The sequence below is a fragment of the Oncorhynchus masou genome, chromosome 10 (assembly GCF_036934945.1).
Source record: "Oncorhynchus masou masou isolate Uvic2021 chromosome 10, UVic_Omas_1.1, whole genome shotgun sequence".
In the NCBI taxonomy this organism is placed as follows: Eukaryota; Metazoa; Chordata; class Actinopteri; order Salmoniformes; family Salmonidae; genus Oncorhynchus; species Oncorhynchus masou.
In genome coordinates, this window is record NC_088221.1 from 46448289 (window position 1) to 46520377 (window position 72089).

Below are 72089 nucleotides of genomic sequence, written 5' to 3' on the forward strand. Positions count from 1 at the left end.
GAATATCTATGGCAAGACTGGAAAATGGCTGTCTAGCAATAACCAACAACCAAATTTACAAGAGGTGGAACAATTAAAAAAAACATATAATGTACAAATATTGTCCAATCAATGTGTGCAAAGCTCTTAGAGACTTACCCAGAAAGACTCACAGATGTAATCACTGCCAAAGGTGATTCTACATGTATTGACTCAGGGGTGTGAATACATATGTAAATGAGATATTTCTGCATTTCATTTGCAAACATTTTTAAAACATGTTTAAACTTTGTCATTACGGGGTATAGTGTGTAGATGGGTGAGAAAAAAAACGAAACAATTTAATCACTTTTGAATTCAGGCTGTAACAACAACTAAATGTGGAATAAGTCAAGGGGTGTGAATACGCTCTGAAGGCTCTGTATCAAAACGGTTTCTTTACAGGGATCAAATGGTTCAGAACGATGTTGACTTACCGAAATGAAACTGTTTGTTATCCATGAGCCGGATGGAAGCCGGTGCACACCTCTGGGAGAGAAAAACAACAACAACAACAACAACAAACTCATTCAGGAGCATGTGTTAAACATGGTAAACATTTCCCCATCCCATACACTGTTGTCGTGAAGTTTTGATCTGCATTACCTTTCGAAATTGAGAGAAAAAAAAACCTTTGAAATAACAGTTGCTACACAACCTCGAGGCACAAGTAGATATTCCTGGTAGTGTGTGGATACGTCCATGACAAGCCAGTGCTCAAAATGGTGGATTCCTTCATTGTGTGTTAAACTAAACCACAGGATTAACCAAGGATTGGAGCTGCATAAACCATACGCATGCAGTCATCGATAATGGCTGCATCAGCACTACCCAATCAGAGCGGGACACGCTTCATTATCATCCCTTCCCAGAATTAGGGGTCTGCCAATCACAACAATATATCATTGATCTGCATAGTTTAGCTACTGTACATACTGTCATATAACCAAAAGATTAAAGATCACAACTACAAGTCACTTTTTCATGTGATTGGATAGATGTGAACTAAAATGTTGTCAGTATACAGGAGGTCTTCAATAGGAAAGACCATACCGTACAAACACAAGATGGAAATGTAATTGACCTGCTTGGCAACCTCTCGTAAGCAGGCCACGCCTGCCTCAAAGTTAGGGAAGACCACCGAGCCATACTTCTGGTACTCTGGGATTGGTCGGATCTTCATCGTTACCTCGGTAACCACACCAAGGGTTCCTAGGGGGAAAACGCAGGGGCGCACATGTCACAGAAACAAAGGGTCTCATAGAATAATGGTTTTAAAATGATAGCCTGGTTGTGTTTTATTGAGTTACTTAAAATGATGCTATAACATTCCTAGCAGCCTTTGGGCGGGTGATGACCAGTGGTGTAGAGAAGAGCATCTAAACCGCAGTTTTTTTAAAAGTGACATTTACACACATTTTGCAGAAAAATGCATTGAAAGTATAGAGAGCATTACTTAGCTCACTGAGAAAGGCGATCAGCGCTTACCCACCCGTCGTTTTTAACCACTACCTCACCGGCAGTGGGCGCCCCGTCGTTTTTAACCACTACCTCACCGGCAGTGGGCGCCCCGTCGTTTTTAACCACTACCTCACTGGCAGTGGGCGCCCCGTCGTTTTTAAACCACTACCTCACTGGCAGTGGCGCCCCGTCGTTTTTAAACCACTACCTCACTGGCAGTGGGGCCCCGTCGTTTTTAAACCACTGCCTCACTGGCAGTGGGCGCCCGTCGTTTTTAAACCACTGCCTCACTGGCAGTGGGCGCCCGTCGTTTTTAAACCACTACCTCACTGGCAGTGGGCGCCCCTCGTTTTTTAACCACTACCTCACTGGCAGTGGGCGCCCGTCGTTTTTAACCACTACCTCACTGGCAGTGGGCGCCCCGTCGTTTTTAAACCACTACCTCACTGGCAGTGGGCGCCCGTCGTTTTTAAACCACTACCTCACTGGCAGTGGGCGCCCGTCGTTTTTAACCACTACCTCACTGGCAGTGGGCGCCCCGTCGTTTTAAACCACTACCTCACTGGCAGTGGGCGCCCCGTCGTTTTTAAACCACTACCTCACTGGCAGTGGGCGCCCCGTCGTTTTTAACCACTACCTCACTGGCAGTGGGCGCCCCGTCGTTTTTAACCACTACCTCACTGGCAGTGGGCGCCCCGTCGTTTTTAAACCACTACCTCACTGGCAGTGGGCGCCCCGTCGTTTTTAAACCACTACCTCACTGGCAGTGGGCGCCCTGTCGTTTTTAAACCACTACCTCACTGGCAGTGGGCGCCCTGTCGTTTTTAAACCACTACCTCACTGGCAGTGGGCGCCCTGTCGTTTTTAAACCACTACCTCACCGGCAGTGGGCGCCCCGTCGTTTTTAACCACCGTATATGTTAATTCTCTCCCGTTATCTGGTGTCATGCTGCTCACAGGAGTCCAGTGAGATCCATCGACTGGGGGGTTCGAGGAAATAAAAAAACAGGTGCATATCAAGGGAAGTCCCGGGACACCAAGTCCTCATTACGCCACCCAGCATGACCCCTGACCCCACAGAGTATCCACTGTTTCTGCCGCTTTATGGGTTATGTTCCACCTTGGTTTAGTGACAGGTGGAATCCTCCCTACCAAGAGGAAGCTCTCCATGTCCAAAATGGCACCCTATTCCCTACTATGTAGTGCAATACTTAGCAAAATTATTTCCATTAAAAAAAAAACAGATGTTTTCCTAAAGACTTAAATGACTGTTTATGAACGTTGAGACTGAGAAAATATCCACAATAATTACATATCGTCAGGTCAAGTGGAGCCATACGCTGTCTTGGACTATTTTTGCTCTGAATTCACACAGTAATGATGTGACTCAATCATGATCACATACCCTGGGCCTCCTCTCAGGGGGCCTGTCACACCCACACTGTGGTGGAGGTAGAACTGAGAGAGACAGAGACAGACAGACAGACAGACATATTTACTTCAAACTATTTTTGTCACTGATTTGAAGGTCATTTAAAAAAAAAAAAAAAAGATGGTCTAAATTAAATACATTATTAGTTAGGCTTTCATTAGCAGATGTGCTTTAAGTAAACATTGTAATGAGTCCAGATGGAGAGCTCTGCCCGGCTCCCAGTGTATAGTCAGTAAACAGCTTGCAGTGCTTTGTTAGGCGCATGTATCCACAGCTGTTGAGCACTGCAGTGCCCAGGAGTCCCTGCACTTCCTCAACCTGGCATATGGCAGTATTGTCACTGGGCTCTCACTAGGACAGGGTGGGACAGAAGGGGTGGGGGACAAGGACATGACACACAGAGGCCCAAAACCAATACCCCCCACCCCCCCCCATAACTGCATCTCTTCTCCCACCCTGGATGAAGTTAGCCAGTCAGGTTATTACATTATACACACACACACTGCACAGACAGGGTCGACTTACAATCTTGTTGAAGTCATGATCCCTGGGAGGAGTGTTGAGGTGAGTCTTACCTTCTGAGCCCAGGATGAAGTGGTGGATGTCTGGCCCAGTGGACGTGCGTGGCCCCTGGCAGCTCTTCTCTATCACCCCTCGAGGGGTCACCGCCTTTATGTGGATCACCTGGACATACGACAAACAAGATGGCAGCTCAAGTCACTTAGCTTGACTTTAAAATCACAGCAGAGAAGAGTGATGAAATAGCCAGGTTAAAACAAGCGCCATTTCGGTTGCCGAGTTCCTATTCAAGGCTAAATTTGGTCAATCATTGGCAGAGCTTAAACAAAACAAGCAGGCTCCTTCGTCACAGGAAATCCAAATAGAATGGTTCCCATACATTAGCATGACGCAAGTCTGTTTTGATTGGCTCACCTGCAACTTCCCGTTACAACCTTTTGTCCATTTACAAATCGCCCAGTAAGATCAGAGTTAGTCACAGAGAGGGAACGTACCAGGTCCTCAATGTTACCATATACGTTCTTCTTCATGCCTGATGCTCTAGTAGCCACCCAGCCGCCCAGCGAACTGAACTCCATGGAGTCTGGCTCATGCCCCATACAGTAACCACTCTCGTTGAGCTGGGGAAGAGGGAGAGTGACAAAGAACCACTCATCAGTATTCATAGGAGCAGAGGTTAGACCAAACTCAGTCCTGGCAACCCCACGGGTGCACGTTTTGGGTTTCTGCCCTAGCACTACACAGCTGATTCAAATAACCAACTCATCCTCAGCAAGCTGTGATTATTTGAGTAAGCCATGTTGTGCTAAGGCAAAAAAACAAAACATGCACCCAACTCCTGGTGTAAACCACTAAAACCACAACAATTTTAAATATGAAACCAAATCACAATCAAATTCCTCTTCCACCACTGGATTCAATGATGGGCTTGTAAGGGGCTTTTGTGTTCAAATGATGGGCTTGTTAAGGGGCTTTCATGTTCAAATGATGGGCTTGTTACGGGGCTTTCATGTTCAAATGATGGGCTTGTTAAGGGGCTTTCATGTTCAAATGATGGGCTTGTTAAGGGGCTTTCATGTTCAAATGATGGGCTTGTTAAGGGGCTTTCATGTTCAAATGATGGGCTTTCATGTTCAAATGATGGGCTTGTTAAGGGGCTTTTATGTTCAAATGATGGGCTTTATGACACCATATTTTTTTTTTTTTTTTTACAACAGCCTAAAATGAACCACAAAATATAAGTGGAGGAGAAGAAAAACTGAAAGGGGGGAGTAAAAAGATGTAGCTTCAGATGTGGTCTCGGTGCCGGGGCCCCTGGTCTCGGTGCCGGGGCCCCTGGTCTCGGTGCCGGGGCCCCTGGTCTCGGTGCCGGGGCCCCTGGTCTCGGTGCCGGGGCCCCTGGTCTCGGTGCCGGGGCCCCTGGTCTCGGTTCCGGGGCCCCTGGTCTCGGTTCCGGGCCCCTGGTCTCGGTTCCGGGCCCCTGGTCTCGGTGCCGGGCCCCAGCAGCATGCAGGCATGGCCTACTCTAATGGCTCCCGTCTACCAGGTGACGTGAGGAGTCAGGCCGTGCGTTCATGGCACTGCTCTCCCCGACAGGCAGCTTTTAATGCAGAGCCATCTGCTCCGTCAAAATGGCCCCTCTATATGCAAAGGTGGAGCCAGTTTGAGACACAGAGCACGCATTCCTTCACGTCAAACACAGCCTCCTTCTCAATTTTTCGAAATTAGCTTGATGGTGCCATCTGCTCATCGCCCGAGCCTCAAGCTCTAAACGTAGTTACCTCTTCTCCTATTCAGACCTGCCTAGCATAGGATCTCTGCACTCCCTGGAAACCATTAACCCAGGGTGGAGAGAGGCATGGCAGGCTACAGGTGAAAGATCCTGTAGAAGACAGCTTATACTTGGGGCGGCAGGGTAGCCTAGTGGTTAGAGCGTTGGACAAATTCAAATCCCTGAGCTGACAAGGAACAAATCTGTCGTTCTGCCCCTGAACAAGGCAGTTAAACAGTCATTGAAAATAAGAATTTGTTCTTAACTGACTTGCCTAGTTAAATAAAAGGTCAAATAAAAAATACTTACCCATCCTTGCAACAATGAGCCCTTGCATGGGAGATCATTCAGCATGAAATGGCTTAGTATGTATGAGGGCAAGGCACTTACTAATCTCTCCAGGTCCTGACCGATGATGCCAGCTTCAACGTGGGCGACTAAATTCTTCTCGTCGAGCCACAATATGCGGTTCTGCAGATAAAGACAAAACTAATGAGCTCAAAACATTTCACTGCTTACATCATTTAGACCAAGTTCCCCAACTGGTGGCCCACAGGTGGTTTTATGGAGTTTTCTATTGTCGGACATAAAATACTATAAAAAAAAAAAAAAACACCTGGAGATCAGCTCCAAGTGATTTAAATTTGATAAATCTGTTCCCAAGTATTCTACGCAGAATAGAAAGACAGGTGATCATATACAAATGTAAGCAAGGCTTTAAATTATTATGTTTTAGTCAAATATATCGGTTTGGGCTTCTTGCAGTCAATCTGCGGTCTACAAATGATTTGTAATTATGTTCTGGCTCCCCGATCCCGCGGCTGAATCTCGTTGATCATCCCTGGTTTAGACCACTAGGACAAACACAATGCCTTAAGTTTAGCCCTGATGAAAAGCATGCTGTGTCGGATACATCCCATACAGGTTAGAGGGAGAGAATTTTAATGATTGGAGTAGTAGTGTTGACAGCATATCCAAGGATGTTCTCTAAAACTGCATTCACCAAATTAATTACATCAAAAACATCTTCGTTCTAGAACCTCCAAAAAAGGCCAGTATGCAGCCTTTTATAATGACTGTGAGAAAAAGCCTGATGCTACGGTGACCACAATATCTATCAACGAGAAAGGTAATAACAACCAAGCTCGTGTTTTGGGAGGGGGTATTTCAGTAGCACCTTGTGACATACGAACATGTGGCTGTCGTTAGCAGAAGACTGGGCCGTGGGGAGGACACAGTGTTAGTCAGATTCCAAAAGGTTACCCTCTCCAGTCACCCCCGGAACAGCTTGAGCCATCATTCATTCTCCAGAGGTAATAAAGTGTCTCCTGCGGTCATACACAGTCTTTCATGTGACTCCCTCAGACCCGCTATGCCCTGTGACCCTTGACCCAGCGCACGGGTATTTACGTCACCTCCTCAGTGACTGCTGGACTAGCAATGTCCAGACCGCCAATACATCACCTGGGTAGACAGCTGTCCAACAGTTCTATGATACAGTACTGATACTAAATGCTGTTTCCGATTGGGTTTCCTTCCCTCACAGTATTTTTCTCTGAGGAAAAAGTTTAGCAAATTTATGATTCTCCGAAAGTAAGATAAAGAGAGTGAGACAGCTGGACGTCTGAATAAGCTTTGACGTGGATATAGGAGCGTCCTCCGTGCTGACCGACCCCCGTCTATCCTGCCGTGAGAGCGTCCTCCGTGCTGACCGACCCCCGTCTATCCTGCCGTGAGAGCGTCCTCCGTGCTGACCGACCCCCGTCTATAGCGTCCTCCGTGCTGACCGACCCCCTCTATCCTGCCGTGAGAGCGTCCTCCGTGCTGACCGACCCCGTCTATCCTGCCGTGAGAGCGTCCTCCGTGCTGACCGACCCCGTCTATCCTGCCGTGAGAGCGTCCTCCGTGCTGACCGACCCCCGTCTATCCTGCCGTGAGAGCGTCCTCCGTGCTGACCGACCCCCGTCTATCCTGCCGTGAGAGCGTCCTCCGTGCTGACCGACCCCCGTCTATCCTGCCGTGAGAGCGTCCTCCGTGCTGACCGACCCCCGTCTATCCGTCTATCCTGCCGTGAGAGCGTCCTCCGTGCTGACCGACCCCCTATCCTGCCGTGAGAGCGTCCTCCGTGCTGACCGACCCCCGCTCCGTGCTGACCGACCCCCGTCTATCCTGCCGTGAGAGCGTCCTCCGTGCTGACCGACCCCCGTCTATCCTGCCGTGAGAGCGTCCTCCGTGCTGACCGACCCCCGTCTATCCTGCCGTGAGAGCGTCCTCCGTGCTGACCGACCCCCATCTATCCTGCTGTGAGAGCGTCCTCAGGGCTGACCGACCCCCATCTATCCTGTTGTGAGAGCGTCAGACATTCACAGCAACAAAAAAAAAGCTCTAACGTCGCAAAAGAAATGGCCCGTAACACTTGGCTTTCTATTGTCCATACAGAGAGTATATAGCCAGCTGATCTTGTGCAAGACGTTATACGGTCTGTAAAACTAAGATGCATCATTCACATACAGATACAAGGTTTTACTCTAAGTACAAAAACCTTATGAACACCTGCTCTTACCATGACAGACTGACCAGGTTGAAAGCTATGATCCCTTAATGACGTTACTTATTCAATCCACTTCAATCAGTGTAGATGAAGGGGAGGAGACAGGTTAAGGAGGATTTATAAGCCTTCAGACAATAGAGACATCCATTGAGAATGTGTTCCATTCAGAGGGTGAATGGACAAGACAAAACATTGAAGTGTCTTTGAACAGGGTATGGTAGTAGGTGCCAGGCGCAGCAGGTTTGTGTCAAGAACTGCAACGCTGCTGGGTTTTTCCGCGCTCAACAGTTTCCCTGTGTGTATCAAGAATGATCCACCACCCAATGGACATCCAGCCAACTTGACAAAACTATGGGAATCATTGGAGTCAAAAATGGGCCAGCATCCCTGTGGAACACTTTTGACACATTTGCCCTGACAAATTGAGGCTGTTCTGAGGGAGAAAAAAGGGTACGCAGTGTATACTTGTTACTATAGAAACAGTACAGTTGTGTTGAGACAAAGGGCTTTGTGGAGCAGATCCTTGTATGGAATAAAAGCATTGTTTACAGATGTGCGACTCTCAGAGTGGATCTAATGTGTACTGTCTCCAAGTCAGTTCATTCCCCACCATCTGGGAAGTATCCAGAGAGACGATGCAGCGGGTCTCCTCCGGGGGGCACTCTAGAGCACTGGTCACACTGGTACCTCCTGGATGGGGGACAGGAGACGAGAGGGGTTAGGGTTAGGACATCACCAGGGGGAAAGCTCTGGGTCCTAGCAGCAGGCTATAACCAGCACTTTCCCTGGTCAGGCCACAAGGAAAAAAAAAAAAAAACAGGGCATACCATTCTAATCAAAAATATATTGTAAAGTTTGTAAAAAACATAAATCAAAACATTATAATATTGGGTTTGCAACAGTGAAAGACTCACCGCCGTATGGTATCAAACAAACATTGTGCTTGCACGCCAGCTCCACAACTTTCACCACATCGTTGTGGCAGTCTGCAGAGGCATAGGATACAGAACAATATCTTGGATGGGCATTTTATCCCGTGTCATTTTCTAAACACACAGCTATATGTTAGTGTTACATCGATAACAAGAGTAGCAACGGCACAGAGTCTGCTAAATCAAATTCCAGCCATCAGTCAACACAAATTTGCATGATAAAAAGGTGCCAGCCGTAACTGTAGCGATCTGCCATGATCCATGACGATACTGTGCTGGGCCTGGTGTACTGGGTGTCCAACGCCCTCCCCCTGACGCTTCTTATTAAGCCACCTCTCATACATATCAATATCCCTATGCCTCGGCAGAGATTAACCCTTAAAATAAAAACCTGAGCCAGGATGAAGAGAAGCAATGCATTGTGGGAGGGAGGGAGGGGGTGGAAACGTGAGTTGATGTAAAACTCACTTGGCCACACCACCATGTCTGGAACACGCTCAAATTTCTTCCCTTCTCTGAGAGCAAAGATTTCATGTAGGCAATGACCTGTTAACACAAAGTAATTAAAAAATATATATACTACAACAAAAGCAATTATGATTGTATGATCAGTAGAATTAGTGCGATGTTCATAATACTGTTGTGTGTCTATGTACCGCATGTGTAAGACTAAAGATGGCATCACACACTGTCTGTATGAGACCCAGTCCCCTGCAGGACCGGAGCATTCCCAGCATGCCTCACCGTGGGCACGGAACACCCTGTCCTCCGCCTCATTGGAGAATGGGATGCTTGTGGCCTTCAGGTTCTCTACGAATGCCTCGTTCAGTCTGGGCGGCGGCACAGCGCTGGCATTCAGGAGTGGCTGGGACAAAGACATGGGAGGAGGAGGAGCCATTAACTGGTCGCCGGCTGCCGTCATTGGAATTCACACCAACAGGAAACATGGGGGTTGAAAACCAACGGCACTTACTGTCGCAGGGCTTTTATGCTTCACACTGGCACCAAAGGTATTTTCAAACCAGTCCTGCAAACTGGGCAGGGTCATCCCACTTAGCCTATACCTGCAATGAACCAAAAAACACACAGGCTTAAAAGATATCTTTACCCAAATCATAAACACATCCCCTCTGACATAGGTGTTACGCTGGGGAACTGCTGAAATACATACGGTCTGTTATGGGTATGGAGTCGGTGTGTGGTTGTTTGAGCTTAGAGGTTATTAGGTGAGCCTAGTGACCACGCTGTCCCTGTGGCGCCAGCCCAGGCCAGACGCTGTATAATCTAACTGCTGGCACAGTAGAGGCCAACACACCAGGGAACTGTAGTCCGTCTTTGTCCAGCAGACCATTAAAAGACACTCCTTAATGAAAAGAGGAGAATTCTCATTCACGTTCATTTCTTCCATCTCTCAAACCACGCATGAGAAAGCACAGAACAGGAAATGTCGTTGATACAACTTCTAGTAAAGACTAACAGAGGAACCATTTGCTACTCAGCATCCTGTAAAAATCACATCACGTCGCTTGGCTTTTAAGTCTGACAGGCTTTCTGTTCCGAAACCCATACGCCACCATCTCTGCCTCGATCATACAGGACAAAGATAAAAGGTTCAGAACAGAAGGTGTTGTGCCAAAGAAAACAGATCCATTCTGCAGCCAGTGTGCATTCAAGTCATACCCTCGTTATCAGAGAGATTTGAGAGACAATAACTTAGGCTTCTTAAAAAAAAAAAACGCACAGAGATTCAAACTGATCACTTCACACATCAGCACTCAACATATTTCCAACAATTGTTCCCATGACAACTGTTAGTAGAAACAAAACAAAAGCACCAACCCCTAGTCAATGGTAAGAAGAAACATTCCATGAAAGGTAATAAGGGCAGTTTCAAACAGTTGATAATCCCACTCATTGACCGGATGTCTGGGACTAAATCAAAACATGATAAACAGAGTACCGATACCAGCCACTAGGTGGCACTAGTACCCCACTCTGAATGAGGCTGGAGAGGAGTGGGAGGTTTTCAAATCAAAAGTCTATTGATAATGTACACCAGGGTTTTCCCCGAAACTCGATCCTGGCCCTTTTGTTTATTGCCCTAGCACTACACAGCTGATTCAAATAATCAAAGCTTGATGATGAGTTGGTTATTTAAGTCAGCTGTGTTATGCTAGGGCAAAAACACACAAAAATGCATCCATGAGGGGGCACCAGGACCGAGTTTGTGGAAACCCACGTTTGGCACACAGTTCAGCAGGAGTTATAGCGGGTGCAGTGAAACGCTTATGTTACTGACTCCTAACAATGCAGTGAAATGTCAAACGAGTACGCCAAAAATCAACTATTTAAATACATTAAAAATCAAGAAATGTCGGGAACCAGTTTTAGGTGGTAGCCTGTGCAAAGGAGTGAACAACTAAGACTGAGAATTCTATCAACACATGTGAATAGATTATTTAGCCTACAGATCGTCTGAGACAATCCAGATTTTCTTCCGTGAGAGTAAAACAACAGTTGAAAATGTTGAGACAGTATTCTGTACCTTTTGCCTGTGAATTCTGCTCGACCGTTCTTGTTAAAGAGGAATTTGGAGTCACTGTACCCCCAGCCATTCCACTTCATAATCTCCTGCCTGGGAGAGAACAAGAAACAGTTGGTCAATTTAGTTAATGTTAGTAGTAGAAGCTAATGCTGTAATAACGCTGTCAGTGACGACACAGGTCAAATGTCAAGGGACCAAGACAATGCAAGGAAGCACTTTTAAAAGACCAATGACTTGCACCCTCATACTTGACATCCTGTTGCACAGTAGGCTAGTATTTGGATTAGTGGTCTATTTGCAAATGGGGAATGTGTTGTAGTTCCCTTGTTTTGCCATCCGTTATTCAAAAATGGGTTTTCCACGTCGTGGCTCTCCCGTTATTCAAAAATGGGCTTTCCACGTCGTGGCTCTCCCGTTATTCAAAAATGGGCTTTCCACGTCGTGGCTATCCCGTTATTCAAAAATGGGCTTTCCACGTCGTGGCTCTCCCGTTATTCAAAAATGGGCTTTCCACGTCGTGGCTCTCCCGTTATTCAAAATGGGCTTTCCACATCATGGCTCGCTGTTATTCAAAATGGGCTTTCCACGTCGTGGCTCTCTGTTATTCAAAATGGGCTTTCCACGTCGTGGCTCTCCCGTTATTCAAAATGGGCTTTCCACATCATGGCTTGCTGTTATTCAAAATGGGCTTTCCACGCCGTGGCTCTTCCTTAGTGTATTGCAGTATGGGAAGCTCCAGTCACACCTAGGCCTGGTCTCAGAGGTGGTCGTTCCCCTGTGGACTACACACAGCCAACTACAAAAGCCTGTAGGCACATTAACAAATGGGGAAGAAAACCTGTTACCTTCAAACAGCATGAACAGCAGTCATTAGACAGAGAGTGGCTTAGATCTCATTCCAAGGGGGAGCAGCATGATGAATAACCACAGATGATGATCATTAGGAGAAAAGGTGTGGCCAACGAAGGTTGGGTATATCCTCCGAAAAGTGTTCCAAATAAATACCATTTTCGGCTTAGCATTATGCTAAATCAGGTGAGAGGATTCAAGAAACAAGTTTGAACACTGAACTGACAGTATCAGGCAGAATTTTAGTATCTCCATATATCTACTGAATAATAAAAAATAATAAAACTGACAGTTTAGTAAATGTGTTTCTTCGTCTGTGTTAAATCACTACGCTCATGCCAAGGGAATGCTTTTCAGATATTCCTCGCCAGAGGAATCAGGCCACTACGGCAGCCGGCCAGAGGAAACAGGCCACTACGGCAGCCGGCCAGAGGAAACAGGCCACTACGGCAGCCGGCCAGAGGAAACAGGCCACTACGGCAGCCGGCCAGAGGAAACAGGCCACTACCCCTAGGAGGGATCCATACCTTAAGTTGGTACACATGGTTGAGAAAAACCCATGAGGACTGCCTGCCAAACAGGCAGCCAGTGTAATTTATGAGGAGCCTGGGAAATGAGAGAGAGAGCGACATACTCTCAATGCCAGTCTATCACAGCCTGTCATCTCAACGGACCATAACACAACTCTGTGATGTCCTGTCACAACCTCAACAAGCAGAAGAATACAACTGTCCAGAGATGAATGAATTTATTGTATAATTAAATGGAAGCAACGGCCGTCTGGCCTCAAAGAGCTGGGGGAATCTTTTGAAGCTACGGAAACAAATATTACACTGCATGATGATGACCAGACCATTAGGCTAGTAATTAGCTGCTAGATCAGCGCCTTGTTCAAAAAGTAGCCTTGTTTTGTGGCTGCCATCAAGTTATTACAACAGAATGAGTCAATAAGTCAAGAAGTTAGACTGTTGATTTTACAAACTCTGAATTGTAACTAAAATATATATATATATATAAAAAATTAAGAAGGTTAAAAGAAGGTTAAAATGCCATTTGAAACGATGGGTGCAAATGTATAGGTTGTTTATGAAGTAGGTCCAATCCAGACTGACATTCCAGCAAGACTAGGACCAGTTAGCCCAGCTTTGTAGCAGGGAACATTCCTACTCTCCAGTGATAAGCGCAATTCTACAAAATGTGAGCAATGAGGGTAAATTCATGAAGGTAACATTTATGCGTACAGATAACAATACAAGTTGTACTCAACATTATTTTTACATTGGAAAATGGGGGTGGGCTCACACTGGAGAATTAGGCATAGACAGCTTTATAATTTATTGTCATAATTAAAAACATTTTTGGGCCACTCGTCAGCACAAAATGACCATACATTTGGCAATAGAGAGAGACCAACAAACCAGCAGAAATCTGGCTTCCAGGTTAAACCAAACTCATCGCGCAAGAAAGGTGGCATTGGGGCAATTCCACAGTAACAGAGTGATGCTGAGTGATGCTGAGTGATGCTGAGTGATGCTGAGTGATGCTGAGTGATGCTGAGACTCAGATTTTTCACTTACATATTTTCTTTTTTAAAGGGCTGCAATATGCAGAAATCACTCAGCCATTTCCTGGTTGCTAAAATTGGAATAGTTCGCCTAATTTCAGTTTGTGACAAAACAAGCAATATATAGTGTAGAGAATCACTGTACCTGCTAAACCACTGTGAAACATCTTTTCAATAACCAAAAACATTGTACTTTTCAACTGTTTTTAACTAAAATTATAGAATGGGAATTAGCGCACATACAATCGATCAAAAATGTCTTTACATTTTAGTCATTTAGCTGATGCACTTATCCAGAGGGACTTACAGGAGTGAGTGCCTACATTTTCATATTTGTTTGTCCTTGGTCCCTCGTGGGAATCAAACCCACAACCCTGGCTTTGCAAGTGCCATGCTCTACCAACTGTGCCACACGGGGTCTTTCTTTCTTAGACTTGCTTTCAATCTATAACTTAAGATTTTAATTTTAATGTAATCCTTGTGCATACAGTTGTATGGTTTGTTTAACTTTGCAATATTTGTTTTTTGTTTGACACATTTGAAAGTGAGAAATCTGAGTCTAAGCATCACTCTGTTAACATGGAATTGCCCATAGCCTAACTGACCAACAGGTTATTTATTTAACCTTTAACTAGGAAAGTCAGTTAAATTTACAATGACGGCCTACCCCGGGACAAACACTAACGACGCTGGGCCAATAGCGCGCCGCCCTATGGGACACCCAATCAAGGCCGGTTGTGATACAGCCTAGAAATCAAACCAGGGTCTGTAGTGACGCCTCTAGCACTGAGATTGCAGTGCCTTAGACCGCTGCTCCACTCAGGAGCTCACCTATAGGGTTCATCTAAGATAAGCCTCAGCACTTCTGCTTCTCAAAAAAAACATACATTCTATATTAATATCAAACATTTCCCAACTGCACAATGAAGACCTTCGCCCATACCCGGGCTCGATCCAGGGACCCTCTGCACACATCAACAACAGTCACCCACGAAGCATCGTTACCCATCGCTCCACAAAACATTTCCCAACTGCACAATGAAGAGCCATACATAATACATCAATAAATCATTAACATTCCTGTGGTAGAACGATGGTAACACTTCCTCACACAGGCCACGTCACAGTTAAATGCAGGATAATGGATTGTTCAGTGTTACATGGGTGAGTGGTTCATGCAATACAGCCTCTAAGAAATGCAAATATGGAAGTGTGGTCTAAGGCATATCTGACACGAGCTGTAGTAGGTAGTTTAGCGGTTGGAGCGTTGGGCCTGTACATGAAAGGTCGCTGGTTCGAATACCCGAGCTGATAAGGTGACAATTGCCCTTGAGCAAGGCACGTAACCCTGATTTTATTTTTATGTCACTACAGCACGATTGTGAAAGCTTTAACATTCAACTCGTCTCGTTACGAACTGATTGTCAGACCACCACAGGTCTTGGCCAAATCAGATCCAAGTTTAAAGTTAACTGCTCAACTTTATCCCATTTCTGAATCTGGAAAAACATTAACCTCCAGATAAAAATGTGATATGTGTGGGCGGCAGGGTAGCCTAGTGGTTAGAGCGTTGGACTAGTAACCGAAAGGTTGCAAGTTCAAATCCCCGAGCTGACAAGGTACAAATCCGTCATTCTGCCCCTGAACAGGCAGTTAACCCACTGTTCCTAGGCCGTCATTGAAAATAAGAATTTGTTCTTAACAGACTTGCCTAGTTAAAAAAAATATAATGAATATAAAAAAAAATATATTACCATTATAATGATCCCTATAACTAACTATACTAGCTATAACTAACAATATACATGTATAATGGAATAGGCTACCTTGAAATAGTCGCAAGCTGATCTTGTGGTTTTACATAAACTTCAGCTGCCCACTGTCACGAGCGGCTCGTGTGGGTCTTGCCGATTAAACTCAACTCCTAGATTTACGATGGAGTTGAGCGACGACTAGTGGTGTCAGACTGGAGCTCCGAGGTCAGATACAATGAGTGTTTATCATAACCTACTAATTCCAGCACCTAAAAGAATAGCCCGCAATTAAACAGAACACTTGTGTGTAATTCCAGTCTATTCTTCTGGGTTCTGGGTTCTGAAATCAGTAGTTTTGTTTAATACAAAAAAGAAAAAGCATTTTATGTGGTGTAGCAGCTCCAGTCCGCCCACACTAGTCGCCGCTCAACTCCATCGTAAATCTAGGAGTTTAGTTGGCTAGTGTGGGTCATATAACGCAGGCAAGCTATGACAAATTTGGTACAATCCTAGTGTAGGATTGACCTGAACTTTAATTTCAACAGGGTGAGAGATCAAAACATTACTGAAAAACATTTTAAATAAGTAGCCTAGCTAACTACAATTAAAAAGATTAGCATAGAATATAGAATACAGTCCCGCCGCACCCACTTCAATGAATGAACACTTTGTTTAAGGACCACTACCGCACATTCTGCTGGCTCATTTTCTTAGCTAAATTAAAGCAGAGATGTCTAAATAATATGTCAAGGGAGATCTGTTTGTAAGACACCAATGATGTGTTTTTAAATGACAAGATAGCATGCCAGTATGTATAGCCCTCATATTCAGCCACTTCTACCCTATTACCACCGCCAATTCCTACCTCTTTCTCGGCACCGTCCCTTTATTCTCTTCCGTTGAACCAGTCGCATCGATTTTGCATTCTTTTGCGATAATTCCCGAGTTACCGTCCTCATGTTTATGTAAATGCGCTGCAATTCTGCTTAATCTTTGCTGTGCAATTCGTTGCCTGTCGGAGCTATTGTTGTTTGACGCCATACTGCTTCCGTGTTTGTGCACGGAAAGGCAGCTGTCACAGCGATAATAGGATATGAGCTAAATTGTATTCAAATCCCATCATGCTTTGCATTTAATTTGTGTTTTCAATACATATTACAATGTTGCAAAATTGGTTACATTATCGCCTATCTTTACTGTTACTTTAATTGAATTGCTGGTAGTCCATAGAGCACGTTTCCCCAACTGGCGGCCCGCGGGCCGAATTTGCGCGGGTGGTTTTATTTGGCCCAACACATTTTCTGAGCAAAAAATAATAATAAATAAATATATATATATATATAATTGTATATTTTATTGTTGTACATAAAATACTGTAAAAACACCTGGAGATGAGCTCCAAGTGATTTTAATTTGAGAAATCTGTTCCCAAGTATTCCATGCATAATAGAGAGACAGATGTAAGCAAGGTTTTAAATTATTATGTTTTAGTCAAATATTATATATGTTTGTGATTCTTGCAGTGAATTCGCAGTCAAATTATTTGTAATTATGTTCCGGTCCCCAGACCATCAGCTCAAGAAAAAAATTAAAAAATATAGTCCCATAGCTGAATCTAGTTGATGAGAGTCACAGTCACTGGAAAAGCTTATATTAGACAAATATTTTTACAAGGCACAATGTGTGATTTACTGCTGTTCAATTGTCATTCCAAAAATTATATTGATTCTTGGAAGAATATAAATGAATGTGTTTTCCCTTATCATCACTCCATAACACGTTTTGTAGCATAGGACGAGCTTACAAGCATGTTGATTTGGACTGTCAGTTACATTCATACGTGTTTGAGAGTAGGTCTTTAGTTCATGGAAACTTGATGCCCATAGTTCGGAGGTCATCCTTTCAGGAGAAATGGCAAGTGAAAGAAATTCCAGAGTTTATAAGAATGGCATTCTCAACATGCATCAACGCAACTCTTCTTTCGCTGTGCCTGCCGGTGACTGCCTCTTTCTCAGACATATTTGATACGTGCACAGATAGCCTAATGATTACTTACGCTTAGCACAAAAGCTCTCTAAATATTAACCATGATGAATGAACTGGGCTTTGGGAGAACTGAAATTCAAAACACTGAGAAAAATGTTGATTTTATTATAAGAAAGTAATCTAATTTAATAGGAGGAAAAATATGCCATGTTGCTTAAATGTGTGCATGTGAATGTGTGCATGTGTCTTTAAAAATATGGTCTGGAACTTTGGTAACTACTAGGGCCATGGTCCAAACACTTAAAAGACACACCCTCGTCCACTTACACTCGCCTTATGCCCTTGGGGGGGATCCCTGTTGCAATCTTGGCGGGTGGCCCAAATGATTAGCCAAGCAAGGGAAATGTGTAACAGTAAGCCCCTCAGCCGTCGTTTCTAGTCGGCTTTGCGAGTGTACAATAATGTCATCCGGGGCCTGAAACTAAATTTAAAAAGTCTTCCTTTCTCCCTTGCCCTGCAAGTGAATACTCGTCAGACGTCATGACACGTCTTCAGAAGTGTCCACTTAATTTTAAGGCTGAGGGGATAGGGTCTGTCTTAAGTGTTTGGACCGTAATCCGTAGTATTATTTTTAAATCCTCCCGCTTTGAACCGGACGTATCAATGTGTAGTTCATACATGTGTAATCTATGAGCATATGTAGTGTTTTACCTCAATTATCCATGAAATCCCTTTTTCCCCCATGCCCCTTAGCAATTCGAGTTCCAGCCAATGAGCTTCAGCCCCTCGCCATTTGAGTGACCGCTAGTAAGACGCGCACACACAGCAGAGCAATGACGTTGAGCACATATCTACACATGTGACTTAGTACGCAATTTTCGGGGATCACATTTGGCTGGTGAGCGCTAACAAGTATACAAAAGTTCCAGAGAATCTCTAAATTAGACTAACAAGTTTTGTGCCCTTTATAGAACCAGTGATGTTATTGCACTTTTGTGTGTGAAAAGTTTGCTTTGAAAGAACCGCTGATTCAGACTGCTTGGACAGACAGCCTACACTGCAGAATAGCAACGTTTCATCCTACCTTCCTATTGGCTGTCATAAATCTCTGAAATAGTTTATTATATTTATATTTGCAACACTCCAGCAATGAATGATACAACAGATAGTTAGACATAACTTCCATTCACAGGATACAATGTCAATACACAACAGAAAATAATCCTTTCAAATATTTGACATCAATGTTTATGGGTTTTTATTAGGTTCATTAATATGTGGTAGGACCCATACATTAGGATCCAGGTCACTGAAAAAGAGGTTTGAACATTTAAACTGCTCTTGTTTAACTTTCTCACCTCCATGAGTCACATGACAAAGTGAACATGAGGGATGACTGGAGTCTGGAGTTTCCATATGGCTCGCTGGGTCACCCTATAGAAAGTGATTCAACAATCTACTACTCCCCTTTTCAGTCATAAATTCAGTCATTTCACTCTGATACCAACATACCAAAGTGAGTCTTAATTCTAAGCAAATAAATACATTCACAAGTAGGTGAAAACTCACGAGGCATGTCATTGTCAAAAGAAAGTTTATTCTTAGAAAAAAATTTGTGACAAGGAGTTTCCCTATTGAAGTCTGCAAGTGGCCATGTTGTGGAATAATGCTCCCGCTCTCCAGATGGTAGATTTATTTCCCTCAGGCCCAGAGCATTAACTCCCAAAATAAAGTTCTGTAATGCACTGACTGCAAACAATTAGAGTCAAAGTGTATCACAGAACTTTACTTGGACAGCCACAGTGCCAACCCTTTTCACTACTCCACCTGCAACATAAGAGAATTAAATGTAAGTTTCCTATTGATGTGCTGAGTTGATAAACACTTTGAATTAACACTGTAGTGTAGAAAATGTAATTATGGAGGTTGGGATGACTTTTCTGAACACAATATTGAAACAAAAGTTAAACTCCAGCATGATTTGAGATTAAACTGAAATCAAACCATAGCTAAGTGCTTTACAAAAAGTGTATTATGTGGAACTTTAACTAATTCTCTGGGCTAATTAAAACACAGAGAGGAGTGAATGGAAAGACTGCTGTTGGAAACTTGGATTGATTCTCACACTCTGACACCAACCACCACACAAAATGATGAAATCATACAATATCACACAGTAAGAGGCTAGATACATTTTCGTTCATAAGGTGTTTACTTCGCAGTTCAACCTTGACTATCTTCAAGGTAGTAAAGGCAACAATTAGAGCACTCCATATGTGGAACAGATGACGTGTATAAAAGGGTTCCAAATTCGAAATCATGAATTTCTTCATGTTGAATCGTTCACTCCAAGGGTAAAACGCCCACGTTCATTACGCTGTTTAACCTACTTGTTGGGGAGTTTTTCCCACAAGCCACAGATTATATTTTCATTGTGAAATTCAGTATACCTATACAAGGCAAATATTCAACATATTCCACTTCAGATTACAGTAACAAATACATGTATATTCAATACAGTTTGGAGAGTTGCTTATTGTAATGAAGTTGCAAAGTACAAAATAAAACAGTGAATTAAAAGATGTTGGAATTCTATTAGCAGATGTGAAATGCCATAGCATAGCTTCATATTCTAAATGTGAACATTATAATGAGAAGCTAAAGAAATGCAACTGATCATACGGTACCTGGTAGAAACGGGAGCTCTTAAAGGGGAACAGCTGCGATCAAGCACGAGGGCAAACCGATAATAAAATGCAAAAACCAGTGGCCTATCTACAACGGTTGCAGGACAAACTATCAAAGCAAGCAAGAGTTTTTCCACTTCCTAATTTCGCGGTTAACGTCCCTCTTTGGAGCCTCCATACAGTGTTCGTATTGGTGCATTCACGCCGTTTTGACCTCTTATTCTATTATTTCAGCCCTGTGCAGTTCAGTCTGTAGCTGGAAGAATGTCGACGTGGAGCTGCCAAACGTGAACGCGTATTCGTGGGCGCGCTTGAGGAGAAAAAAAAACCCCGTATAATTTCAGATAGTTGAACAGTGAAGTAAGTGTACGGTGTTGTAGGTAAGGTTGCTAGAGGTCGTGAGGCTCTTTACAGATACATTGTTTGAGCTCGTCGTATGACCACCTCATTAAGAAGACATGTTTCAAACGCTACTTAATTGCAAAGTGGTCCCAACCTCTCAGGTGTCAGACTCGACGCAGTGGTTCCCAAACTTTTTAAAGTCCTGTACCCCTTCAAACATTCAACCTCCAGCTGCGTACCCCCTCTAGCACCAGGGTCAGCACACTCAAATGTAGTTTTTTTTGCCGTAATTGTAATCCTGCCACACACACACACTATATGCTACATTTATTAAACATAAGAATTAGTATGAGTTTTTTTTAAATCACAACCGGCTCCCGGGAAGTGACAAAGAGCTCTTATAGGACCAGGGCACAAATAATATAATAATCAATCATTTTACTATTCCACTATGTCTCCCTGTCATGGCTTTTGCTCCATCAGTACAGATACCAACACATCTTGACCACCAAAGTCCATTTGATGTCACAAACTGTCCAGTACTTTAAAAAATATCCTCTCCTGTTGTCCTGGTTTCCAGTGGTTTGCAGAAGAGGATGTCTTCCTTAATTGACCTCCCATAAACGTGATGGACAGAAGCGGATTTAGGTATGGGCGACATAGGCAGCCGCCCAGGGCGGCATCTTCCCTGGGGCGGCAAAGGGTGCCAGCACAAAAAACATTTGGATTGGTGACATTTGCGCGATTGGTTTTCTATCACTCATTTGCACGTCACATCAATGGTATCATGTCACCATGTGGGACTGTGGGTCAATGAACCTTGTCGGAGTGGGAGCCCTGATTCTAGTTTGTGAGCTAGGCAGGCTCCCACTCAGAAGTACGAGATGGGGAGGGGAGCGGGGGGTAGGTTGACCTCAGGTCTCCCCCCTGGAAGCCCAAGGTAGGGGTAGCGGGGTAGGTTGACCTCAAGTCTCCCCTCTGGAAGCCCTAGCGGGGTCTCAGGTCTCCCCTCTGGAAGCCCGAGGTAGGGATGGCGGGGTAGGTTGACCTCAGGTCTCCCCTCTGGAAGCCCGAGGTAGGGGTAGCGGGGTAGGTTGACCTCAGGTCTCCCCTCTGGAAGCCCGAGGTAGTGGTATCGGGTGATTTTATCAAATAACACACCTCTGACTTTGTACAGTACTAACGGAATTAATAAAATCAGTCACACTACGAAATGCTACCAAATAAACCACAATTCATTCATAATACTGTGAATATATAGTCTCACAGACATATTGTTGAATTATTTTTATTTTTTTACTGGTTTTTGCAAAATCATTAAGATTAATAGAAAACCAGTCTACCAGTATTAAATAATGCAAAGTTCTTATGATGATGTCATTGATGACATTGCGTCAAGGAAGGCAAGAAAGGTCAGGGTTCAGATGGCAGCTGTGCAATTTAGTTTGTGTGTTTCATGTTTGAAGTGCAATAGTGTAATAATCAGTTTCTCTTCTTTATAAATGTGTTATTCCATTTGTGTATTTGTGTGATTTAGGATTTGTGCAATTTAGTTCTATTTGTGTGTTTTTCTATGCAATAGGGTAATAGTGCAATAATGAAGTTCTTATTTTATTTGTATTTATATATTACAATTTGTTTCTATTTGTCTTTTTTACTACTTTTTGATATTTGAGTCTTATTTTTGTATATATTTTTATATTCATATTGTTTTAAATGATATGATGATTTATTTGTGTTGTTCCAAATGTCCGAATAAAAATTACAGTTGATGGTTGGGATTTTTTGGCTGAAGGGGGGGTTCGCCCAGGGAGCCATACAAGGTAGAACCGCCACTGGTAACGGACATATACCAGGGGCTGTGCCAGGCTCTCCACGTCTGTTGACTCATCCAGCTGTAATTTTTTTTTTTTTTTTTTTTTTTACCTTTATTTAACCAGGCAAGTCAGTTAAGAACAAATTCTTATTTTCAATGACGGCCTAGGAACAATGGGTTAACTGCCTGTTCAGTGGCAGAACGACAGATTTTGTACCTTGTCAGCTCGGGGATTTGAACTTGCAACCTTTCGGTCCAATGCTCTAACCACTAGGCTACACTGCCGCCCCATAGAATTCATCATAGAATTCACTGGCTTGTATGTGTAACAGTACAACTTTAAACCGTCCCCTCGCCCATACCCGGGCGCGAACCAGTGACCCTCTGCACACATCAACAACAGTCACCCACAAAGCATCGTTACCCATCGCTACACAAAAGCTGCGGCCCTTGCAGAGCAAGGGGAACCACTACTTCAAGGTCTCAGAGCAAGTGACGTCATTGATTGAAATGCTAATTTAACGCGCACCACCGCTAACTAAGCTAGCTGTTTCACATCCGTTAAACTCACCCCCCTTTTGACCTCCTCCTTTTCTGCAGCAACCAGTGATCCGGGTCACGGCACCAATGTAACAGTATAACTTTAGACCGTCTCCTCGCCCATACCCGGGCGCAAACCAGGGACCCTCTGCACACATCAACAACAGTCACCCACGAAGCATCGTTACCCATCGCTCCACAAAAGCCGCGGCCCTTGCAGAGCAAGGGGAACCACTACTTCAAGGTCTCAGAGCAAGTGACGTCCCTGATTGAAATGCTATTTAGCGCGCACCACCGCTAACTAAGCTGGCTGTTTCACATCTGTTGCATATGCGAATTAGTAATTGTTTCAAAACATCTCCTGCCATGGTCACTGATGTGTCATGAAACAGTGTTGTTTGATGAAGACATTGTCTGTATAGTACTTTTGGCCTTTTCCCCCAGCATTGTCCCAGCCATATCTGCAGTAACAGAAAGAATGATGTCCTCCACAATAGTATGGGGCTTGCCTGTCTTAGCCACTCAGTAGCTCACCACATAAGACTCTTCTAGCCCCTTCTTATTAATGGTATCTGTTGCTTTTATACATGTCTTACTACTCGAAAGGTGTCTTAATTCTCGCTCCAAAAATTCCTGTGGTTTATTTTTCAAATTGGCATGTTTTTTTTAAATAAAGAGTGAAGGTTTCATTGAGTTGTGAGAGTACTTTTGCACGCCCAATTTTTCAGTTTTTGATTTGTTAAAAAAGTTTGAAATATCCAATAAATGTCGTTCTACTTCATGATTGTGTCCCACTTGTTGTTGATTCTTCACAAAAAAATACAGTTTTATATCTTTATGTTTGAAGCCTGAAATGTGGCAAAAGGTCGCAAAGTTCAAGGGGGCCGAATACTTTCGCAAGGCACTGTAAATGGACTGTTTGAAAATATGAAGATAATTTTTATTTTATTTATTTAAAAAAAATGTGAATCACATTTTTATTTGGCGTACCAAGACAGCATCACGCGTTCCCCAGTTTGGGAATACATGGACTAGAGGCTCTTATTGTACTAGTTTAATATTCCATCAACACGTTTCAGGATATGCATGCTTTATTTACTTTAAAGAATTAAGACATAAGCCTAAAGATCAAGTTATTGACTATTGGAAGATTAATATAATAATACATTTGAAATCGGAAGTTTACATACACCTTAGCCAAGTGCATTTAAACTCAGGTTTTCACAATTCCTGGCCTTTAACCCTAGTAAAAATTCTCTGTTTTAGGTCAGTTAGGATCACCACTTTATTTTAAGAACGTGAAATGTCAGAATTATAGTAGAGAGAATTATTTATTTCAGCTTTTATTTCTTTCATCACATTCCCAGTAGGTCAGAAGTTTACATACACTCAGTTAGTATTTGGTAGCATTGCCTTTAAATTGTTTAACTTGGGTCAAATGTTTTGGGTAGCCTTCTACAAGCTTCCCACAATAAGTTGGGTGAATTTTGGCCCATTCCTCCTGAGAGAGCTGGTGTAACTGAGTCAGGTTTATAGGCCTCCTTGCTCACACACACTTTCAGTTCTGCCCACAAATTTTCTATGGGATTGAGGTCAGGCTCAGGCCACTTCAATTCTATGACTTTGTTGTCCTTAAGCCATTTTGCCAGAACGTTGGAAGTATGCTTGGGGTCATTCTCCATTTGGAAGACCCATTTGTGACCAAGCTTTAACTTCCTGACTGATGTCTTGAGATGTTGCTTCAATATATCCACATAATTGTCCTGCCTCATGATGCCATCTATTTTATGAAGGGCACCAGTCCATCCTGCAGTAAAGCATCCCCACAACATGATGCTGCCACCCCCGTGCTTCACAGTTGGGATGGTGTTCTTCGGCTTGCAAGCCACCCCCGTTTTCCTCCAAACATAACGATGGTTATTATGGCCAAACTATTCTATTTTTGTTTCAGCAGACCAGAGGACATTTCTCCAAAAAGTACAATATTTGTCCCCATGTGCAGTTGCAAACCGTAGTCTGGCTTTTTAATGGTGGTTTTGGAGCAGTGGCTTCTTCCTTGCTGAACGGCCTTTCAGGTTATGTCGATATAGAACTCGTTTTACTATGGATATAGATCCTTTGTACCTGTTTCCTCCAGCATCTTCACAAGGTTCTTTGCTGTTGTTCTGGGATTGATTTGCACTTTTTGCACCAAAGTACATTCATCTCTAGTAGACAGAACACCTCTCCTTCCTGAGAGGTATGATAACTGCCTGGTCCCATGGTGTTTGCTTGCGTACTATTGTTTGTACAGATGAACTTGGTACCTTCAGCCATTTGGAAATTGCTCCCAAGGATGAACCAGACTTGTGGAGGTCTACAATTTTTATTTGAGGTCTTGGCTGATTTCTTTTGATTTTCCCATGATGTCAAGCAAAGAGGCACTGAGTTTGAAGGTAGGGCTTGAAATACATCCACAGGTACACCTTCAATTGACTCAAAGGATGTCAATTATCAGAAGCTTCTAAAGCCATGACATAATTTTCTGGAATTGTCCAAGCTGTTTAAAGGCACAGTCAACTTAGTATATGTAAACTTCTGACCCACTGGAATTGTGATACAGTGAATTATAAGTGAAATAATCTGTCTGTAAACAATTGTTGGAAAAATGACTTGTGTCATGCACAACGTAGATGTCATAAACGACTTGCCAAAACTATAGTTTGTTAACAAGAAATTAGTGGAGTGATTGAAAAATGAGTTTTAATGAATCCAACCTAATTGTGTGTAAACTTCTGACATCAACTGTATATATATGTTTATGTACAGTGCCTTGCGAAAGTATTCGGCCCCCTTGAACTTTGCGACCTTTTGCCACATTTCAGGCTTCAAACATAAAGATATACAACTGTATTTTTGTGTGAAGAATCAACAATAAGTGGGACACAATCATGAAGTGGAACGACATTTATTGGATATTTCAAACGTTTTTTAACAAATCAAAAACTGAAAAATTGGGCGTGCAAAATTATTCAGCCCCCTTAAGTTAATACTTTGTAGCGCCACCTTTTGCTGTGATTACAGCTGTAAGTCGCTTGGGGTATGTCTCTATCAGTTTTGCACATCGAGAGACTGAATTTTTTCCCATTCCTCCTTGCAAAACAGCTCGAGCTCAGTGAGGTTGGATGGAGAGCATTTGTGAACAGCAGTTTTCAGTTCTTTCCACAGATTCTCGATTGGATTCAGGTCTGGACTTTGACTTGGCCATTCTAACACCTGGATATGTTTATTTTTGAACTAATTCCATTGTAGATTTTGCTTTATGTTTTGGATCATTGTCTTGTTGGAAGACAAATCTCCGTCCCAGTCTCAGGTCTTTTGCAGACTCCATCAGGTTTTCTTCCAGAATGGTCCTGTATTTGGCTCCATCCATCTTCCCATCAATTTTAACCATCTTCCCTGTCCCTGCTGAAGAAAAGCAGGCCCAAACCATGATGCTGCCACCACCATGTGATTGGCAGACGGACGTGGTATATCAGACCGTATGACAAAACAGTTATTTTTTTACTGCTCTAATTACGTTGGTAAACAGTTTATAATAGCAATAAGGCACCTCGGGTTTGTGATACATGGCCAGTATACCACGGCCAATGGCTGTATCCAGGCAGTCCGCGTTGCGTCATGTGTAAGAACAACCCTTAGCTGTGGTATATTGGCCATATAACACACCTCCTCGGACCTTAATGCTTATTAAATACTTCATCATCTAACCAGAAGAGGTCGCTATGTATTATAACAAGTTTCATGAGTTTCCACCCCATCTCTCTACCAGTAAGCTGTGAGCCTGCTGGAAACAACTAGAGTACTATTGAAAACATTCACAGTGATCAATATTCTGAACGAGTGTGCCTTCATAGATTAAATTTAAATTCTTATTATCTTCATTGCAATCCCATTGTAGCATATATTGTGCCTTCAGAAAGTATTCATACCCCTTGACTTATTACACATTTTGTTGTGTTACAGCCTGCATTCAAAATTGATCACATTTTATTTTTTTCTCTCACCAATCTACACACAATAAGCCATAATGATAAAGTGAAACATGTTTTTTGGATATTTTTGGAAAATGTTTTAAATTTAAATATAGACATGTCATTTACATAAGTATTCACACCCCTGAGTCAATACATGTTAGAATCACATTTGGCAGTGATTACAGCTGTGAGCCTTTCTGGGTAAGTCTCTAAGAGCTTTGCACACCTTGATTGTACAATATTTACACATTATTATTTTTAAATTGTTCAACCTCTTGTCAAATTGGTTGTTGAGCATTGCTAGACAGCCATTTTCCAGTCTTGCCATAGATCTTTAGGCGGATTTAAGTCGAAACTGTAACTAGGCCACCCAGGAACATTTAATGTCCTCTTGTTAAGCAACTCCAGTGTAGATTTGGCCTTGTGTTTTAGGTTATTGTCCTGCTGAAAGGTGAATTTGTCTCCCAGTGTCTGTCGGAAAGCAGACTGAACCAGGTTTCCTCTAGGATTTTGCGTGTGCTTAGCTCTATTCCATTTCTTTTTATCCTGAAAAACTCCCTAGTCCTTGCCGATGACAAGCATACCCATAAACTGCAGCCAACACCATGCTTAAAAACATGAAGAGTGGTACTCAGTAATGTGTTGTGTTGGATTTGCCCCAAACATAACGCTTTGTATTAAATCAAATCAAACTTTATTAGTCACATGCGCCGAATACAACAAGTGTAGACTTTACTGTGAAATGCTTACTTACAAGCCCTTAACCAAAAAGAGTTAAGAAACCAAAATCAACTAAAGTAAAAAATAAATTTTAAAAAGTAACACGATAAAATAACAGTATTGAGACTATATACAGGGGGTACCGGTACTGAGTCAATGTGGAGGCTATATACAGGGGGTACCGGTACTGAGTCAATGTGGAGGCTATATACAGGGGGTACCGGTACAGAGTCAATGTGGAGGCTATATAAAGGGTGTTACGGTACTGAGTCGATGTGGAGGCTATATACAGGGTGTTACGATACTGAGTCGATGTGCGGGGGTACAGGTTATTCAGGACATAAAGCTAGAATCCTGACAAGAACCCCAAAAATGTATCATATTGCTCCAGTGCTAGCCTCCCTACACTGGCTTCCTGTTAAGACAAGGGCTGATTTCAAGGTTTTACTGCTAACCTACAAAGCATTACATGGGCTTGCTCCTACCTATCTTTCTGATTTGGTCCTGCCATACATACCTACGCGTATGCTACGGTCACAAGACGCAGGCCTCCTAATTGTCTCTAGAATTTCTAAGCAAACATCTGAAGGCAGGGCTTTCTCCTATAGAGCTCCATTTTTATGGAATGGTCTGCCAACTCATGTCAGAGACGCAAACTCAGTCTCAACCTTTAAGTCTTTACTGAAGACTCATCTCTTCAGTGGGTCATATGATTGAGTGTAGTCTGGCCCAGGAGTGTGAAGGTGAACGGAAAGGCTCTGGAGCAACGAACCGCCCTTGCTGTCTCTGCCTGGCCGGTTCCCCTCTTTCCACTGGAAGAGTCACCAGCTTACTGGTGCTCTTCCATGCCGTCCCTAGGAGGGGTGCGTCACTTGAGTGGGTTGAGTCACTAACGTGGTCTTCCTGTCTGGGTGGTCTTCCTGTCTGAGCCCTAGGACCATGGCTCAGGACTACCTGGCATGATGACTCCTTGCTGTCCCCAGTCCACCTGGCCGTGCTGCTGCTCCAGTTTCAACTGTTCTGCCTGCGGCTATGGAACCCTGACCTGTTCACCGGACGTGCTATCTGTCCCAGACCTGCTGTTTTCCACTCTCTGGAGACAGCAGGAGCGGTAGAGATACTCTGAATGATCGGCTATGAAAAGCCAAATGACATTTACTCCTGAGGTGCTGACCTGTTGCAACCTCGACAACCCCTGTGATTATTATTATTTGACCCTGCTGGTCATCTATTAACATTTGAACATCTTGGCCATGTTCTGTTATAATCTCCACCCAGCACAGCCAGAAGAGGACAGAAGAGTCCACCCCTCATAGTCTGGTTCCTCTCTAGGTTTCTTCCTAGGTTTTGGCCTTTCTAGGGAGTTTTTCCTAGCCACTGTGCTTCTACACCTGCATTGCTTGCTGTTTGGGGTTTTAGGCTGGGTTTCTGTACAGCACTTTGAGATACAGTGTGGCAAAAAAAGTATTTAGTCAGCCACCAATTGTGCAAGTTCTCCCACTTAAAAAGATGAGAGAGGCCTGTAATTTTCATCATAGGTACACTTCAACTATGACAGACAAAATGAGGGAAAGAAATCCAGAAAATCACATTGTAGGATTTTTAATTTATTTATTTGCTAATTATGGTGGAAAATAAGTATTTGGTCAATAACAAAAGTTTATCTCAATACTTTGTTATATACCCTTTGTTGGCAATGACAGAGGTCAAACATTTTCTGTAAGTCTTCACAAGGTTTTCACACACTGTTGCTGGTATTTTGGCCCATTCCTCCATGCAGATCTCCTCTAGAGCAGTGATGTTTTGGGGCTGTTGCTGGGCAACACGGACTTTCAACTCCCTCCAAAGATTTTCTATGGGGTTGAGATCTGGAGACTGGCTAGGCCACTCCAGGACCTTGAAAAGCTTCTTACGAAGCCACTCCTTTGTTGCCCGGGCGGTGTGTTTGGGATCATTGTCATGCTGAAAGACACAGCCACGTTTCATCTTCAATGCCCTTGCTGATGGAAGGAGGTTTTCACTCAAAATCTCACGATACATGGCCCCATTCATTCTCTCCTTTACACGGATCAGTCGTCCTGGTCCCTTTGCAGAAAAACAGCCCCAAAGCATGATGTTTCCACCCCCATGCTTCACAGTAGGTATGTGTTCTTTGGATGCAACTCAGCATTCTTTGTCCTCCAAACACGACGAGTTGAGTTTTTACCAAAAAGTTCTATTTTGGTTTCATCTGACCATATGACATTCTCCCAATCTTCTTCTGGATCATCCAAATGCTCTCTAGCAAACTTCAGACGGGCCTGGACATGTACTGGCTTAAGCAGGGGGACACGTCTGGCACTGCAAGATTTGAGTCCCTGGCGGCGTAGTGTGTTACTGGTGGTAGGCTTTGTTACTTTGGTCCCTGCTCTCTGCAGGTCATCCACTAGGTCCCCCCGTGTGGTTCTGGGATTTTTGCTCACCGTTCTTGTGATCATTTTGACCCCACGGGGTGAGATCTTGCGTGGAGCCCCAGATCGAGGGAGATTACCAGTGGTCTTGTATGTCTTCCATTTCCTAATAATTGCTCTCCCAGTTGATTTCTTCAAACCAAGCTGCTTACCTATTGCAGATTCCGTCTTCCCAGCCTGGTGCAGGTCTGCAATTTTGTTTCTGGTGTCCTTTGACAGCTCTTTGGTCTTGGCCATAGTGGAGTTTGGAGTGTGACTGTTTGAGGTTGTGGACAGGTGTCTTTTATACTGATAACAAGTTCAAACAGGTGCCATTAATACAGGTAACGAGTGGAGGACAGAGGAGCTTCTTAAAGAAGAAGTTACAGGTCTGTTAGAGCCAGAAATCTTGCTTGTTTGTAGGTGACCAAATACTTATTTTCCACCGTAATTTGCAAATAGATTCATTAAAAATCCTACAATGTGATTTTCTGGATTTTATTTCTCATTTTGTCTGTCATAGTTGAAGTGTACATATGATGAAAACTACAGGCCTCTCTCATCTTTTTAAGTGGGAGAACTGGCACAATTGGTGGCTGACTAAATACTTTTTTTGCCCCACTGTATCAGCTGGTGTAAGAAGGGCTTTATAAATACATTTGATTTAATGAGGTAGTCACCTGGAATATGTTTCAATTAACAGGTGTGCCTTGTTAAGTTAATTTGTGGAATTTCTTTCCTTAATGCGTTTGAGCCAATCAGTTGTGTTGTGACGTTAGGGGAGGTATACAGAAGATGGCCCTATTTGGTAAAAGACCAAGATCATATTATGGCAAGAACAGCTCAAATAAGCAAAGAGAAACAACAGTCCATCATTACTTTAAGTCATGGAGTTCAGTCATTGCGGAAAATGTCAAGAACTTTGAAAGTTTCTTCACGTGCAGTCTCAAAAACCATTAGGCGCTATGATGAAACTGGCTCTCATGAGGACCGCCACAGGAATGGAAGACCCAGAGTTACCTCTGCTGCAGAGGATAAGTTCATTAGAGTTACCAGCCTCAGAAATTGCAGCCCCAAATAAATGCTTCACATACAGTGCCTTGAGAAAGTATTCAGCCCCCTTGAACTTTGCGACCTTTTGCCACATTTCAGGCTTCAAACATAAAGATATAAAACTGTATTTTTTGTGAAGAATCAACAACAAGTGGGACACAATCATGAAGTGGAACGACATTTATTGGATATTTCAAACTTTTTAACAAATCAAAAACTGAAAAATTGGGCGTGCAAAATGATTCAGCCCCCTTAAGTTAATACTTTGTAGCGCCACCTTTTGCTGCGATTACAGCTGTAAGTCGCTTGGGGTATGTCTCTATCAGTTTTGCACATCGAGAGACTGAAATTTTTTCCCATTCCTCCTTGCAAAACAGCTCGAGCTCAGTGAGGTTGGATGGAGAGCATTTGTGAACAGCAGTTTTCAGTTCTTTCCACAGATTCTCGATTGGATTCAGGTCTGGACTTTGACTTGGCCATTCTAACACCTGGATATGTTTATTTTTGAACCATCCCATTGTAGATTTTGCTTTATATTTTGGATCATTGTCTTGTTGGAAGACAAATCTCCGTCCCAGTCTCAGGTCTTTTGCAGACTCCATCAGGTTTTCTTCCAGAATGGTCCTGTATTTGGCTCCATCCATCTTCCCATCAATTGTAACCATCTTCCCTGTCCCTGCTGAAGAAAAGCAGGCCCAAACCATGATGCTGCCACCACCATGTTTGACAGTGGGGTTGGTGTGTTCAGTTGTGTTGCATTTACGACAAACATAACGTTTTGCATTGTTGCCAAAAAGTTCAATTTTGGTTTCATCTGACCAGAGCACCTTCTTCCACATGTTTGGTGTGTCTCCCAGGTGGCTTGTGGCAAACTTTAAACAACACTTTTTATGGATATCTTTAAGAAATGGCTTTCTTCTTGCCACTCTTCCATAAAGGCCAGATTTGTGCAATATACGACTGATGGTTGTCCTATGGACAGAGTCTCCCACCTCAGCTGTAGATCTCTGCAGTTCATCCAGAGTGATCATGGGCCTCTTGGCTGCATCTCTGATCAGTCTTCTCCTTGTTTGAGCTGAAAGTTTAGAGGGACGGCCAGGTCTTGGTAGATTTGCAGTGGACTGATACTCCTTCCATTTCAATATTATCGCTTGCACAGTGCACCTTGGGATGTTTAAAGCTTGGGAAATTTTTTTGTATCCAAATCGGCTTTAAACTTCTTCACAACAGTATCTCGGACCTGCCTGGTGTGTTCCTTGTTCTTCATGATGCTCTCTGCGCTTTTAACGGACCTCTGAGACTATCACAGTGCAGGTTCATTTATACGGAGACTTGATTACACACAGGTGGATTGTATTTATCATCATTAGTCATTTAGGTCAACATTGGATCATTCAGAGATCCTCACTGAACTTCTGGAGAGAGTTTGCTGCACTGAAAGTAAAGGGGCTAAATAATTTTGCACGCCCAATTTTTCAGTTTTTGATTTGTTAAAAAAGTTTGAAATATCCAATAAATGTCGTTCCACTTCATGATTGTGTCCCACTTGTTGTTGATTCTTCACAAAAAATACAGTTTTATATCTTTATGTTTGAAGCCTGAAATGTGGCAAAAGGTCGCAAAGTTCAAGGGGGCCGAATACTTTCGCAAGGCACTGTAGTTCAAGTAACAGACACATCTCAACATCAACTGTTCAGACGAGACTGTGTGAATCAGGTCTTCATGGTCGAATTGCTGCAAAGAAACCACTACTAAAGGACACCAATAATAAGAAGAGACTCGCTTGGGCCAAGAAACACGAGCAGTGGACATTAGACCGGTGGGAATTTGTCCTTTGGTCTGGAGTCCAAATTGGAGATTTTTGGTTCCAACTGCCGTGTCTTTGTGAGACGCAGTGTTGGTGAACGGATGATCTCCGCATGTGTGGTTCCCGCTGTAAAGCTTGGACATTAGACCTGTGGAAATTTGAAATTTTTCATTTTGCGCCTTCTTCACCACACTGTCTCTGTGGGTGGACCGTTTCAGTTTGTCAGTGACGTGTATGCCGAGGAACTTGTGACTTGTTAAGCACATTTTTACTCCTGAACTTATTTAGGCTTGCCATAAGAAAAGGATTGAATACTTATTGACCTAATCCATTTAAGCTTTACATTTTGTATTAATTTGTAAAAAATGTAATAACATTTATTTTAATTTGTTTTATTTCACCTTTATTTAACCAGGTGGGCTAGTTGAGAACAAGTTCTCATTTACAACTTCGACCTGGCCAAGATAAAGCATAGCAGTGTGGACAGACAACCCACAGTTACACATGGAGTAAACAATTAACAAGTATTGTGTGTAGGCCAGTGACACAATCTCAATTTAAATCCATTAATTTCAGGCTGTAACAACAACAGAATGTGGAAAAACTCAAGGATTGTGATTGAATACTTTCTGAGGACATTGTAAACCTACTGTACATAAATACACTTCATCTTCACAGCATTCTGCATGAGATGACTGGGGTAGTTTTGTCTGTCAGGATGGTACATGTGACTTAAATTGTTAAACATTGGGCCTCCCGACAATTGTTGTAATAGTTGTTGTAATAACATTATAATAACTAATTGTTATGTTAGTTAAAAAGTCAACAAAGATGCTATTCTAATTGGCTAATTGGGCTAAAAGGCCTATTCTAGAAACATGAATCCATGAGGGCAGAGATTATGTAAATGTTACTGGAATAAACTTGTATTTCTTAAAGGTTACATAACAAATTCCTCTTTCATAAACCTGTAGCAAATGTTGCATTGGCTGTCCAGTGCACAGACACACACTGGTCTTATAGCCCAATAGGATATTGAGGGGGACGATCCCAGCGTTGCTCTCCCAGAGCCATTGACTGGTTGCTGCAACTTGTGGGCAGGGCCATCAGACTGCTAGGATTTTTCCGTACATTTTCATACGATTAGAAGCAACATTTCCTTCATAGCCAAAACGTCGCTGCGCCGGACTCCTTGCTTTCTGATAGTCAACCATTTTATATTGTTTGTTTTAATATATTGGACTTTGCTTTACGAAGGGACAACTCTCTATTATGATGGAAATTGAGATGCCTAAAATTCATCCTAGTCAACAGGTAAATCATCTTTTGTTATTTTATATATATATATATATATATATATATATATGCTATTATGTGAAACTATAGCTCAAGGTTGACCTATAGCATATTAACGCAATGTTTGACAATATCCTCATTGTTGAAAAACTATATTTTATTGGATATTTCAAACTATTTAAATAAAATTAGGCCTAATTAAAACTGTTCATATGTTACCTGATTAATAAACTGTCATGTTCAACTCGATGTGCGTTTCCCATACTACTCCTTATATTATTTCATAAGATATTGTTTCGTAAGTTAATGAAATTAAACGACTGCATCGTAAATATGTTTTCTTATAGGCTATCATAATCATATTTGTGAACTTCTCGTGTTGTAGTTTTGACATTTGTAAATACAATAGACTACTACTGCATGTAGCTCTACAATTTGTCTCTGCGCTGGTAGTCGACAGACGCGTTCATAGAAAATTCTGCAAAGTCATGGATGGAAGTCTGGCCGGTTCATCAACTCAATTCCGTGTGGGCGAAAAAATAACGGTAAAACATCCGTTTAATTTCGATGTCCATGTGTAATGATGCAATTACTGTCAAGTAAAACATATGTCAAGGTGACGATGACGACACTTATCCCCAGACAGTCGTTTTTCTTTTCGTTTCAGTGCGCTTGTTTTTTGGCCGTCGGAATCCCCCCATGCGCCACTAGAGCCCCATTGCGTTTTTCCCGTAAAGATGGCATCTATTGGCCTACCAGTAACCCAACGAAACCGGAGTTAAATAAACCGAGCATAGACGGTAGAGAAAGCGAGACATCTCATGGTCACATTTGATCTGGTTGGGGCCAGTAAGTACCTCAGAGCCAGCTGTTATTGGACAGTTTCCCCATTGAAATATATATGTATATTATCTGTTGTAAGTGGACGTTCCCTCTCTCGCGTGAGCCATGTAAGAGATTTGATTTGATGTAAGAGATTATGGAGATTATCATGCTCACGTGAGAGTGGGAACGCCCACTTACAAAGATAGGTAAACTTGACCATTTTTTCAATGGTAAACAGCCTCAGTAAGACATCTTTATTCATCCACCATCTTTGGGCCTACTTCGCTCCATACAACTAACTGATTGCACAATCTCAGGCTGCCCATCCTGGAATTTAGTTTATTTTCTTTTCCATGATGTAGGCTACACAGGTCCTCTGTAGAGTTCAATTGATTGTGTCAAATTGAGAAATATATGTTGGCTTAAGCCTTAGGCTTGTTATAATAACCCAAAACTGGTTGTAGTTATGTAGCTGACCTTCAAATAAAATTTGATCAAATCACATTTTATTTGTGACATGCGCCGAATGTAATAGATGTAGACCTTACAGTGAAATGCTTACTTACAAACCCTGAACCAACAATGCAGTTTTAAGAAAAAAATTAAGTGTTAAATAAAAAATAGATAATTTATAAAATAAAAGTAACAAATAATTAAGGAGCAGCAGTAAAATATCAATAGCAAGGCTATATACAGGGAGTTCCGGTACAGAGTCAATGTGTGAGGGGCACCGGTTAGTCGAGGTAATTGAGGTAATATGTACATGTAGGTAGAGTTAAAGTGTCTATGCATAGATAATAAACAGAGAGTAGCAGCAGAGTAAAAGAGGACCCATGCTGTAGAACATTTTTGGGATCTGAGGACCCATGCCAAGTCTTTTCAGTCTCCTGAGGTGGAATAGGCTTTGTCGTGCCCTCATCACGACTGTCTTAGTGTGTTTGGACCATGATAGTTTGTTGGTGATGTGGACTCCAAGGAACTTGGAAACTCTCTACCTGCTCCACTACAGCCCCGTCGATGAGAATGGGGGCGTGCTCGGTTCTCCCTTTCCAGTAGTCCACTATCATCTACTTTGTCTTGACCACGTTGAGGGATAGGTTGTTATCCTGGCACCACACGGCCAGGTCCCTGACCTCCTCCCTATAGGCTGTCTCATCATTGTCGGTGATCATGCCTACCACTGTTGAGTCATCTGCAAAGTTAATGATGGTGTTGGAGTCGTGCCTAACCATGCAGTCATGAGTGAACAGAGGAGGGGACTGAGTACGCACCCATGAGAGGCCCCCGTGTTGAGGATCAGCGTGGCAGATGTGTTGTTACCTACCCTTACCACCTGGGGGCTACAGACATGAGTGCTATGGGTCAATAGTCATTTAGGCAGGTTACCTTAGTGTTCTTGAGCACAGGGACTATGGTGGTCTGCTTGAAACATGTTGGTATTACAGACTCAGTCAGGGACAGGTTGAAAATGTCAGTGAAGACATTTGCTAGACCCTGCGGCCTTGTGAATGTTGACGTGTTTAAAGGTCTTACTCACATCGGCTACGGAGAGCGTTATCACCCAGTCGCCCGGAACAGCTGATGCTCTCATGCATGCTTCAGTGTTACTTGCCTCGAAGTGAGCATAGAAGTAATTTAGTTAATCTGGTAGGCTCGTGTCACTGGACAGCTCACAGCTGTGCTTCCCTTTGTAGTCTGTAATAGATTGCAAGCCCTGCCACATCCGACGAGCGTCAGAGCCGGTGTAGTACGATTCAATCTTAGTCCTGTTTTGATGCTTTGCCTGTTTGATGGTTCGTCAGAGGTCATAGCAGGATTTATTATATGTTTCCGAGTTAGTCTCGCTTCTTTCAGTGTGGGGACAACGTCATTTATGCACTTATTGATGAAGCCAGTGACTGATGTGGTGTACTCCTCACTGCCATTTGAAGAAGACCTGTAGCTTAGCATCTGCTTAATCTGACCACTTTTTTATTGACCGAGTCACTGGTGCTTCCTGCTTTAATTTTTGCTTGTAAGCAGGAATCAGGAGAATACAATTATGGTCAGATTTGCCAAATGGAGGGCGAGGGAGAGCTTCGTACGAGTCTCTGTGTGTGGAGTAAAAGTGGTCTAGAGTTTTTTTCCCCTCTGGTTGCACATTTTACATGCTGGTAGAAATGAGGTCAAACTGATTTAAGTTTCCCTGCATTAAATTCCCCGGCCACTAGGAGCGCCGCCTCTGAATGAGCGTCTTCCTGTTTGCTTATTGCCGTATACAGTTCATTGAGCGGTCTTAGTGCCAGCATCGGTTTGTGGTGGTAAATAGACAGCTACAAAGAATATTGATGAAAACTCTTGGTAAATAGTGTGGTCTACAGCTTGTCTTGAGATACTCTACCTCAGGCCCGCCTTATCTCAGCTCACTGGTCACCATAGCAACACCCATCTGTAGCACGCTTTCCAGCAGGTATATTTCACTGGTTATCCCCATCCCCATCCCCACACTTCCTTTGGCCGCCTTTCCTTCCAGTTCTCTGCTGCCAATGACTGGAACGAATTGCAAAAATCACTGAAGCTGGAGTCTTATATCTCCCTCTCTAACTTTAAGCATCAGCTGTCAGAGCAGCTTTCCGATCATTGTACCTGTACACAGCCAATCTGTAAATAGCATACCCAACTACCTCATCCCCATATTATTACTTACCCTCTTGCTCTTTTGCACCCCAGTATCTCTACTTGCACATCATCATCTGCATATTCATCACTCCAGTGTTAAAACTAAATTGTAATTATTTATTTATTGCCTTACCTCCCTACTCTTCTACATTTGCACACACTGTACATAGATGTTTCTATTGTGTGATTGACTGTACACTTGTTTATGTGTAACTGTGTTGTTTTTGTCGCACTGCTTTGCTTAATCTTGGCCAGGTCACAGTTGTAAATGAGAACTTGTTTCTCAACTGGCCTACCTGGTTAAATAAAGGTGAAATGTAAAAAATAATAATAATAATGTGAAAAAAGACACAATAGCACAATTGGTTGAGGGATAATACTACTATGCCATCTTGCTACCTTGGTTTTATCAATTGAATAACAGGTTTCCCCCTAGATTAAGACTAAACCTGAGTTTAGTCATGTTTAGGAGGTGAGTCTACTTAGTTGTTTTCACCAGATGCGTTTATTTTGTGAGAAAAAAAAAATAGTCATCAGACTCATTTCAGGGGCGGTATGCAACAAGGTATCATGAAACAACACAAAGGAACATTTTGGGGCAGTTTCCTGGATACAGATTAAGCCTAGTCCTGGATTTAAAAGCAAACACGAAAATGCTTTTTTGGTCAAGGCTTAAAATGTGTGTCCAGGAAACCTTACTTTATCTCACAGCTCTGTTGTGTTACTGGCGCTTAGAATTCCTGTGGTTGGCTTGTTTTTTAAAAGTGCTGTTTCTTCACCCAATACATTTGTTTTTTAGTCTGTTGTTTGAGTTGCTGCACATTCTTAGAGGGAAGTCCAAATGCAACGACTCAAAGTCTGTCTGTTTTTAAACAAAGAGATTATTTTTGAAAAATTATGTTTTTATTTACACTAAATTTGCAGAATCGACCAGGAAATGAAAGCATATATTTTTTACAAGCCCAGTTCCTTATTTGTAGTCCAGACCTCCTCTGAGTTACAGATAATGGTAGCTAACATGGTATCTTAGTGCATTTATACTATTCATCAAGATCAGCGAACTAACCAGTATGTTTCACAAGTATTTTGTAGTTAAATACTTCACTCCACCAATATAGTTTTTAACAAAATAGTTACTGAGTTACAACTTGAAGTCATTCAGCTGTTCATCCAAATAGTTATGTCATCCTCTTTTTGAGGCAGTCCATGAAAGGGGCCTCGAAAGGGAGGATTAAGTCATTTGTGAATGTACACAGATCACTCATCTCTGCATGAATGTAGTGTGGTTTTGAAGTTTCAGTGACAGCATGAAAAGAGACTCTGGGAAAATCATATATACCTGTATCTTTTTTCCTCAAAAGGGATTCTACAATAACATCTTTTATGACTCTATAATCCATCCTGTATGAGAAAAGAGTCCCGTGTATATAGAAACTTTGAACATAGGTCACTTCAAATACTATTGTTTACTCACTGTGTATGTATATACTGTATTCACAACATTTAAAAAATATATATATATATTTATTTAATTAGGCATAGCCCATTCTAATATACCTACTATTGTACATACCATTTTATTTTCCAAATTTATATACTGTTTAAAAACACCACATATTTATCTTCGGCATTCTGACACTGCTCACTCTAATATATCTATATTGGATTGTTAATTGTACTCATTCTGACATTTTCTTGATTTCTTGTTTAGATTTAAAGATTATCTGTACCGTATTTGCTAGACATTCTACTGCACTGTTGGAGCTAATAAATCGGTGTTCGCGACCAATATAAGATTTGAAAATAATAAGGCTTTTTATGCCTATTTTTCAAGATTTCTTTACTCTTCTAGACTGTAAGTGATATTTGTGGGTGGTTGTGTGGGCCATTCTTCATCCTCTCCAGAGCCATAATGTATCGCCTATGGTTTTGTGTACTCACTACCCATACCGTGTGACTTTAAAGGCTTTCGTGGTCATGGATTAAAGCTGGGTTTGACGTGACATATGAGAGAGAGAGAGAGAGACCCTGGCCTTAGTGTTTTCGTTATTATTTTGGTTAGGCCAGGGTGTGACATGGGGATTTATGTGTTTTGTCTGGGGTTGTTTGTAGTAGTGGGATTGTGGTTAGAGTGGTACTCTAGGTAAGTCTATGGTTGCCTCGAGTGGTTCTCAATCAGAGGCAGGTGTTTATCATTGTCTCTGATTGGGAACCATATTTAGGCAGCCATATTCTTTAGGTCTCTTGTGGGTGATTGTTCCTGTCTTTGTGGCACCAGATAGGACTATACAAAACTAACCACGTTGCATTTTGGTCCGCCTCGCTTTCACCAGAAGAAAACCGTTACAGAATGTTTGTTATAACTATTTCTGAACTTAAAGATAATAAGTCATGTGAATTATATAATTATACGTTGTTTTTTTGGGGGGGGATTTTTTTGTGGCCATGTTTGACACTTGATTTGGTCCACAAAGTTACAACTCAATTACTTCTGCTCATTCTATTTACAAGAGTTATCTTATGTCGAAATCTACGCCAAGCTCCGAAATCCTTCCCACACCACATCCTCTTTGCACTCCCTTCCACTTTGTTAGTCGTCTGATCTGTCTCTCTTTACATATACACCAGAGAGGACATAGTAAGAACTTTGTCTGAACATATTTGTACAAAACCTTCCTTGCTAGATCTCAAGCTGATATGGTTCTTAAAATACAGTTCTATGGTGCAGTGTGGTTTACCAAATAAAAAGTAGAAAACATTTGTAAAGTAAATAATTACGCACATGTGCAGAAGGTTCGGTTTTCTAGCTATCTGTAAAAGTCATCCAATGTTTTCGGCAACGCAGCCACTCTGTAAAACTCACGTTTTTACTCCCTAAAACTCAGTTTTAATTTTAAGCTGTATCAATGAACTTTTCTCCTCAGTGATCAATGATTTCATTCATTTTTTGAGCTAGTGATATTACATTTGACCTGCTGTCCTTTGATTTATTTGGTTGAGACTAATCAAGAGAGTCACCAGCTGAGAGGCACATCTCCTCTGTGGGTGAATAAAAAAAAATATATATTTCATTTTTATTTAACGTGCCAGGTCAGTTAAGAACAAAGTCTTATTTACAATGATGGCCTGCCCCTGACCAAACCAGGACGATGCTGGGCCCATTGGACGCCGACCTATGGGACTCCCAATCACGGCCGGTTGTGATACAGCTTGGAATCAAACCAAGGTCTGTAGTGACGCCTCTAACACTGAGATGCAGTGCCTTAGACCGCTGCGCCACTCGGGAGCCGTTGGGGAAATGGAGAAGTGCATCTATTATTCATACTGCTTCTTGCTAGTACTGCTGTCGTCAGACACCCGGAGGGACGGGGCGTGGCACTGGAGAGAGAGAGACAGTAGCTGTACTCCTTCACAGCAGGGAAACGTTTCCTTGTTCCTCCTCACCAATCTCTTTTTTTCATCTGGTCACAGTCTGTGTGGTGCTTTGTGAGTTCCGGTCTAACTTGTTGTCTGTTGGCAGGACATAGATCTGATCGACATCCTGTGGAGGCAGGACATAGATCTGGGTGCGGGGCGCGAGGTGTTTGACTACTGCCAGCGTCAGAAGGAGCACGAGCTGCAGCAGCAGAGGGAGCAGGAGGAGGACAAGAGGCTGCAGCAGCAGAGGGAGCAGGAGAAGGCCCTGCTTGCTCAGCTACAGCTGGATGAGGAGACGGGGGAGTTTGTGCCCCGCCTTGCGACCAGCGGACAGCCACTGCAGACGGCTACCTCTGCCGCACCCACTCAAGTCATACAGGTACCGTACACACAGACACACACAGCTGTCAGTCATGTCAGTGGCTGGCCACTCCCCTCCCTGGGGGGGGGGGGGTGCAGCTGCTCTGTAGCTAGGTAACAACCTCATCCAGTGTAATTAGGGAAACACAGGTGGCTTTGTAGTTTTGCATTCGTGGATTTGGCTGTTTAGAAACTGCTCTGTGGAGAGCTTTGTCGAAGGTAGCGCTATGCTCTCTGCGAAGAACTTTGTCCAAGGTAGCGCAATGCTCTCTGCTCAAATTCTTGCCTATACTTTGGCAAATCGGCCATTTTCAAACACAATGTTGAAATGGATGCGGTGTTAGAATAGACAGGAATTTAGATGAAAACCTGAAGTGCTTTGAATCTTTGCTTTCAGGATGTCAGCTTCACTGTAGATGGGGATGCCATGTCATTTGATGAATGTATGCAACTGCTGGCAGAGACATTTCCTTTGGTAGAGGCAACTGAGGTAAGAATACAGGCTTTCTCTATTATCTTAACAATATGCTTACAACAATTTCTAATTAAGCAATAAGGACAGAAGGGGTGTGGTTTATGGCCAATATACCACGGCTAAGGGCTGTTCTTAGCCACAACGCAACGCAGAGTGCCTGGACACAGATCTTAACCGTGGTATATTGGCCATATACCACAAACCTCAGAGGTGCCTTATTGCCATTATAAACTGGTTACCAAAGTAATTATATATTTCTTGTCATACCTGTGGTATACAGTCTGATATACCATGGCTGTCAGCCAATCAGCATTCAGGGCTCAAACCACACAGTTTCTAATGAACAATACATAATGTTGTATGTGCCTGTCTTTTACAGTGTTTCTGTCCCTTGTTTGTGTTGTAGACTCCCTCTTCCTGTCTAGATGCCGCCGTAGCTCTAGCACCCAACAGCAGTCACATCACGATGAAATCTGATCCGCCCGCTTTGACCCAGCTGCCCCTACTCCCAGCCCCACTGCCCTCACAAAGGACCACCCCAGATTTGGAGCAGGCCTGGATGGAACTTTTGTCCCTCCCTGAGCTGCAGGTACAATACGAATATTCTACCGCCTCTATGGTGTCACAAGCACTCAAAGGAATGCACGGATGGCAGCAGTCACGTATGCATGAGAGGACATATACTCACCTTTTGTTTTGTGTGTTTGAATGGGACACAGCGGAAGAAGATACTGCTCAGCTAATGCCACTGTGATCAGGTTCCCACATAGCACTGTTGACTCCGAGCAGTGGGAGGGAAAGCCTAAAATGGTGGGAAGCTGCTTGTGTCCTTAAGTAGAACATAAAATAGCTTCTAAGCAGTTAGTGAAGGTAGTAGCATGGAAACCAGAAAGAAAACACTTTACTTACAGTACAAAATACAATGCCTCATTTCATGGAAAAAAAAAAACGTTAGTCAATTTAGGAATCCCACTTTATTTGCAATATTGAACCTGTGCAAAGTTTCAGCTACTTATTGGGAATAAAAAGGTTTGAAACCAAGGTTTAATAAATGTTTAGTAAAAACTGAACAACAGCTCATCCATATGATGGTTCTCTACTGCATGTTACATCTTGATGTCTAATACACTGCATGGGTTACTGGATCTGTTTTGATGCTTCCTAATCTTGTTTTCTAGCAATGTCTGAATATGCAAATGGAGGACACACGGGAGCAGACCGGAGGATATCTGCCCACTAACACCACCCCTGAGGTGCAGGATCCAAACTACAGCTTCTACCCATTGCCCAACCTGGAAGAAGTGGCGTCAAACACAGCAGATGTCTGCCCACCTGAATTCATCAACACCTTTGAGGAGAGCTTTCCCAACATCGCTCCACTGGACCATCTCAATCAGATGACCCTGAAGGCTCCAGATCTCAATACTCATTTCAGTGCAGACACTTTCTGTGACATATTTTACCCAGACGTTGTCAACACAAAAGTGACCAGTGTCACCTTGCCTTGTGGCCAAGGAAATGGAGGTAACTCATTGGCAGAAATACCAAACAAGCCTACTTTTACACCAATGGAATTACAGGACCTTTCTCCTGGAGATACATTTGACAAAGACAACAAACCTGAGATAATGACAGAATGTCCAGATTCTGATTCAGGTGTTTCTGTGGAGGCAAGCTCATACTCTAGCTCTCCTGAGAAATCCATGTATGGGGACCGCTCCTTTGGTGGCTACAGCGATTCAGACATGGATGAGATGGACAGTAACCCTGGGAGTGCACTGTCTGACTACTCCGAGATGTTCTCACTGTCTTTCCAACCAGATGGCCTGCAGACACCTCTTTCTGTGTTACCTCAGCAGCGGGACAAAGAGCCCAAACATGGCAAGACTGAGCCAGATGACGAGACTGGCCACAGTGAATCGCCCTTCACCAAAGACAAGAAGAGGAGGCGCTCTGAGAAGCGTCTCTCGAGAGACGAGCAGCGAGCCAAGGCCCTCCAGATCCCCTTCACCGTGGACATGATCATCGACCTGCCTGTGGATGACTTCAACGAGATGATGTCCAAGCACCAGCTCAACGAGGCCCAGCTGGCGCTGGTCAGAGACATCCGCCGGCGGGGCAAGAACAAGGTGGCTGCCCAGAACTGCCGCAAGCGCAAGATGGAGAACATCACGGAGCTGGAATATGACCTGGACTCGCTGAAGGAGGAGAAGGAGCGACTGCAGACTGAGAAGACCAAGAATGACAGCAGCCTGCGGAAGATGAAGCAGCAGCTCAACACCTTGTACCTGGAGGTGTTCCGTCTGCTGAGGGACGAGGAGGGGAAGCCCTATTCTCCGTTGGAGTACTCCCTCCAGCAGACCACCGATGGCACAGTCTTCCTCGTCCCCCGCATTAAAAAGACACTTATCAACAAAAAGGACAGCTAGCACTTCTCTGTTTTACTACATGGTAGAGCATTAGTAATAATAATACTATGCAAATAATAACTTTGTAGTTGCTTGGCTTTAAGCGTTAGTAAAACAGCAGAACTGTTATATAGTTTTTGCCTACTCTTCTTGAATCTTTAATTATATTTGAGTTATTTTGTACTGGTCTCTATTTTTCCCCTGATATTGTTTGTAAATACATGATTTGCTTTTGAGATATGAAAATGTGTATTGTATATATCATGTTTTTAGTATGCTAATTATATTGTTGCAATCACTGTTACTTCAAAGTCTGTTTTTATAAACTTTATGCTGATTTGCAGCTCCATTTCCTTTGTATGTCGTTACTATACTTTTTAATGAAATAAACAGTTAATTTAGTCAGTTGGTCTCTTGCTTACTATTCAAATTAGGCCGATTCAGAAATGTACGTCTTTCCTACTGACTTCTCAGTAGTTGGTATTCAGACTAACAGACTTTTAGTGCATTTATGTAAAGAGATCCCTTTTAATTAGAATTTTCTCAATAGACTCACTAGAATATATGGAGAGAACAGGTTCAGAATATTGGAGATCGATTAAACAAAGCCATGTAAATACACACATTCGCCTACTTTACAGCGCCAATTGGTAGATTTTAAAAATACTCTGACCTTGTATATTATTTAAAGTTAGGAAAGTATTTATGAATAATACAAAAAACAGGTTGAGAGCTTTTACGCACTAAATATGTGATTTATCCTGAAAGTTACCATATTAAATTGTTCAAACCATTAATTATTGTAAGGTGAGAAAAGTGTAGAATATGGGTTGAACAGTAGGTTACACTAATGCTCTATCATTAATAATCCCCCCATAATCCCCCTTTAAATGATTTAGATGCACTATTGTAAAGTGGCTGTTCCACTGGATGTCAGAAGGTGAATTCACCAATTTGTAAGTCGCTCTGGATAAGTGCGTCTGCTAAATGATTTAAATGTAAATGTAATCAAGAAACTGTGATGACAATGGTCCAGTCATCGTGAATCTTGTGCCAGGCTGCAGGTTTAAAAGGCCAGGTATGGTTCAATCCATTAATTAAGATTGAAGTAGGCTACATGTCCGAAATTACTGCACAACTTCTAATACGAATCACTATCGCTAGCTATACTCAGGAACAACCACACGAACATGACAGATGAAAGGAAGGTAGACTAACGACGTGTTGGAATGATGCAAAATGTAAGCAAACGAACACTGGAGTGACAGTTATAAATGTATGTGGGTATAACTGATGGTGGCTAATATTTAAAGCAATAAATATTGTGAAAAGTCCGGGTATATAATTAAAACAGAAATCATGAATCAACTCTAGATTTGGCGCTCTACCATGATTTGCGTACGGCTACAGAAGCATACAGCTTGGGTCTCTAAATTTCATCCCTTGATGTTAAAAGGACATACAATGTAAATTCTACATAATGGCACAGCATTTCATAAACGTCACTGTGGGAAAGTTGATATGCTTCAGTTTGCTGTCATTTGTTTTCAGCGAGCATAACGTAAAACACATGTTATATTTACAATCCCCTTATGCAAACGGATACTCATGTACCCAGCTCTTATCAATAGCTCTTATACATTTGTAAATTCCAAGCAAGGAGAATGGTGTAGATGCTCTTCCAGTTGGAACCGACAGGTTGCTCGACTTTATTCACCTTTACTGTGGCGGAATTAAGTCACGGTCAGAATACCGTGGCTCTGTAGACACACCTCTGCCACAACTTCCATTTCTAAATATCTCCACCCCGGAAAGAATAGCTGGTTGAGACATGCGTTACGTCATGCCCAAGTTCAAGGTCAGAACAGGCATAAAAAAAGTGCATTAAAAGGGAAGTATGGAATATTATGACCGGAATCCTTTAATTCTATAAATTCTTGTGTGTAAGCCAAAACACTGAGGACATGGTTCCACCGGAATTTATTCAGTTATGCAACAGTGTACTCCATTGTTCAGCTACACTTCAAAAAGGTCAGCTGGACACACTTCGGGAAAAGCGCAGCAGTCACTGCACTTTCCTGGCTACCCAAGGCTCCTTGATCCGGCCACTGTCTTCTGTAGCGAATGACAGAGCAGCGGAAGAATAAATGAGTAGTCCGCTAGCACTGCGCATTGTATCTGCAGTTCCAGGCCTTTTCACAAACATTACATTTGAACGCCAAACCTTCTCCACCCTCTATTCAGAGGCGAACAAAACAACTATAAACTATTCATACATCAAATAAATCAGTCGTTCCTTTGAGAGATGTCTTTATTTAATAAACACATTTATTTAATAGACATGTATAAGTATTAATTTCTTCTAACTATAATAAATTGTCTAACCAGGGGTTGAAAAATCACCATCCTTAATTTAGCTACTTTTTATTATTACTATTAAAAGCTATACATTAAAATTGAATAAAAACTACACATAAAAATTTCAAGGACATCTATAGGGGTGTAAATTTGAGTGAATTGAAGCAGGTTCTCTGCAGACCTCCAGAGATCAGTGAGCTGTGCAAGGAACTCATGAGATCCTTCAAAATGATCTTAAATAAACTGAGTGAATGGTACGCTTTGACTCTTGAAAGGGATTAGACTCAATAGCATTTGTTCTACCTTATGAGTGTTAGTGTCTTACATAGCCTTACTGTATACTTTGAGAAATACTTAAGTCTTACCCATCCAGAAATCTCCATGTATTCCTGTCATTAGAGATTTTCAGCCTTTAATAGTCGTAATGCTTCTTTCCCGATCTGTAAATCAAGCAAAGTGGTTACTCTTACCTACTCCATCTTTATGTTACCACTGCTTGTGAAATACTCACTTCCCTTTCCCCATGTAAGGTCTGACAGCTAAATAAGAACTTCCTGGTAATCTGTCATATCTGACTCAACAGGATGTCCCAAGTGTCCAGGAACTCTAGTTAGTCTTTCTTCGCTAGCATCAGCTGATCCTGAAAGGTATAGCTAGCCTTGAGAGGCTGACGCTCACTACCAGGCAAGACAATGCAAGCTTTTCTCCAAGGGTGCGGCTCTCGGTACTGCCTTCTCTTTCCTCTCACAACATGCGGACTTGTCCACTGTGCTGGGGCTGAAGAGGTCCTGTCTGACAAAGTCATTTGCAATCTTCCATGCTGATCTGCTGAGGCTCAACTGAAGTGGCTTGTAGCTGTAACAATCCTACTAGTGCAATGCTGGCTAGGTGATGCGTGCACCTCGCCCTAGGACTAGCTAAGACTCCCTTTCCCATCCAGACAGATTTATTTTTTTGTTTTACATTTCAAGGAAGTTCAGAGAAAACAAAACTTTTGAGGGTATTGATTTGCAACACCGGATTAGTGTTGACGGACATGAAAATAATCCAATCCTTCAATCTCCAATGACGCACTATACCTCACAAGACTTTACTACACAACTTTATTTAACTTTTTTTTTTTTCCACTTGTCAAAAATATTTATTTTTTTAAACAATCTAGAATTGAGTTTACTGCATACAAGTAGTGTAAAACATTTCCTCAAATTGTTGTCTGCACTAATTATAACCACTGTTGTTACACTAATGAAATTACTGAAATACATACTGTTCTTGAAATACAAAATTATATAATACACTTGATACGAAGACTTGCAATCATATTAACTTCAAAGATGGAGGAAAAAAAAAGGACAGCTCTAGCCAATTTGAGGGCCTGATGCGTCTACGCCCCTTTGACAGAACTAAGTTCTTCAAAAGATGACAAAGATGACAAGACCAGAGAAAATCTATCAATCTACAGCAAAAATAACGTAGGAATATTCAAAACGGACTGGAGTTAGGAGTAAAAAAATCATATATTAAAAAAAGAAAAACACTTTCTGATTCCACAGGCACAATACAAACACTTCCGATGCACAAAAGGAAAAAATATAAAGTGGGGGAACATCTACCACAAATAAAGAAAGGTACTAGCTACACTCTTGCACTTTGTAGCTTGTGTAGCCTTTTTTTTTTAGGATTAGTCTCCCGTTATAGCTGCAGTAACTTTCTGACTTCTGTTCCTTTAAATGCTTTCAGACGACTGCCTAAAAGTACAGTAACCTGCAGCTTTCCTGGCAAATCCTTGCTCATCTCCTCTCCTGCTAAGAACTGTAGCCTGTTGAATGGATACAGGATAAAACAAAAATTGTTATTCTAGTGTTGCGTGGGCTCACGCTGTACTATAACAGTCAGGTATGCAGAGTTTTTAAAATAACAAATATGGAACATACCCTAGTGTCATAGTATCAATAGCGCTGTGAGCCGTAGCCACCCCCACTTCCATTGCCAGAGCCATAGCCACCTGGAATGAACAACGATTGGCAGATGAATGTTGTGTCATCAGACAGCACAACATTCACATCCAGCTCAGGGGAGATAATACTCACCTCCATAGGGGCTAGTAGAGTTTCTGCCACCAAAGTTGTTTCCCTTCATGGGACCATAGCTGGATTGCTGTCCTCTGTAGTTACCAAAGTCATTGTAATTTCCACCACCTCCTCCTCCACCACCAAAGTTTCCTAGCAGTCAGAGATTTGTTTTTAGAAGGTCAGACATCAAATCCAATTATTGTGAGTGCAACTCAAAAAAATCAATCACGAGCCAAGACAATAAATCCTGGCTAAAATAGTTGTTTGTACCTCCCAAGTTGCCTCCGTCATTGTAGTTATCATATCCTCCTCCCTGGTTTCCATACCCAGGACCTCCTCCCCCATAACCCCCCCCACCACGTCCACCTCCGTAGCTCGGACCTCCACTATAGTTCCCACCTGCACAGAACAGGTTACAAACAGACCACTCAGATCAAGTTACAAACTGACCAGTGAGCTCTGAACAGGTTACAAATTGACCAGTGAAATCAGAACAGTGACCAAAAGCAGCACACTCAGACTAAAACAAGCTCTCTTCAAGTAATGCATCTTTAAATCCTCCCTCATCTGATTATCCACTAATGGTAGAGAAATGTTTACCATCTCCCCCATATCCATCCCCTCCTCCATAACCTCCTCTTCCTCCACCGTAGCCTCCTGTAACACAAGATAATTATGTTTACATGTATTGTGTGATTACTGTTCTTATGTTCCAAATTTATCCCCATATCAAAATGTAAAAAGTGCTTACCTCGTCCAAAGTTGCCACCTCTACCCATGAAGTTCCCAGAGCCACCACCCCCACCTAAAAATAAAATGCCAATATTGACAATGAAGCGCATTCTATATGTGTTTCTCTAAAACAGTCACGCAATTTTACATTCAGTATAAAGACAGGTTATTATTCTTACTCCTCTGATTGGACGCTTCCATCATTTCCTGTTTTGAAAGTGCTTTTCTGACTTCGCAGTTGTGTGTATTTATTGTGTGGTATTTTTGAGCTGAAAGGAAAACAATGGGGAATACTTAGCAAGCAGAATGTTTACTGATGTTTAAAATGACAAAGCTGCAACAACCACATACATACCAACAATTTTATCCACAGTGTCATTGTCATCAAATGATACAAAGCAGAATCCCCTCTTCTTCCCAGTTGCACGTTCCTCCATAATGTCAATGGTCTCGATCCTCCCGTAGGTCTCAAAGTACTCTCTGATATGGTCCTCCTCGGTGTCCTCCTTGATACCCCCAACAAAGATCTTCTTCACCCTCAGGTGGGCACCTGGTCTGTTGGAGTCCTGAGACAGACAAGAAGCGCTGGGCAGTGAGCACACACTGGTCAACACCTGCACAACAGCAAATGCACCTGAATGTGAAGCAGAGTTTGCTTACCTCTCTCGACACAGCCCTTTTAGGTTCAACAACACGCCCGTCCACCTTATGAGGGCGAGCTGCCATGCAGGCATCCACCTCCTCCACACAGGAGTATGTTACAAAGCCGAACCCTCTCGAGCGCTTGTTGTTTGGGTCCCTCATCACCTACATGAAACCAACGTATTAGCTTACATTACTTGGAACAATTTGGTGGGTCTCCAAGAAATACATTGTAAATGCTGGACACTTTTTATTAAATCAAATGCGAGTGAAATGCATACGTACCACACTATCTGTGAGGTTTCCCCATTGTTCAAAATGGATCCTTAAACTTTCCTCAGTGGTTTCAAAACTGAGGCCCCCAATGAACAGCTTCCTGAGCTGTTCAGGCTCCCTAGCTTCATGACCCTGTTGAATTATTCAAAACAGGAATGGTTGTCACACATAACAATGCAACCCTACAGACAACAGCATACTATCTTTAAACAAAACAATTGTACAGTACAAGAGTCTAATATATAAGTATAAATGTTCTACATTTCACACCATCCCAAAGCAGACCTACTGCATTAGAATGCATTGTGCCAACCAGGCTGTTTAAATGGTTACAGGCATTGAGAAAATTATATAATGTTACGGGGGGGGTACAGTAATCAGCTCTGCCCAGTGCCCAACAGCAAGACAGACTTAGCTGATAACCCCCCCCCCAAAGAAAACATTTTAGGAGAGATAGTGTAATTATCTCATTAGCCACGACTCTATAACATTCTTGGGGAAACAACAATTCGCCATTTTGAAAATATTATTTAATATACTTTATAATGCAAATACCAATATTTGGTGTGTAAATTCATTTTTCAAGTTCATTGCATGTCGTCCTACTATGTCGTCGTAGCCTGTCCTACATTTTAAGACCTATAACGTTATTATACCGGTAGCTATGTATCCCAAACAATACATTTAAGCACTCGTCTACAAACCAAAATGTATGCAACATTGAAACCGTAGCACTACATGACAGGCATGATGCAATTTGATGGCCAAACGTTCAGAGACGCAACTGTGCTAGTTAGTTAGCTAACGTTGCTTCCTCAAAAATGCGGTTATAATGCGCACATTTTTTGTTGTTGCTGTAACATGATAAAAAAAATCGGTTTGCTCTAAATACACTTTACACTCTGTTACGTCCAATTCAAATATACAGAAATTGATAAACATGCAATACGTGTTTAACATCATCACCTCCATTTCGCAGCGTATATTCTCCTTGGTTCTGAGAAGAAAGGAAGCTACTGTACCACGTGATTAGAAGTCTGCGCTTGTGCAGCGGTTATAACTGATCCAGGGTCCGTTCTTGTCGTTTACCAGAATAAACCGGATAGGGCAAGCTGCTTTAAAGTCAGTTCAGTATGTTTAGAAATTGTGGTCAGTTGTTTATAGAGAGCAATAGTAATGAGGTCTTGTTGTAGGAACTAACTGCGCCTTTCTTTATACCTGAGTGACTGCAATTTTTCATCGTATTTTTGATCTCAATACAGTTTTCTGTTCCCAAAACTATAATATGTTATGAACAGAGTGTACTCAAGAGAATTGAGTTATTGCACATGCGCACTCCACAAACGAAAATATGCAGATGAAGGCTACAACGCGCCAATCGGTTCTCACTAGCTCGTGCTTGACTCTGCCCACCTCCCTGCTTGTTCTGGCCACTATGACCCATTTGTTCCCGTTGGAAACGACAGGCTGTTGTCTATCTAGATTTAGTTATACAAATCTTTGATAACTCTTTCCGGTTTTTTAGGACTACAAGCTGGCGATACCCCAGGGGTCGTCACTAGTTACCACAGCCACAAAGTCATAAACCCCGCCTATTTCTAAACTTATCTTCGTAAAAATCTGATTTTAAAAAAGCAAACGTTTTGTTTTCATGAATTTTTACGTTATAGACATTTTTTCACTTTGTGGCTGTGGTAACTCTTAAATTAAGATTTTTTAAAAAGCAAACGTTTCTTTTCATAAATTTTTACGTTATAGCCAATTGTTCACTTTGTGGCTGTGGTAACTAGTGGAAACCATACCCCAGAGCCATATAGACTTCGGCCGGAGCTGCGTTCAGTGTATAAAAACATAATAGAGCGTTCAATTGAACGGAAACAGTTGTGTACTGAGGCCCAGTTGAAACATAGGGTTGGGTTGAGCTTCTGGCTTCAAAATGCACCTACGCCCTTTAAATACACCAGTCATTACTTCAAGCCAAAACCCAGCACATCCACCGAACGGAGGAAACGTACCTCAAAGTCTGTCCAAGAACATACTAAAACATTTAGGGGAAACGTGTGGTTCAGTACACGCCGTTCCGCAACACAGAAAACGTTCAAAGTGAACTGAACTTTTAGAACGACTGCCATTGTTGCCCTGTTATTGGTGACATGTTGATACAACATGGAAAACAGAGCAGCGAATTTAACTGACGTTTTTATTTATTAGCATTCGGGATATATCTGTATCTAAGTCTGTACTGTGTTGTGTCGTCAACAAATAGCATATCTTTTTTTCACTGGACATATTCATAGGTTTTGAAAATTATCAGAAATAAACAACACAACGCGGAATTATCACTTAGCAACAGCTGCGAGAAACTGTCGCTCTGTGAACGTTCAGACAGAAACAGCATTGGCCCAACACTCTATAGCCTAAATACGACTCTTGTAAATCAAATAAAATGTTATTGGTCACATACACATGGTTAGCAGATGTTCATGACAGTGTAGCGAAGTGCTTGTGCTTCTACTAACGACTATGCAGTAAAATCTGACAAGTGATCTAACAAATTCACAACAACTACCTTATACACACAACTGTAAAGGGATGAATACGAATATGTACATATAAATATATGGATGAGCGATGGCCGTGCGGCATAGGCAAAATGCAGTAGATGGTGTAGAACACAGTATAAACATATGAGATGATTAGGATGTAGGATATGTAAACATTATTAAAGCGCCGTTATTTAAAGTGACTACTGATATCTTTACTAAGCATGTTTATTTAAGTGGCCAGAGATTTGAGTCTGTATGTTGGCAGCAGTCTCTCTATGTTAGAGGTGGCTGTTTAACAGTCCGACGACCTTGAGATAGGTGTTTTTCAGTCTCTTGGTCCCAGCTTTGATGCACCTGTACTGACCTCGCCTTCTGGATGATAGCAGGGTGAAAGCGGGGTGAACAGGCAGTGGCTCCAGTGGTTGTTGTCCTTCATGATATTTTTGGCCTTTGGGTGCTGTGGGTGTCCTGGAGGGCAGGTAGTTTGCCCCTGGTGATGCGTTGTGCAGACCGCACTACTCTCTGGAGAGCCTTGCGGTCGAGGGTTGTGCAATTGCAGTACCAGGCGGTGATACACCAGGCGGTGCATCTGTAAATGTTTGTGAGTGTTTTAGATGACAAGACAAATTTCTTCAGCCTCCTGAGGTTGAAGAGGCACTGTTGCGCCTTCTTCACCAAGCTGTCTGTGCGGGTGGACCATTTCAGTTTGTCCGTGATGTGTACGCAGAGGAACATCAAACGTTCCACCTTTTCCACTACTGTCCCGTCAATGTGGATGGGGGGTGCTCCCTCTGCTGTTTCCTGAAGTCCACGATCATCTCCATTGTTTTGTTGACTTTGTAAGCAAGAGGTTATTTTCCTGACACCACTCTTCGAGGGCCCCCACCTCCTTACTGTAGGCTGTCTCGTCGTTGTTGGTAACCAGGCCTACCACTGTAGTATCGTCTGCAAAATTGATGATTGAGTTGGAAGCGTGAATGGCCACGCAGTCATGGGTGAACAGGGAGTACAGCAGAGGGCTGAGAATGCAGTCCAGGACCCAGTTGCACAGTGCGGGGTCGAGACCCTGGCTTAATGATGAGTTTGGAGGGTACTATGGTGTTAAATGCTGAGCTGTAGTCAATGAACAGCAGTCTTACATAGGTATTCCTCTTGTCCAGATGGGATAGGGCAATGTGATGGCAATTGCATCATCAGTGGACCTATTGGGGTGGTAAGCAAATTGGAGTGGGTCTAGGGTATCAGGTAGGGTGGAGGTGATATTTTACTAGTCTCTCAAAGCACTTCATGATGACAGAGGTGAGTGCAATGGGGCGATAGTCATTTAGTTCAGTTACCTTAGCTTTCTTGGGAACAGGAACAATGGTAGCCATCTTGAAGCATGTGGGGACAACAGACTGGGATAGGGATTGGTTGAATATGTCCATAAACACACCAGCCAGCTGGTCTGTGCATGCTCTGAGGTCGCGGATAGGGACGCTGTCTTGGCCGTCAGCCTTGCGAGGGTTAACATGTTTTAAATGTTTTACTCACGTTGGCCACAGAAAAGAGAGCCAGCATGCTTTGGTAGCTGGCCGTGTCAGTGGCAATGCATTGTGAGCAAGACATCGGTGTCCGCGTCGGGGCTGGTTTTGTTTTTGTAATCTGTGATTGACTGTAGACCCTGTCACATACGTATCGTGTATGAGCTGTTGAATTGTGACTACTTTATCTCTATACTGACACTTTTCTTGTTTGATTGCCTTGCAGAGGGAATAGTTGCACTGTTTGTATTCGGTCGTGGTTCTGGTCGCCTTGCCATGATTAAAAGCAATGGTTCGCGCTTTCAGTTTTGCGCGAATGCTGCCATCAATCCATGGTTTCTGATTAGGGTAGGTTTTAATGATCACAGAGGGTACGACATCTCCGATGCACTTGCTAATAAACTCGCTCACCGAGTCAGCGTATACATCAATGTTATTGTCTGAGGCTATCTTGAAGAGTGGAATCCGATTGGTCAGACCAGCGTGTTGTGTTGACCTGAGCACAGGTGTTTCCTGTTTTAGTTTGTTGCTGGGAGCATCAAAATGGAGTCAGGGTCAGATTTGCCGAAGGCAGGGCGGTGGAGGAATTTATATGTGTCGCGGAAGTTTGAGTAGCAATGATCCAGAATGCTACCAGATCTTGTCTCGCATTCGATATGCTGATAGAATTTAGGAAGTATGGTTCTTAAGTTAGCTTTGTTAAAATCCCCAGCGACAATAAATGCAGCTTTAGGATGTATGGTTTCCAGTTTACATAGTCCAGTGAAGTTCTTTCAGGGCCGTCGAGGGATCTGGTTGGGGGGGAAATACACGACTGTGACTATAATTGAAGAGAATTCTCTTGGAAGATAATGCGTCGGCGTTTGAATGTAAGGAATTCTAGGTCAGGTGAACAAAAGGACTTGAGTTCCTGTATGTTGTTGTGATTACACCATGAGTCATTAATCATAAAGCATACACCCCCAGCCTTCTTCTTACCATGGAGATGTTTGTTTCTGTCGGCGCGATGCGTGAGGAAACCGGGTGGCTTTCCCGACTCTGACAACATGATGTCTCTCTGGAAGGCAACTCTTGACCTAATTTCGTATACCTTGTTATCTAGAGATTGGACATTGGCGAGTAATATGCTCGGAAGCGGTGGGTGGTGTGTTCGCCTTCTGAGTCTGACCAGTAGGCCGCTCCGACTGCCTCTCCTGCGGTGACCGCATTGTTTTGGGTCGGCCTCTGGGATAAAATCACATGTCCAGGGTGGAGGTTCGAACAAAGGATCCGCTTCGGGAAAGACGTATTCCTGGTCGAAATGTTGGTAAGTTGACATGCTTTTATATACAACAGTTCTTCCCGGCTGTAAGTAATAATACTTGAGATTTTCTGGGCTAACAATGTAAGCAATCATACATAAAAAACAAATAACTGCATAGTTTTCCTGGACCTGAATCGAGGTAACCATCTCTGTCAGCTCCATCTTGTATACTCTTATTTAGGTTTCCAATGATTATATAGATGAACAATTATTACTATTATTACTAATGTATTACAATCCATAACATGTTTTGAATGTTCTGCCTGCCCTGACCCTGAGACTTCCTGCCGTTTTTGTACCTTATCCAAACCTAACTGGATTATTGACCCCTGCCTGTCCTAACCCTGAGACTGCTTGCCATTCTGTTCCCTTTATGCCCTCACTAGATTATTGACCCATGCCTGCCTTGACCTGTCATTTCCCTGCCCCTGTTGTTAGGAAGACACTTTTGTTTCTTCAACTCTGTCTGCATCTGGGTTATACCACAAACATGATAGTACGAACTGGTCATGACTGACCCAGCAGACTCGGACCAACTCCGCAACGCCATCTCCTCCCAAGGAGCCACCATTGGAAGGCACGAGGAGTTGCATCGTGGGCTTATGGAAGGGTTCCAGACCTTGGCCGAACGCCATGACCATGCGTTGAACACTTTGCTGGAGCAATTCCGCGGCTTGTCTGTCAGGCAGCCTACCACGACGGTAACCTCCCAGCCCCTCAGTAAGTTGGCTATTAGCAGCGCTACCACCCCTGTCACCCCAGTGTCCCGAGAACCTCGCTTACCTCCTCCGGAGGGCTACGATGGAGATTCCGGAACCTGCCATGCTTCTCTCTCCCAGTGCTACCTCGTTTTCGAGCTGCAGCCTTCTTCGTTCCACTCGGAGTGCTTGAGGATAGCGTACATAATTACGCTGATGTCCAGAACGGCACTCGCCTGGGCCACGGCTGTGTGGGAGAATTAATCCGCCATCTGCCTCAGTCTGGAGGTGTTCGTGGAGGAAGTTTGGAAGGTGTTTGATTCTCTGTTGTCCGGGCGAGAGGCTGCTCCAGCTACGTCAAGACTCCCGTAGTGTGGCAGACTACGCAGTGGATTTCTGCACATTGGCAGCTGAGAGTGCTTGGAACCCGGAAGCGCTGTTCGACACGTTCTTACACGGAGTATCTGAGGAAGTTAAGGACGAGCTTGCAGCTCCACCTGTCCACTAAAAGACCAGGCTCACAGGTAGGTGGGCCATAGGGAGAACTTTTCCTCTCCCCTTACTCGCATTCCTTTTCATGCCATGTTGCTGTGGGGGAACCAGTCAAAAGCTTTATGGACGCTACCCTGGCTTCCGAGCTGGATATCCCCAGTCAGCCCCTCGTCATTCCTATGGACATTAGAGCACTGGACAGGAGCTTGTCGTGGAAATATTGGTTCAAATATTTCTCAGATACTGGAACTCGTAGAGACCTCTCCAGTCTCAGCACTCTGCTTTTATGCAGTTTTGCCCTTACATAACATACATGGTCACTCCTCTCTTTGTAAATGATTAACACCCTTTGGCATTTGGCCACTATTATCCTCCTGTCTCGCTTCTGGCTTGTCCACACCCACTTCCGACTTATTTATGTTCGTCTTAGATTATATTGGTGGCGTCATCATAGTACTATGATTACATGTTTAATGGTTAACTCTACGTTAATTCTGCTCACTACTTCTGGGAGAACAGTATAGGTACTGGAAAATTCCCATAGTACTGGAAATTCTCCAACACGCTCTATTGGCCAGGTCACCCACAATACCACCCCTATCAACCTACATGTGTCAGGGAACCACAGCGAGACTATCCAGATCCTGCTCATTAAGTCTACTCAGGTTCCCATGGTGCTGGGGTTCTCTTGGGTCCGGCGACACAATCCCTTCATTGACTGGTTTGCCGGTGCCATCATGGGCTGGAGCCTGTTATGCTACGCCCACTGCCTGAAGTTTGCGCAGCCTGTTCCGGATCATCTTCCTGGGGCCTCAGATGTCGCTTCAGACCTCTCCGCCATTCCTGCGAAGTATCAGGACCTCCGGGAGGGGTTCAGGAAGGCCCGGCCACTTCACTGCTGCCGCACCGACCCTATGACTGTGAGATTAATCTTCTCCCAGGCACCACTCCGCCCCGGGGATGACTGTACTCTCTGTCGGGTCCAGAGACCAAGGCTATGGAGACCTACATTGTGGACTCTCTTGCCGCCGGGTTCATCCTTCCTTCTGCCTCCCCCACCAGCACAGGGTTCTTCTTTGTGGAGAAGGACCAAACCCTGCGTGCGTGTATTGACTACCTATGTCTCAATGACATTACAGTGAAGAACCGCTACCCACTACCTCTCATCTCCTCTCCCCTCGAGCTGCTCCAGGGGGCCACTGTGTTCTCCAAGCTGGACCTACAGAACACCTACCTCCTTGTGTGGATACGGGAGGGGGACGAGTGGAAGACAGCCTTTCTGGGTTACATCATCGCTGCAGGGAGCGTACAGATGGATCCCGGGAAGGTGGGAGCGGTGGTGGATTGGCCCCAGCCCAGATGCGCTGTCACACCGCTACAGCCCTACAACCACTACCCCAGAACCTGAGACCATCCTTCCCACCTCGTGCCTGGCGACGGCACTCAGCTGGGGAATGAGGAAGCAGGTTCAGGAGGCGCTTCGTCCCTAGCCGAATCCCGGGGGTGTCCAGATAACTGGATGTTCTTGCCTAACTCGATCTGCTCCACGATGAGTCCTACTCTTCACCCGGTTCAGCCGGGATCCAAGAACTTCAATCCAGATGCGCTGTCACGCCGCTATAGCCCCACGGCTACTACTCCAGAACCTGAGACCATCCTTCCCACCTCGTGCCTGGCGACGGCACACAGCTGGAGGAATAGGGAAGCAGGTTCAGGAGGCACTTCGTTCATAGCCGAATCCCGGGGGGGGGGGGGTTCCAGATAACTGGATGTTCTTTCCTGACACTATCTGCTCCATGGTCCTGGAGTGGGCTCACTAATCCAGAATTGCCTGCCACCCAGGCTCCCGTTGGACCCTGGCTTTTGTGTGACAATGCTTTTGGTGGCCCACCATGGTCCCTGACGTCTCCGCATTCCTCGCCACTTGCACGGTTTGTGCACATAACAAGACTCCTCTGTAAGCTCCGGCTGGTCTCCTCCAACCTCTGCCTGTCCCTCACCCTCACTGGTCCCACATTTTCCTGGACTTTGTCATGGGTCTTCCCCCGTCTGATGGCAACACCGACATCCTGACTGTGGTGGATCGCTTTCCCAAAGCCGCCACCATTCCTCTTCACAAGCTACCCTCTGCCAAGGAGACGGCCCAGCTCATAGTGCAGCACGTCTTCTGGATCCATGGCCTGCCCGTGGACATGGTCTCTGACCGGGGTCAATGCACAACACAAAAGTCAGAAATAACATATAATGCATGCCTTACCTTTGAAGATCTTCTTCTATTGGCACTCCAAGATGTCCATTAAACTTCACAAATGGTCCTTTTGTTCGATAAATTCTGTCGTTATATATCCAAAATGTCCATTTATTTGGCGCGTATGATTCAGAAAATACACTTGTTTCAACTCCCGCATGACTACACATTATCCAATTAGATACCTGTAAACTTGATACAAACATTTTAAACAACTTTCCTTATCCGAATTTGGTATTTTTAAATGTAAATAATCGATAAAATTTAAGACGGAATAAACTGTGTTCAATACCGGAGGAAAACAAAGTGGAGCGTGCTTTCAGGTCGAGCGCCTCAACCACAACAGTACACTTCACTCGACCCTTGTTCTGGACAGCCCTACTTCTTCATTTCTCAAAGGAAAACATCAACCAATTTCTAAAGAGTGCTGACATCTAGAGGAAGTGATAGGAACTGCAAGCAACTGACTTAGAATTCTATATTTCCATTGAAAACCCATTGAAAAGAGAGTGACCTCAGAATTTATTTTCCTGGATGGTTTTCCTCAGGGTTTCGCCTGCCAAATAAGTTCCGTTATACTCACAGACATCATTCAAACAGTTTTAGAAACTCCAGAGTATTTTCTATCCAAATCTACTAATAATGCATATCCTAGCTTCTGGGCCTGAGTAGGAGGCAGTTTACTTTGGGCAAACTTTTCATCCGGATGTGAAAATAGTGCCCCATAGCCTTAAGAGGTTTTAAAATGATCTTATAAAAAACAATCAACCTTAACATAATCGCTAGTTAACTACACATGGTTGATGATATTACTAGTTTAACTAGCGTGTCCTGCGTGGCATATAATCGATGCCATGCCTGTTCATTTCTCATCGAATCACAGCCTACTTCTCCAAACGGGTGATGATTTAACAAGCGCATTTGCGAAAAAGCACTGTTGTTGCACCAATGTGTACCTAACCATAAACACCAATGCCTTTCTTTAAAATCAATACACAAGTATATATTTTTAAACCTGCATATTTAGTTAATATTGCCTGCTAACATGACTTTCTTTTAACTAGGGAAATTGTGTCACTTCTCGTGCATTCCGTGCAAGCAGTCAGGGTATATGCAGCAGTTTGGGCCGCCTGGCTCGTTGCGAACTGTGTGAAGACCATTTATTCCTAAGAAAGACCGTAATTAATTTGCCAGAATTGTACATAATTATGACATAACATTGAAAGATGTACAATGTAACAGCAGTATATAGACTTAGGGATGCCACCTGTTAGATAAAATATGGAACGGTTCCGTATTTCACTGAAAGAATAAACGCTTTGTTTTCGAAATGATAGTTTCTGGATTTGACCATATTAATGACCTAAGGCTCCTTTTTCTGTGTGTTATTATGTTATAATTAAGTCTTTGATTTGATATTTGATAAAGCAGTCTGACTGAGCGGTGGCAGGCAGCAGCAAGCTCGTAAGCATTCATTCAAACAGCACTTTCGTGCTTTTGCCAGCAGCTCTTTGTGGTGCTTCAAGCATTGAGATGTTTATGACTTCAAGCCTATCAATTCCCGAGATTAGGCTCGTGTAACCGATGTGAAATGGCTAGCTAGTTAGCGGGGTGCGCGCTAATAGCGGTTCAATCGGTGACGGCACTCACTCTGGGATCTTGATGTAGTTCTTCCCCTTGCTCTGCAAGGGCCCTGGCATTTGTGGAGCAATGGATAACGGTGATTCGAGGGTGGCTGTTTTTGATGTATTCCTGGTTCGAGCCCAGGTAGGCGAGGAGAGGGACGGAAGCTATACTGTTGGCAATACTAAAGTGCCTATAAGAACATCCAATAGTCAAAGGTTGTAACGGCTGTTGGTGGAAGAAGGTGAGGACCAAGGTGCAGCGTGGTACGTGTTCATCTTTTTTATTTGAACTGAGCACTGAATAACAAAACAACAAAGAGAATGACCGAAACCGTAACAGTTCAGTCTGTGGCAAACACAAAAACAGAAAACAACTACCACCAAAATCCAGTGGGAAAAAGCTACCTAAGTATGGTTCTCAATCAGAGACAATGATAGACAGCTGCCTCTGATTGAGAACCACACCCGGCCAAACAACAAAGAAATACAAAACATAAAAAATTAACATAGAATGCCCACCCTAGTCACACCCTGGCCTAACCAAAATAGAGAATAAAAGCAAATGGTATAGAGAGAAACAGTCCTATAATTCCTATAATAACTACAACCTAAAACTTCTTACCTGGGAATATTGAAGACTCATGTTAAAAGGAATCACCAGCTTTCATATGTTCTTATGTTCTGAGCAATTAACTTAAACGTTAGCTTTTTTACATAGCACATATTGCACATTTACTTTCTTCCCCAACACTTTGTTTTTGCATTATTTAAACCAAATTGAACATGTTTCATTATTTATTTGAGGCTAAATTGATTTTATTGATGTATTATATTAAGTTAAAATAAAAGTGTTCATTCAGTGTTGTTGTAATTGTCATTATTACAAATAAATAAATAAATAAAAATCGTCCGATTAATCGATATCGATATATTTTGGTCCTCCGGTAATTGGTATCGGCGTTGAAAAATCATAATCGGTGGACCTCTAGTCGTCATACCTGGAGGAGAACCCGGTCGGCTCTCCTCAAGACCACCTCCAAGTATCGACTACAAGCGGATCGCCACCGGACCCCGGCTCCCTGGTATCGTCTCGGGCAGAAGATATGGCTATCCACCCGGGATCTGCCCCTCCGAGTGGAATCCCGCAAACTCTCCCCCTTGTTTATTGGCCCGTTTTCCATCTCCAAAATTATTATCCCCTCTGCTGTTCGTCTTCTGTTGCCCCGTACCCTTCATATACATCCCTCCATTCTGGTCCCTTTATGCCCTCACTGCATTATTGACCCCTGCCTGCCTTGACCTGTCGTTTGCCTGCCCCTGTTGTTAGGAATAAACTTTTGTTTCTTCAACTCTGTCTGCATCTGGGTCATACCTCAAATGTGATAGTAGCAGTATGTGTTGAGTATTTTTTGTTGTTTCAGTACTGTTATATATAATAGGTACAATTATTGGACATGTATTGAGTAAAAGACCATTACAACCATTTCAATTCATTACATTGTTCTATTGCTAACATTTAACACACAACTGATAATGAGATTGAGGCCCGGTAACATTATTTCTGCTTCAAAGCTCTGCTTTAATGAACATTGGTAGTTGTGCAGTACCAGGAGTTCTTGCCTCTGGGTGTAGGAGTAGTCAAATACTCTGCATGCTACAATGGATAATTTATCTACACCACTGATCTCAATGATTCATTTGTTTATATTCTGAATGGCACCAAAATGTGCAACAGCTTTTGTCTCCATGTTGATTTTGAACAATCTGTGACATTGTCATTGATTACGTAAGTGTCACGCCCTGACCTTAGAGAGCCGTTTTATTTCTCTATTTGGTTAGGTAAGGGTGTGATGTGGGGTGGGCATTCTATGTTCTATTTTCTATGTTTTGTATTTCTTTGTGACAGAACTACCCACCACCAAAGGACCAAGCAGCGTGGTAAAAAGTAGGACTGGACATGGGATGACATCCTGGACAGCAAGGGATCCTGGACGTGGGAGGAGATCCTGTCCGGAAAGGATCGCCTGCCGTGGGAGCAGGTAGAAGCAGCGAGGAAGGTGGAGGAAGCTAGAAAGAAGGCCCAAGATTACACAGGGTCACGGCTGGCACTAAAGACCGGGAGGCCACTCCAAACTTTTTTTGGGGGGGGGAGGCACACAATTCTACCGTGTGGCAGAGTCAGGATTCAGACCTGAGCCAACTCCCCGTGCTTACCGTAGCGAGCGTCATACTGGTCAGGCACCATGTTATGAGGTGGAGCGCGCGGTGTCTCCAGTGCATGTTCACAGCCCGGTGCCCTACATCCCAGCTCCCCGCATCTGCCGGGCTAGGGTGAGCATCCAGCCAGGACGGATGGTGCCAGCTCAGTCACGCCCTGACCTTAGAGAGACGTTTTATTTCTCTATTTGGTTAGGTCAGAGTGTGATGTGGGGTGGGCATTCTATGTTCTATTTTCTATGTTTTGTATTTCTTTGTGACAGTAAGGAAAAATCAACAAGGGGATATGCATTATATCAAAAATAATGAACAACGTGGAAGGTGTGTTCCACGCTAGCAGATTAATATGCATTATTTTCCAAAGAACGCATAGAGTCCTGAGTTGATTCTAACCCTTATATACCATGGCTATAATTTAACACATTTGCCTCTAGAAATGTGTTCATTTACTGGTAGAACTGTGTTCAACATCCACTGAAGTAGCTAGCAAATTTACTAGCTCGTGCTAGTTTAGCTTGCTATTATGAAAATCAAATTCAGTTATACGAATACTGTTTTCAATTAGACTTTTGCTTTCAAAAGCTGCTCAAACATGTAATAATAAACTATAGCCATTGAATTCTACCGTGCAAATATACTGTGCGTTTTTTAAGCATTAAGGCCCAAGGGGGTGTGGTATATGGTCAATACATACAATGGCTAAGGGATATTCTTAGGCACAACGCAACCACTGAGGTGCCTTATTGCTATTATAAACTGGTTACCAACATAATTAGAGCAGTAAAAATAAATGTATACGATCTGATATACCATGGCTATCAGCCAATCAGCATTCAGGGCTCGAACCACCCTGTTTATAAAGATAAATAATGCACGCTCTAGAATGCCCTTCAAGCCAATCAGAAAGGAGCATTCAACAATGCCATGGTATAAAGTATTTTATTTGCCCATAGCACCGGCATAAGAGGGAAAACATTAATGCTGATTAAAATGTTTTGCAGGGTGAACAGCCAAGGCTAGCCCAGCAGCCATAAACCATGTCTTAATGTCCCAGTCCAAGGCCATCCTAACCACTATTATTTGAGGGGAGCTTCAGATTTGTTATTTTACCAGGTAAGTTGACTGAGAACACATTCTCATTTACAGCAACAACCTGGGGAATAGTTACAGGGGAGAGAAGGGGGATGAATGAGCCAATTGTAAACTGGGGATGATTAGGTGACCATGATGGTGTGAAGGACAGCTTGGGAATTTAGCCAGGACACCAGAGTTAACACCCCTACTCTTACAATAAGTGCCATGGGATCTTTAATGACCTCAGAGAGTCAGGACACCCATTTGACATCCCATCCAAAAGACAACACCCTACACAGGGAAGTGTCACTGTCCTGGGGCATTGGGATATATATAATGGGGCAAAAAAGTATTTAGTCAGCCACCAATTGTGCAAGTTCTCCGACTTAAAAAGATGAGAGAGGCCTGTAATTTTCATCCTAGGAACTCCTCAACTATGACAGACAAAAAACAGAAAATCACATTGTAGGATTTTTTATGAATTTATTTGCAAATTATGGTGGAAAATAAGTATTTGGTCACCTACAAACAAGCAAGATATCTGGCTCTCACACACCTGTAACTTCTTCTTTAAGAGGCTTTTTTGCCCCACTATATATATTTTCAGACCAGAGGAAAGAGTGCCTCCTACTGGCCCTCCAACACCACTTCTTGCAGCATCTGGTCTCCCATCCAGGGACCAACCAGGACCAACCTTGCTTCAGAAGCAAGCCAGCAGTGGGATGCAGGGTGGTATGCTGTTAGCATGTCAGGTGATATGTCCAAAAGTCTTGCTGTCAAAAACCAGGTAGTCAGTCATAGGGCAACGAAAGGAGGTAATGCTCCCAAACAACCATTTATAAGCCTAGAAAAAGGACTTGGTTTTACACCGGGCTCAATATTAATTCAACAAAGTAACTTGTCCATCAGAACACATTAAATCATGTATTATTTCTTGATTTTGGTGTATTGACCTATTGATGTGCACTTGCTAGTAAGCTCTGGACAAATCATAGGACTACATGAACCGGCAACCATTTTTAATATCAATCACAAATTATGGACTGAAATGGCACAAAACAGAATATTTGGCATAGTTAAAGGATCTGTACTGTGAAGAGGGCTGGGTGTTTAGGGAGGTTAGCTGAGCTGTGTATAAAGGCATGTGTCGTGCAGTATCAGCTCCTCACTGATGGAGTTTGGTTGATGCTCTGTGTACTTTTGCCCCACCGCCTGGACAGCAAACAACTTACTCTCTGAACACGGGGGGTCACTGAGATCTATCACACACTATTGACCCATCCCACACATTCTTTATTTAACCTTCATTTAACTAGGCAAGTCAGAGAAGAGCAAATTCTTATTTACAATGACGCCTACCCCGGCCCAACCCGGACAACGCTGGATCCAATTGTGTGCCACCCTATGGGACTCCCAATCATGGCCGAATGTGATACAGCTTGAATGATCCTACCGGTGGATAATTATTACCAGCTTCAGGTAGGAACATTTTCTCTCCCCAATCTGGGGTTCAATAAAACATCCTATAAGTGATGTGTTTTTGTTATATTTCATTTTGTTGCATGACATCAAGGGTAATCAGCATGTTTTTACTAATAATTTGTTACCACAGCCAAAACTCAGAGTATCAATCGGTTGCCTGCCGACAGAACTTAGCACCCCTGAACAGAGTGTTGGCAGTCAATCTCTTTTGTGTTCACATAGCAAAGACCTTTAAGCCGTCAGCCACTGCCTTGTTAAAATACTCCAAACAAGAAGGTGGCAGTGGCGTTGTTTTTGGAATGCATGTCCATGTGTGTTGCTTAGCTTTAGTTGTATGGTCTAGATTCCAATGTTAGCTAGCCCTAGCTGCTAATGTGCTATTTTGTAGAATTCCCTTGTTGATAAATCAAATCACACACACATGGTTAGCAGATGTTACTGTGAGTGCAGCGAAATGCTTGTGCTTCTAGTTCTGACAGTGCAGAAATATCTAACAAGTATTCTAACAATTCCCCAACACAAACAATATACACAAATCTAAAGGGGTGAATGAGAATATGTACATATAAATATGTGGATGAGCGATGGCCGAGCGGCATAGGCAAGGTGCAATAGATATATAAAATACAGTATGTACATGTGATATGAGTAATGTAAGATTTGTAAACAGTATTAAATTGGCCTTATTTAAAGTGACATTATTTAAAGTGACATTGTTTAAAGTGACATTATTTAAAGTGACATTGTTTAAAGTGAGGAGTGATCCATTTATTAATGTGGCCAGTGATTGGGTCTCAATGTAGCCAGCAGCCTCTCTGAGTTAGTGATGGCTGTTTAGCAGTCTGATGGCCTTGAGACAGAAGCTGTTTTTCAATCTCTCGGTCCCTTCTTTGATGCACCTGTGCTGACCTCGCCACCTGTACTGACTACTAGCCATATGGCCATAGCTGGATAACTACCTAGCAAGACTACAAAGAAACAATTAAATTCACTCTCTATAATCCCATACTGCCAGTGCCAGCCCATAGCCAAATGCTTAGCTAGCTAACTTTAACATATTTGCTAACTAGCACAACTTAGCTAGCTAGCTAAGGACATTGCACTAACTTGGCAGCTGCACTAACACGAGCAGCTGTTTAATGGACACTAATCCATTGTGATTTAATTATAATGTCAATAAAAGCTACAGTGGTTAGCTAGCTTGTAGAAAGTATTTAGTGTTGTGTGTCTGTGCACTTAGCTACAATAACCAGTCTTAGTCTCCGGCAGGGTTCTCTCCACAATAACCAGTCTGTCTCCAGCAAAGTTCTGTCCACAATAACCAGTTTGTCTCCAGCAAAGTTCTGTTCACAATAAACAGACTGTCTCCAGCAGGGTTCTGTTCACAATAACCAGACTGTCTCCAGCTGGGTTCTGTCCACAATAACCAGTCTGTCTCCAGCAGGGTTCTGTCCACAATAACCAGACTGTCTCCAGCTGGGTTCTGTCCACAATAACCAGTCTGTCTCCAGCAGGGTTCTGTTCACAATAACCAGACTGTCTCCAGCAGGGTTCTGTCCACAATAACCAGTCTGTCTCCAGCAGGGTTCTGTCTAACCAGTCTGTCTCCAGCAAAGTTCTGTTCTGTCTCCAGCAAAGTTCTGTTCACAATAAACAGTCTGTCTCCAGCAGGGTTCTGTCCACAATAACCAGTCTGTCTCCAGCAGGGTTCTGTCTACAATAACCAGACCGTCTCCAGCAGGGTTCTGTCCACAATAACCAGACTGTCTCCAGCAGGGTTCTGTCCACAATAACCAGACTGTCTCCAGCAGGGTTCTGTCCACAATAACCAGACTGTCTCCAGCAGGGTTCTGTCTACAATAACCAGACCGTCTCCAGCAGGGTTCTGTCCACAATAACCAGACTGTCTCCAGCAGGGTTCTGTCCACAATAACCAGACTGTCTCCAGCAGGGTTCTGTCCACAATAACCAGTCTGTCTCCAGCAGGGTTCTGTCCACAATAACCAGTCTGTCTCCAGCAAAGTTCTGTTCACAATAAACAGACTGTCTCCAGCAGGGTTCTGTCCACAATAACCAGTCTGTCTCCAGCAAAGTTCTGTTCACAATAAACAGTCTGTCTCCAGCAGGGTTCTGTTCACAATAACCAGTCTGTCTCCAGCAGGGTTCTGTTCACAATAACCAGACTGTCTCCAGCAGGGTTCTGTCCACAATAACCAACCAGGGTTCTGTAACCAGACTGTCCAGCAGGGTTCTGTCCACAATAACCAGACTGTCTCCAGCAGGGTTCTGTCCACAATAACCAGTCTGTCTCCAGCAGGGTTCTGTCCACAATAACCAGTCTGTCTCCAGCAGGGTTCTGTTCACAATAACCAGACTGTCTCCAGCAGGGTTCTGTCCACAATAACCAGTCTGTCTCCAGCTGGGTTCTGTCCACAATAACCAGTCTGTCTCCAGCAGGGTCCGGCACCCCTACCTACATAAAAACATATGACAAAACTCCTCTAGATGGAGCTCTTGTCCATGAAAAGTAAAGTCTTGTGGCTGGAGTATTAACACAGGCTTGAAGCCACACTATGTAAAGGTATGCTTTTCATGCCAACAAACAGTTGGCCACCATCAAAAATAATAATGGATTAATTTAAGCATCTCATAAAATGTAAATATTTTACCTTTATTTAACTAGGCAAGTCAGTTAAGAACAAGTTCTTATTTACAATGACGGCCTAGACCAGACGATGCTTGGCCAATTGTCCCCCTGTCCTATCGGTCTCCCAATCACAGCCGGTTGTGATACAGCCTGGATTCGAACCAGGGTGTCTGTAGTAATGCCTCAAGATGCAGTGCCACTCAGGAGCCCCTACATAATAGTAACTTAATAGGATCTTAGATGAGGTCAATCTTTTTTTTCAGAATCAATTGACATTTCATTAGTTAAACTTATACTGAAATGTTACAGAATGTGGCTTTAACCCAAAACAATATTCCTGGTTGTTTAATTATTTGCCCTTTATTAATTCTTAAAATTCACCTTAAAACAGAATAGGCTGTATGTTGACCACTTTACTCCATATGCTTCCCAGTATTCAGATCATGATCTGGATGGGAAGAGTGGTCACACTCATCGTCCGTCCGTCCGTCCGTCCATCCGTCTGTCAGTCAGTCAGTCACAGCAGAAGCAGAGGACGCATTTTGACCTTGTCCTGTGAAATCGCAGCAGTGGTTCCGAGAGGGAAGCCTGCTATAAAGCATGGTCAACCTGGATTTTGGGCAGATGGACATGGGCAAGTGGAAACTGTGAGGAAATGGAGCATCAGAGCAGGGAAAGCAGGGAGTGAATTTAGTCACCGTCTACCACCCCTTCACATGCGATTACAAAGCCAAGCCCGCACGTCAGTGTTGACCACAATCTCTCTCCCAGGAATTTAGGAAAATAACAATTCCTAGCATCTGTTTCCTGTCCTATGCATGGAGGAAAAGGGTGTAAATCACACCAAATAAAAATAGAATCAGGTTATTGGGATCTAAGGGTAGCAATTGTGACTTTGTTTTTTGGGCCTATGTGTGTGTGTTCGTCTGTGTGTGTGTGATGTGAATATGTGAGTGATCTGCACTAAAATGTTGGCCTACCTGGCTGTGAGCTACTGACGAGCAACAAGCTACAGACAATTAGACAACCATTCATGGTTTTATTTAAAGTGCCTCGTATGAAGGCATCATAAAGCATTCACTTAGGCATCATAAAGCATTCACTTAGGCTTCATAAAGCATTCACTTAGGCTTCATAAAGCATTCACTTAGGCATCATAAAGCATTCACTTAGGCATCATAAAGCATTCATATAGGCTTTATAAGCATTCACTTAGGCTTCATAAAACATTCACATAGGCTTCATAAAGCATTCACATAGGCTTCATAAAGCATTCACTTAGGCTTCATAAAGCATTCACTTAGGCTTCATAAAGCATTCACTTAGGCATCATAAAGCATTCACTTAGGCTTCATAAAGCATTCACTTAGGCATCATAAAGCATTCACTTAGGCATCATAAAGCATTCACTTAGGCATCATAAAGCATTCACATAGGCTTCATAAAGCATTCACTTAGGCATCATAAAGCATTCACATAGGCTTCATAAAGCATTCATATAGGCTTTATAAGCATTCATTTAAGCGTTATAAGCACTGCATTAATGGGTCACAAATCATCAATAAGCCTATTTCATGCTCTATAAATGTTTAATAAATGTGAACAAATAAATGGTTGGCTATTTCCTAATTAGGAGAACAATACAATGCAGCTTTTCACACCGTATAATTGTATGAGTTAGTCCAGGGTTAGAGCCTCTATAATCCAGGGTTAGAGCCTCTTTAGTCCAGGGTTAGAGCCTCTTTAGTCCAGGGTTAGAGCCTCTTTAATCCAGAGTTAGAGCCTCTTTAATTCAGGGTTAGAGCCACTTTAGTCCAGGGTCTGTACTTTATAAAATACCATTCATTCATCATGGAATATGTCCTAATTACTGTCCCAAGTTGTCTACGAAAAGCAGAAGTATTACTCTAATCAGCCAATAATAGTCTCCCTTCACCGTCTGCTCCAAACAGGCTGTATATCAGTCACAGCACGTCTCCCTTTACCGTCTGCTCCAAACAGGCTGTATATCAGTCACAGCACGTCTCCCTTTACCGTCTGCTCCATACAGGCTGTATATCAGTCACAGCACGTCTCCATTTACCGTCTGCTCCAAACAGGCTGTATATCAGTCACAGCATGTCTCCCTTTACTGTCTGCTCCAAACCGGCAGTATATCAGTCACAGAACGTCTCCCTTTACCGTCTGCTCCAAACAGGCTGTATATCAGTCACAGCATGTCTCCCTTTACTGTCTGCTCCAAACAGGCTGTATATCAGTCACAGCACGTCTCCCTTTACCGTCTGCTCCATACAGGCTGTATATCAGTCACAGCACGTTTTATTACTTTGGAGTTCAGGGTTTCTGAAATGATTTGCTTGTGTTGTGCAAATCCAATGTTCATATTAGTTTACCACTTTGTATGACAAAGCGTATTGTTGTTCACTCTCACTGCTTTATGTCTCATAAAAGGACATGTACCATCAAAGGATTTGGAAGACAAAGCAATTTACCTTTATTTTCCTCGAAAAGCAACGCTCTTATGCATGGACTGACCAAGGAGTAGCAATGGTGGGGAGTTCCTCCAACATGAAATCAATTGGCTCCATTTGATTTGCAGTTTTGAATGATCCGTGTAGACTGATACATGGTTCCCTCCATATCATGTATTGATAGAGTCAAGATGGCCGTGCTGTAGCCTTCTCAATGAGCTCCAGGTCAAGGCTGGACTCTGACCAATGAGCTCCAGGTCAAGGATGGACTCTGACCAATGAGCTCCAGGTCAAGGCTGGACTCTGACCAATGAGCTCCAGGTCAAGGCTGGACTCGGACCAATGAGCTCCAGGTCAAGGCTGGACTCGGACCAATGAGCTCCAGGTCAAGGCTGGACTCGGACCAATGAGCTCCAGGTCAAGGCTGGACTCGGACCAATGAGCTCCAGGTCAAGGCTGGACTCGGACCATTTTTCTCTCCTTTGTCAAAATGGACAGATAACGGCAGGCATCTTCACAGAGCTCTCTGGGTGCAATAAAGGAGTTTGGGTCCTTCGCTCTGTTCAGTTCGTCAGCGACAACACATGATAATTCTTCTTAGGGTGTAAAGCAGAGGAATTCAGCTACAGGAGGAAAGAGGTACTGTTGTTATTGCTTTAATCTGACCAAGAAGGTGCTACATGAAACAGGAGAAAAGAGGAACAGCCAAGACGGCAGCCATTTTAAAGTGTGTTTTTTTCCCTCTCAATGAGAAATAGAAGGTGAAGAAGTGATGACATTAGGAAACAGTGGAATGGGTGGGCTAATGATGTAGGAGTGGGGAAGCAAATTAAACCTTATTTACAGCACCTAAGTGGCGCAGCGACGGAGGAGAGGACTGCGGCACGGTCTCCCTCTGCCTCTAATTGACTGTCTGCTGCAGGAGAAACACAGACTCTCACCCCTTACTGCCTCACTATACCCTGAGAAGTAATTACAAACACTGCTCATTCTCTTCATTATGTGTTAAAGCTGCATTTAAAGTTGATTCGCATTGACTAATTGGGATTTATGTCATAAAATAAAGATGAAATGCACTGGTAATTACAATGTGGTGTTATTTTGAGGTGTATTCTACAATATATACATAATGTGGTCTGCCCTGCACAGCTTCAGGCAGTTGTATGTGTGGTCCATTCATTTAATTTCCCTTCTTCGTGGGCGAGAGTGGGTAGGGGTGGGTGGGAGGGAGGGAGAGCCAGACTCCCTTCCCAAATTTTTGTGAACAGACAACAAACGAGAACAAAAGTGCGTCTTTCACAGTCTCAGCTTGGCGACGTTGAGCTGCCAGCAGCCTGCGACAATGAGATGGAGGGATGATGATGTTCCCGAGGAGAGGAGGAGGAGGGGAGGAGGAGGAGGAGAGGAGGAAGAGGAGGGGAGGAGGAGCGGAGGAGGAGGAGAGGAGAAGGG

General features: G+C 43.1%; 3 protein-coding genes and 1 long non-coding RNA gene across 8 annotated transcripts in view; 1 reads left to right on the forward strand and 3 right to left on the reverse strand.

Annotated features, from left to right (window-relative positions):
* Positions 1-16455, reverse strand: part of LOC135547690 (alkyldihydroxyacetonephosphate synthase, peroxisomal-like) — a 32383-nt gene extending 15928 nt beyond the window's left edge. For 4 of the 5 annotated variants that reach the window (XM_064976922.1, XM_064976923.1, XM_064976920.1 and 1 more), the window contains exons 1-12: positions 16262-16449; positions 11230-11319; positions 9658-9748; positions 9429-9549; positions 9153-9230; positions 8667-8738; positions 8363-8442; positions 5592-5672; positions 3925-4050; positions 3487-3595; positions 1103-1230; positions 456-507 (exon numbers count right to left, since the gene is read on the reverse strand). In XM_064976922.1, the coding sequence (XP_064832994.1) occupies positions 456-507; positions 1103-1230; positions 3487-3595; positions 3925-4050; positions 5592-5672; positions 8363-8442; positions 8667-8738; positions 9153-9230; positions 9429-9549; positions 9658-9748; positions 11230-11319; positions 16262-16437 (1204 nt within the window). In that variant the 5' untranslated portion in view covers positions 16438-16449. Of the gene's footprint in view, positions 1-455; positions 508-1102; positions 1231-3486; positions 3596-3924; positions 4051-5591; positions 5673-8362; positions 8443-8666; positions 8739-9152; positions 9231-9428; positions 9550-9657; positions 9749-11229; positions 11320-16261 lie in introns of all 5 variants that reach the window. The other variant, XM_064976925.1, reaches the window with a different exon arrangement.
* Positions 16456-18959: 2504 nt separating this feature from the next.
* On the reverse strand, positions 18960-20351 carry LOC135547016 (uncharacterized). Its single transcript, XR_010456661.1, has 2 exons — positions 20070-20351; positions 18960-19209 (listed from the first exon to the last, which is right to left on the reverse strand). It is a non-coding gene; the product is annotated as an uncharacterized LOC135547016 (long non-coding RNA).
* A 13579-nt stretch (positions 20352-33930) lies between these two features.
* Positions 33931-44636, forward strand: LOC135547691 (nuclear factor erythroid 2-related factor 2-like). The gene is made up of 5 exons (XM_064976926.1): positions 33931-34106; positions 41092-41367; positions 41746-41838; positions 42230-42412; positions 43002-44636. Exons 1-5 carry the CDS (start codon positions 34065-34067, stop codon positions 44250-44252), a joined length of 1845 nt encoding a protein of 614 aa, XP_064832998.1. The 5' UTR covers positions 33931-34064; the 3' UTR covers positions 44253-44636.
* A 3039-nt stretch (positions 44637-47675) lies between these two features.
* Positions 47676-51383, reverse strand: LOC135547692 (heterogeneous nuclear ribonucleoprotein A3-like). The gene is made up of 11 exons (XM_064976928.1): positions 51278-51383; positions 50321-50443; positions 50054-50200; positions 49749-49959; positions 49573-49662; positions 49413-49466; positions 49262-49318; positions 48932-49060; positions 48680-48811; positions 48524-48594; positions 47676-48408 (listed from the first exon to the last, which is right to left on the reverse strand). Exons 1-10 carry the CDS (start codon positions 51281-51283, stop codon positions 48539-48541), a joined length of 1005 nt encoding a protein of 334 aa, XP_064833000.1. The 5' UTR covers positions 51284-51383; the 3' UTR covers positions 47676-48408; positions 48524-48538.
* Between the last annotated feature and the right edge of the window lie 20706 nt (positions 51384-72089).

What these genes read in the sequence shown, in the direction of transcription:
- LOC135547692 (XM_064976928.1), bottom strand. An exon ending in AGGTGGCAACTTTGGACGAG is followed by an intron (nt 49,319 to 49,412) that starts GTAAGCACTTTT and finishes CTTGTGTTACAG; the next exon opens with GAGGCTACGGTGGAGGAAGA. An exon ending in GGATGGATATGGGGGAGATG is followed by an intron (nt 49,061 to 49,261) that starts GTAAACATTTCT and finishes TGTTCTGTGCAG; the next exon opens with GTGGGAACTATAGTGGAGGT.
- LOC135547691 (XM_064976926.1), top strand. Translation starts at nt 34,065, where the DNA reads ATGATGGAAATTGAGATGCCTAAAATTCATCCTAGTCAACAG. An exon ending in CACCCACTCAAGTCATACAG is followed by an intron (nt 41,368 to 41,745) that starts GTACCGTACACA and finishes CTTTGCTTTCAG; the next exon opens with GATGTCAGCTTCACTGTAGA. An exon ending in TGTCCCTCCCTGAGCTGCAG is followed by an intron (nt 42,413 to 43,001) that starts GTACAATACGAA and finishes CTTGTTTTCTAG; the next exon opens with CAATGTCTGAATATGCAAAT.